This window comes from Pyrgilauda ruficollis, unplaced genomic scaffold (assembly GCF_017590135.1).
Source record: "Pyrgilauda ruficollis isolate IOZ18807 unplaced genomic scaffold, ASM1759013v1 scaffold1, whole genome shotgun sequence".
NCBI lineage: Eukaryota > Metazoa > Chordata > Aves > Passeriformes > Passeridae > Pyrgilauda > Pyrgilauda ruficollis.
Window position 1 is genome coordinate 797129 of NW_024508100.1, and position 60948 is coordinate 858076.

Sequence of the window (60948 nt, forward strand, 5' to 3'; positions counted from 1 at the left end):
CACACTGATTTGTTGTGGCTGGGGTGGGAACAGCCCTTTGCAAATCAGTGGCAGGATGTTGCTCCTAGTCAGCTGGAAACTTGGTAGCTCAGCTCCATAAAAGCTGGATCTAACGCTTCAGCTCCCCAGCTGGTTTCAGCATCCTGACCAGCACGCAATCCTGTGGCTTGCTTTTCTGCACGACAGTCTGGAAACCTTCCTTGAGAGCCTCTTGTTTGCTGGCTGCCAGGATTTGCCATGCAGATTCTTGCCAAAGGGATGATATAAACAAAGCATAATGTCAAGTTTCCCACACAAGTAAGATGATCTATTAGCACTGCACTTTGTACTAATTATTGCACAGTGGGTGGGGGCTTGTGAAAGGAGATTTATGCATTCAGCTAGCCTCACTTTTATTATTTGTAAGTACTTTTTGGCAAGGAATGAGCGAGATATGTATTTTATTGTTACGCTGTTGCAAACATCCTAATCTTCTGCACTCATTAAAACCTCATAACAAATAGTAAGAATGATATATTGCAGCCACAACGAGCATCTCATTCATCCCCAAGTGGGGGGAGGGGGAGAGACACAGGAGAGGGAGGACAGGGCAAAAGGGAATTTGGTTTTTGGGGCCATGGCCATATTTGCATCACTTGGAGATCCCAGGTACCTGAAGGGAGGAAATAAAGGGAGGGATGAGGAAAGGCTGCTGGGATACCAGATGGATGGGAGGCTCTGTGGTATCAGTGTGAAAGAATGATGCTGCTGCCATAAAGTGTGAGGAAAGCAAAAGCCCATTTGTGCGCCTCCTGACATGAAGCAGTTAAGTTGTATATCTGCTCTGGGAAGTCACATCACTACCCAGAAGCAGCCAGGCTTGCAAGACTGGCCCGTATGCCAGGTCCTGGCATAAAGAAAAGTCTAGGGCATCTTGGGAAGGCATCTCAGAGTATTTCTGCACTGTCTGGACCAGCAAAAAGGGCCCCAGAATTTGCACAGTGCCCCAGGATGTCCTTGGGAAATTCACTGCTGCATGCTGTACCCATGGTTCTGGTGTTGGGTGAAAGCCAAACTTTGTCTGTTGTTTTAGGGAAAAAAAAGTTCAGTGGAAATTGTTGTTACAGGTTAAAGGGCTCTAATAGCACTTCCAGGACCTCACAATGGTTTGTAGGGCATTTTTTTTTTACTGCAAACCCTCAGGTAAAGATCAGAAAAGATGACCCAGAGTTGTACATGCACTCTTGGCACCTTAGAAAAGATTGCAGGAAGAGATGAACGGAAAGGTGGCAGGAAATCCAGTGAGACATGGTCCCACAGTCCCAAGCTGTGTGTGATCTGCACACCACAGCTGCCAGAGCCAGCCCCACCCTGGCTCATGCTGACCTGGGTGAGATGAGAGCTGAGGAGCTCTGTTCAGAGCTGGTGGGATTCCTCAGCATTTCCTACCCCATCAGAGCCCCACTTGCTCCACTGTTGAGTCATCTGTAGGGGTTGGGTTGAGAGGAGGACTTCCAGCCACTTCATCCATCATTTGTCCCACCCAGAATATTATATTTTAAATAATGTCCAGGCTGGTCATGAGCCCAAGGCTGATGCCAGCCCAGGACCTTTTCTCTGGTCAGAGCCTGTTCAAGTGTTATTTCTCTCTTCACCTGCTTCTTCCAAAATATCACTCTTGGTCCATCTCTTTTTAGCCTACCAAAAGTTACATCACTGAACTGACTTCTGGTCACAAGGGAGGAGGCTGTGACCCAGAGGCCACCTCTGAGTGTCAGCCCCAGCCTGGGGCAGGGTCAGTGTGTAGGACAGTCAAGCAGAAAGTCTCAGACACTCTGTTTCCTGCACAGCTTTGGAGTGGCCACATGTGTCCAGCAGACAGCTCGACCCTCCTCCAGGTACCTCCAGAAAGGGACTGAAAATATTCACTTCTTATCCCTCCAATCTCAAAACTCTTGGCATCATCTTTCTTCTTCAGTTTCAGGTAAATAAAGTTTTGGGAATGGTCAAAAACTACAACACAGAAGTTTTGAAATATTTGGGAATGGCTCCTGCATTGTCTTCTGCCCCAAGTTTGTATGAGTTTTCCAGGTCTTGCTGGCTTATCCCCAGGATGTGCTGGGGGAAAGAAAAAAAAAAAAAAAAAAAAAAAAAAAGAGACAGATAAGATGGAAAGGGGGAGAAATAGTTGAATTTAAGACATCAAAGATACTGGCTGGACCTTCAGTCTATAGAAAATATTGAAGTACAGAACACTTCACAGAGATACTTTATGGGGTTTTTGTTTGATTTTTTTTTTTATTTTTTTTTTTTTAAGATGTCCTGTTTAATCCTAAAGGTTTCATCCCTTCCTCTGGCTGAGCTCTGTTACTGCAATGGCACCATGCTCCCAGGGGACCTGGGGGGTGTGTCCCCTTGTGGGAGCAGAATAATCACACACCCCTGGCCCTTGCCCTCACATGGATGTAGGAGGTGGAAGGGTGTCCTGCTCTGCTCCCCCACCTGGAAGCATGGGCAGATTGTTCATTACACCAGAGACATGACATGGCTAATAAAAATGCAGAGGATTAGGTCCATATCTGTGTTGGACGCTCAGCTGGAAGAGCAGCACTGGGTGAGAGGCTGGTTTCCAACCTTGCCATCAGCATGTCCAGTAAAGAATGTTCTGGAGACAGTTTCTGGAGAAAGCCTGGCTCCTCTCTGGGGTAGGAAGTGGAAGTAAGGGGGAGAAACCTTGTGCCTGGGACAGGAAAAATGAGGATTAAGAAAGTTGTCAGCATTAACTCACCCCTCAGGCTTAAGTTGCCAAAACAGAGATAAAGAAATACACCCAGCAAGGAAGGGCTTGATACTGTCTTGGGAGCCACTGGTGTGAACCTAAATTGCTCCATTAAGGATCAATTGCTCCCAAATGCAGGCACACACTACTGAATGAGGGATTGCTGAGGCTGCTGCTGGTAGCAGGGGACCATCCACAAGTCTGCACCACCGCTCACTGTGGTGTGAAACCCCAACTAAGCAACCACACTTCACTTCTCCTCATCACCAGCAGCTTCTCCAGCAGCTAAACCCTTCTTCATGCCTGCCCAGCCACACTTGCCCATCCTTATTTGGCTTTTTCATCTTTTCAGACCTCATTCTGATAATAAATTTGAGCCAGAACTGGGAAAATCTCTCCTTCAGCTGGTGTCAACTGTAATCTGGTATTATTTTTGTTCTCACCTTCCTCCTCATTCATCTCCATTGCAATGCAAACGGTTATCCCATCCCTTCTCTGTCTCCCCCAGCATCCTGTGCTCAATCTCCCTCTGCACAGGCTCACCCTTAACAAACCTCTTTTGTCAGGCCACCCCACACAACAAGAAAATTAGCATAATTTGGGCATGTTGAGGCCACCACAGCAGCTACAAGCCATGATTAGGGTGCATGTGGTTAGCACAGCCTGCAACATCAAACAGCATGTTTACAACAGATGTAATCCCTAATGATACAACAGGTGTATAACAGTCAATACCAGCATTGTAGCGATCAAATAACTCCGTGGCACGTTCACATTGATCCCATATTAATCCAGCCCCCTCGGGGCTTTGGGCTGTGATTTATATGACTCACTGGGAGGTTTCAGCACCTCTTTGGCACAGCACCAAACTGCAGGCAGGGATCAGTGTACAATTTACCTTTGCAGTGAGAGGTTTTTGGATCCAGGCTCTTAGCAAGCCGGGTTTGACAATGGCACTTTGAAAAGGAGGGCTTGTCGGAGCACGCAGGGGCACGTTTCTCTCAAAGGGTGATTCATGCTCTGCAGCTCCAGCCACTGTCCTGGTTTTACATGCTCCAGTGATGATGAATTAAAGCAGCAACAGGAGCACAGCCCACATCAGCTCTCACAGGCTCCTGCCTGTGAATTTCCTCTGCATCCCTTTATACATCAGCCCAATCCATTTACCTTAGCGAGGAGGAACAGAGGAGAGCATGGGATGAAAGCATACCAAGGGAAGGGAGCTTCTGAACGGGAATCAAAGGAAAATCCCAAGGCAGCACATCCAAAACCAATGGAAACACTTTTCCACCCAGTCCCTGGTTGAATTATTGCATTTGAGACCAAAAAATGGGTGAAATTCAAGAGAATGAGGACTGTTCAGAGGGATAAAAAGAACATCTGCAGCCACCTAAGACACAGGATGCTCACGTGGGCTCATGGCTCTGCTCCTGCCTAACAGGAGTCAATTCACCTTTGACTGCTAAAGCTCCTCATTTAGAAACTCATCATACACCTAATTTTAGTTTGCACCTCTACAGGCAATTTTCAGGCAAAGCACCAGCAATCAAATATGCACAGATATTAAATTAGGAGCTGTCTTTTAATAACAAGGGCAAAACGTACTGCTGAAGGAGCGTGGAAAGGAAGCTGGTGTTGTGTGTGCTGTAATCCAACAAACGAGCTTCGCTTGCAGTGGTGGCAAGCTGGTAACTTTCATGAGTATTAAATGCAATTAAAGAAACAAACACTCTCCATCATTCCCCAGAGTGAGAGATATTATCAGTTGTGGCTTTGTATTTTTACATAATCACTGTTTAAAGGAACATTTTTCCATGTGTGGAAATTCCCTGTTTTCTCCTCCAAATGCTAACAAAATCCTTGCCTCTGGCTGGCTCCACTCTCTTCATGGCTCTCTGTTATGGCACTCCTGCTTGCCCCAAGGCCCCAGGGAGAAGAGCTGGGCCCAAAACAAACGCCAGAGGTGAACGTGCTGGAGATCCAGTCCTACACCCAAACAGCACACGTTCCCTCCGCTCGGGGTGCTTTTGAAAATTCCCCTCTTCCCAGTGTTGAAAAGGTTTTTGTGATCTCACAGACCTCCCCTCTCAGGCTTCCCACTCCAGCGACGTGATTGAGCGGCACGTCCCACCATCGCCACGTGCCCATCACCCAGAAACCTCCCGGGGTGAGCAGCACCAAGGGCACAGCCAACCCGGGAAGCTCCACCTGTGCCACTGGGGGACCCCTTGGGATCTGGATAATGACAACTGCTCCCTCCTCTGATCCTGTTATGGGATTGAGCTCAGCCTGACTCCAATAGGTCACATGTGGAGCTTTGGCTCCATGAGCTCAGCTGCTCTGCAGTAGTTTCATCCTTTTCCCTCTTCAACCCAATGGCCAAATTATTTGCTCCCTTACTGGGAAGTGTGACCAGGTACAGCAGGCGTAGGGGAGGCTCGTGCCAAGGGTGCACTGCTCAGGATGTCCATGTTTGCAGAAAATATTTGCACGCCCAAGCTGTCTCACACACCCAGCTAGGAGCATCCACACATGGCATGTGTCCATCTGTACCCCATTTCAGTCACTGTTCCCCACAGGCAAGGCAGATGTGCTCTTCCCACATCTCCAACCGCTGGCCCCAGCACCCTTTGCACCGGCGGTGATTCCTGGCTGGCTCACGTGGCCTTTGCTGGATTTGTTTGTTTGTTTGTTTGTTTGTTTGCTGTGCATGCTGTTTGTGTGCTGTTTGCCTGCTGAGCTTTTCTCTGCCTGCATTCAGTCCATGGGCTGCCCTGCTCCACTCTTGGATGGCATCTCACTCACTTGCAAGCCTGCAGAAGCTGGCAGGTCCTGGCAAACCCCCAGCACAACCAGGACCATTCCTAGGTGCTGAGGTGAGGGGCTTGGGGCATCCTGAGCTCCCCCACCACCTCACTGAAGCTCCAGTAGAGCTCCCCTAAAAGCTGTAAGTTTGATGGCCAAACCTTGAAGCAACAAAGGTCTGCTTTTCCAGTGGCAGCAGGAAAAAGTCTGACAGCATCAGTACACTGAGTGGGTTTTAGTTATGTACTTTTGGATGCTGTCTAAAGAGTCATAGAATGGTTTGGGTTGTAAGAGACCAAACATATCACACAATTCCAAGCCCCCTGCCATAGGCAGGGATGCCACCCACTAGGTCAGGCTTCTCAGGGACCCATCCAACTTGGCCTTGAACCCCTTCCAGGGATGGGGCATCCACAGTTTCTCTGAGCAGGAGACCTAAAACCACTTGGAAATCATCCAGGAAAGTCTATCAATGCTGAGTCCATCTCAGGAGACACTTGGGATCAGACCTTGGAACCTGTATCCATTGGATGATCCAAAAGGCTCATCTCAAGATATGGGACACCAGCCATGTGCCCAGGATCACTCAATAAAACAAGGCAAGAGTGAGGAACAGTTCCACCATCTCTCCTGCCAAGCCAGACTGTGCCATACATTAAATTCCTTGGGGAGGGGCTAAGCTCTGTGGTTATACAGACCAGACCCATGCTGTGCTTTCACACTCTCCTGCAGGCACATTCCCAAATTTGTGTGAGACAGACAAGAAGACACCAAAGCTTTGAAGTTTGTCTAAGACCAAGGCAGTTATTGCTGTTATTTTCCATCTGGCAAGCCTTTGAGGATCTATGGCTCTTTCCAAATATGTTTTCTGGGAATGTTATCATGTTAGAAACCATTTAGATATAAAACGTCACCGCTCATGGGAAAATCTTGTTAACACGGAGCCACCAGCGGAAGCTCTTCTTAAAAATTCCTTTCTGCTTGATAAAGGCTTTCCTTATCTAAACAGTGGTTTGGTGTCCTCCCCCTGTAGGCTGGTGTTGTGTCACAGAGTTGGGGAAGCCTCTTCCTCGAAGGCAGAAGAGGAAAGTCTAGATGAGCTGCCTTTCATGCCATTGTTTTGGTGGCTGGAGCCCGTAGGGCTCGTGTTCATTATCACTGCCAGGGAACTGCCTGGGCTGTGTCTAAGCCAAGGTGCTGCTCTGGTACTGGACCCCATGGCCATGCACCCACCCATGGGCCTGGAGGCAGCGTCAGCCCTCTGTGGGAAACCAAATTCTTCCCCTCCCTCCTTCCTCTTTCACTCCTCTTCTTCCTCTACCAGAATGAAACCAATCTGGATATCGATCATCTCTGATGCTCACACTCATCCAGCCACACAGGGCTGCACATAACAGCTGCTCTTTGATTTTATTTCTAATCTCTTGTCATTTTTTTTACCAAATCCCTTTAAGCCTCTTTTAAATAGCTCAGGGACCATGAAGGGCTATTCCCCAGCTTTGTTTCTCCTTGTGCTCTGCCTTTTTCAAGCACCTTTAAACCCTTGTCATTTTTACCCTTTCTGCTCCTGTGAAGTATTGCCTACAGCAAAAGGTTGTCTCTTCTCAACTCTTACGGACACCTTTGCAGAGCAAGGATCTCACTGGTTACCTACACGAACCTGATGCTGCATCACCTTTAGCTGCAGGAGCTCCAGCAAGGATTTTCCTGAGCAGCTCCCAGCTTTGCATCTAGGATGGAAATTTCAGGGCTTGCAGGCTGTGAGGTGAGCTAGTTCCCTCCTGGAAAGGGAAACACCACTGAGGCCAGGAACAATCACCAGAACCCAGTGTCCAAGGTTGCCTAAACCAAGGTCAAGTTATTCAGGGTTCTAAGGGCCCATACTAGGAAATCTGGATCTCAATCCTGGAGCTGGAGGCCTGGTAGCTCCCAAGGGAACTTTATAGGGTAGGAGAGGGAGAATCCTATGGCTTTTAGGCTCGTGGCTTGCAGCAGAGAGGCTGAAAGCCCAGAGGTAGGTTTACCTCTCCACCCTCAGCCTGCATGCCTAGGCCTCTGCTTCTGGTCCTTGAAAGCTTGCTGAAGGCCAGCCCTTCCTCAGAGGGAGCACCTCGGGATAAGCAATTCAGCATGTTCCTGCAGCGCTCCACCTGCAGTGTCCTGCTGCGGCTGCTGTGATCCTGAGCTGAGGCTGGAGGCACCAAATTAGCCTGAATTCCCTGTGAGTACCTACAGTGTCCAGCCCGGCAGGGAACTGCAGGAACCGAGCCCAAGGCCCTCGCCCAACCGGCCCCACATGAACCGCTGCTGCTGAGGAGCCTCCGAGCCTGGACAAGGCAACTCCAGCTTGCCCACGGCTTGGGAATGCCTGCTGTATTTTCTAAGCCTTCCTCAGTCCTCCTCTTCCTCAGTCTGCAAGGGGAGTCCTTGCAAAACCTGAAGGATTCACTGCAGAGAAATGCTTGCATTTTTGATTCTGCAGTTCAGTGCCCTGGAAAGAGCCCTGCAGCCACTTAGCTCGTGATGACGACTGATACCAAACACTGCTTCCTCTTACTGCAAGGGAGTAAAAATAAACAACATCCTACTGTACCCACCTCTATCCAAGAAAGCACTGTAACTGGTATTTATAGATAAACAGAGATACATTGCCTGCTGGGGTCTGCTGCAGTGAATTTAGACCTGAAGATTGAAAATCCAATTGTGTTTATAAATCAGCTGTGACATGCCAGTGTCATGTCATCAGCAGAAGGCAAAGGGCATGTTTACTACAAGCAAAGGCACACGCTACAGTCATATGCATAAGCAAGTTTCTGTGCAGACAGGTTATTTTTTGCATAGTGGTTTTTTGATTTTTACATGACTTAAGGATAATGCTCTAGGAGCCTTCTTTTTTTCCTTAGTGCAATTTTTTTTTTTTTTATGGTAACATTGTTTTTTCCCCTTTTGTGATTGACTGGAGGTTTTGTTAGGTTTTGGTTTTTTTTAATGTTCTAAAGAATGTTTGTGCTTTTTTTGGCACCTTATTACAGACCTCAAAAAACCTGACTAAAACCCTGGCTGCTTCTAAAGCTCCTGCCAAAGGAATTCATGCTTCTCTAAATTTGCTGTTCACATTTCTCATTCCAACTGATACTTTTAATAATAAATATGGTTACTAAGAATAACTGTTTACCACCTCTGTCAGCCCCAGTCTTTTATTTGGACTCAGATCTCACCCTTGGGTTACCTGCTTGTCTTGAACAAAAGTCAGCACTATGTATAGACTCTGTGGGGACTCTCTAACGAGTTTTGTGGTGTCCTTAGGACGTACAGCAATCAGCCAGCCTGAAAGGTGGCATGTCACAGCCTCCTACCCATCTGAGATCTCGTAGGTGCCATGACTTACATGGCTAAACCCAGGCTTTTCCAATCCCCAATCCCTCTCCATGTTTCACTTTATTTTCCCTGATGCCTCTTGTCTTTGGCTCCACAGCCAGGCTTCCACATCCATCCTCTTCTATCATGCTAGCCAAGGTTTTTTAGCTGCTTTTTTCCCTCTTTTTTTTCCTTTTTTTATCCTCTAGACCAGGTCCTCTTATTAGATATGCCCTTTTCACTGACCCTGAATTATTGCTACCCATGGTCTTAGAAGAACAGTGCTGTTTGTTAGTCTAAGAGCACATGTGACTGCCCTCTTCCTGGCCAACACCAGAGGTTGCACCAGAGATTTTTCAGGCCAAAAACCCGGCATTTCAGCAAAAGCTACAGGCTCTGGATGTGATCCGTGAGGTCAGAAGAGGACAAAGGAATCATCGTCTATTTGGGGACCTGCCGGAAGACACTAATCAGAAAGACGTGCGCGAATTTATTCCGGAGCATGCAAGAGTTTCCCCGGGCAGAATCTAACCTCTGTCAGTGGCAAACATCCCATTCCTGCTGCAACGGGGCTGCCAGCAGGAGCCGGGATTTTAATGCCCGGGATTTTCACTGGAGCCCGTCGGGAGGGAGCGGTGCCTGGCCGAGCCTGGCTGGCGGCGGGAGCGGGACGCTAATGGGGAAGGGCATCCCGGTCCATAGGGGTCTGGGCTGCAGGAAGGTTCCCAGCTCTTTAGGGTTTGCAACAATTTGCAGATTAGTGTTGGCACTCCCAAGGCTGGGCTGGCAGCGAGACCTTTAACCAAGACAGACAGATTCCCTGCTGTGGCACTGTTCAGCGGGCTTAAAAGGAATAACGACGTCTCTCCAGCTTGGGTGATATTGGGTCAATCTTTTTCTGTTTCACTGTGTTTCCACCCCCCTCCCCATCCCCATCCCCATCCTCCCCCCGCCGCAGGTCAGGGCTGTCGGGAGGGCTGCGAGCTGCAGCTCCTCTGCCTTTGTGCTTTGGGAGCTTGGGGAGGGAGTGGGATAATTTTTATAACTCTTTGTACCAACGCAAGCAGAGCTAATGGTAAAAGGCAATCAAATCTTCTGCTCCAAGGCATAAGCTGGTAGCCTGCAGGGTCAGGGAGGAATTTTGCGCTCCCTTCTCTCCTGGGTTTGGAGGTTGCTTGGCATCAGCACAGATTGTGCTTCACCCAAAAAAATCTCTTGTTCTTGTAATTCTTTCTTATTTTTATTGAGAAAAATGACAGAGGGAATGATAAGTGCTTATGGAATCCCCAGGGAAGCTTCCCATTAGCACCTACAGCAGGTAGGGTTGGGGGAGCTGCTCATGACTTTGCTGGACCTTGGGGCAAAGCATCAGGTTGCCTTTCTTCTAGGGGTTTTTGACTGCCTCCCTCTGATGTTCTCTCACTCCATGGCACAGTGGGAGTTTTCTGCCTTTAAGTCCTTTCTTTTCAACTCCAAATCCCTATGGGTGCTGGCCGTACTCAGACTAAACTCTTATGTGTGCCTGCCAGGTGGCAGCCTTGGGGTGGGAGATACCCCCACCACCACCACCCTGGCATGCCAGCCTGACCCCCTTCCCTGGGGAGCTGCTCTCCTTAGCTTGGGTCAAGGCAACCCAGCAAGACACAGGGCAAAAATGCAAGCAGGCACAAGCAGAGAAACAACCGTTGGGGAGGCAGGAGTTCAGAGGTAAGCCGGCTGTCCTCGGGTAACAAACTCTGGGCCACCCACATCAGAGCACCAACCTCAGCTCCCTCCCAGCAGAAATGACCAGGGGCAAATCTCAAAGGCAGAGCCAACGCGCAAGACACACAGACACACACACTCTCACACACACTCTCACACACACTCACACACATACACCCCTATCAGCACCAAAGGCATCCTGGCCCCTTCTCCCCAATCCCCAGGATGCCGGGATGGGGGGATGAAGGTGCAGGGTGGCTTTATTCAGGCCCCTCCTGGCTCTCAGCACCCCCTTTTACCCCCAAGACTCATGGAGGGGTGAGCCCACTGCAGCCACCTCCCACGAGAAAGAAAACATGCACTCAGAAAAAAAAGGGTTGGAAAATTTATTGCCTTTTTTTTTTCCCTTCTGTTGCATTCTGAAACCAATAATTAAATTTAAAAAATAACCCAACAACAATTAACGCAAATTAAGTGTGAGGTCTAAGCTACCGGCAGAAGTTTGATTTGAAAAGAGCAAAGCAAGCAGTTCTGGTTGAGATAGTTTGTCTGGTACAGATGGCCAGAGAGGCAGAGCAAGGGAAGGAGGGAAAGGGGCTGAGAAGACACGGCTAATGTGGGGTATGACCCCCAGATTGCAAGAGACCCTCTGGAGTGGCACGTGGGTTACAGCAGAACTTTTATCCTCTCAGATTGCACCAAAGGAGCATTGGGGTGGCTGTGGCCAGCAGCACTGGCTCCACTCCACTGTCTCCATCATGCTCAAAATCCTGCCCAAAATAAGGCAACCTTGCCCCAGAATCAGAGAGCTCTCAGGCCAAGAGGGGCAGGGAGAAATGCTCACGAGTGTGCTTGCACCATCCATCCCTGCTAAGCATCTTTTTGAGATATTGTCTTCTCCTGGGTGAAAATCCCACTCTCCCTTCCCAATCCTGTCCATCTGCCCTCCCACACTCCTCGGGAAAGTTTTATGCCTTCTAGGTCCCAGCCACTAACAAGGGTCCTACCAACACACAGCTGTGTCCCCCCTGCTACAGCCTCCAGTTCATCCCTTTGGCATGGGAGGACTCCTGGGTCACTACAGAGACATGAGTCTCCCTCAAGGGACAGTCAGAGGGGCTTGTGCTGCCGGCCCCCAAAATTCATCACCCCCAAAATACATCAAAATTCATTCTAGGTGAGGACACTAGACTGCTTCCCAGGGGATAAACCCCCACAGTCTGTCCCTGAGGACAGGCTTTTAAAAGAATGCCTAAATTGTTCTTATTTCTCATTTAACTGGCTCTCTTTTTCCACCCCAAATCCTCTCCTGTCTGGGGAGACGGAGGACTGAAAAGTGCCCTTTTCCCTCGTGGCTGACCACCCCTGAGTGTTTTTCACTGGACATTCCCAGAACCGCAGCATCCAGCATCCCATTTTCTCAGGATTTGAGATCTTCGGGGTGACCCTAAAGAAGTGACGGGGTATTTTGGCAGCAAGCTGGCTCAGAGCCGCCAGCTGCTTCCCCCCACGGCCCCCCTGCCCTCCGCAGCCCCCTCCCCGTGTCCCCCACCCACGGCCCTTGGCCGGGGGAGCCGAGGCGCGGCGCAGCCTGCCCAGGGCTGGCAGGGCTGAGCCTCGACAGAGACATCAAAGTCTGCCCTGGAATGTGTGTGGCTCTGCCGCGCTGCGAGAGAGATACGGAGCCAGGGATCATGAAAGAGATACTGCGATGGTTATCGCCCCATCAAATCAAGGGGAAGCTGAGCGTCAGGCTTGCCAACAATACCTGTTATTGTTCCTCCCCTGTGCGGCACTTTATTAAGCGCTATAATCATTTTAATATTCATGCATCTCCGCAGCCATTCCACCCCCCTCCCCTTCTCCTCCTCGGTGCTTTTCAACATATTCCACACTGGAAAGTGCCTTTCTTGCATTTCCTGGGAACTGGCTTTCCCTCCGGGCAGCAGGTGTTTCAGTCCGCAGCGCCCAGGAACGTCCCTCTCCGCACCGGGAAAAGGGGATTTTCTCGTGGTCTTTCGCTGCGTTCTCCCTGCACCTCCTTCCATCCACCACCGCCCCCTTTTCCTTCAAGTGAAAGCTAATTTAGCACCACCCTGCTCAAATGATGGCATTGTTTCACTCTCAGTGGGAGAGAGAATCTTGAAGTCCTTGTCCAGGCAGTGCTCCCACTCCGGTGGGGTGTGTGCTCCCAGGAAATCCCCTCCATCTCCGGGTGGCTCAGGAGCGGCCCGAGGTGTCAGGGATGCTGTAAGGCAGATGTGTTGCACTGGTTGTGCACGGGCTGGTTTGTACCAGCCTTGGGATGAGCAATCCAGGCACAACAGGAAGATCCCTCTGCCCATCCTTCACAGGCTTTCCAGGCTTCATTCCTCAGCACAAAAAATAAAACTGTCTGTGGGGTGTGTCTGAGTGTGGATACCCCAGAAATCATAAAATCACAAAATGTTTTGAGTTGGAAAGGACCTTAAAGATCATCCAGCTCCAATCCCCAACCATGAGCAGGGACACCTTCCACTAGACCAGGTCACTCAAATCCCCATCCAGCCTGACTTTGGACACTTCCAGGGATGGGACAGCCAAAACTTCCCTGTGCCAGGGCCTCACTATATCACAATAAAGAATTTTTTCCTAATATTCAATCTAAACCTGCCCTCTGTCAGTTTGAAGCTGTGTCTCCTTGCCTTATCACTACATGCCCTTGTAAAACACCCCTCCCCAGCTCTCTTGTAGCCCCTTTTAGACACTGGAAGGTGCTAGAAGGTCTTCCTGAAGCTTCTCCAGGCTGAACAATCACAGGTCTCTAATCCTGCTTCCGTAGCAGAGGTGCTCCAGCCCTCTGGCCATCTTTGTGGAGTTGCTGCAACAGATCCACATCCTTCTGATGCTGGGGACACCAGAGCTAACCTGGTCCCACTGCTCCTCAGCACCAGGATAAGCCAACCCAGCCAAACCATGATCCCAAACCAGCCCAAAATCTATGCTCATCACCTCTATCCTCTTGCCCCATCTCTGGACCAATGGCAACTTGGCATCTTTCCTGTGGATGGTGACCATGGTGCTCCTCACAACAGGTTCAAGGGGCAGGATGTTTATTTGGGGATTACAGTCCCCAGAAATACCTACGACATGGAGATTTATTTTGTGGTGTCCCATCCATTCTGGGATGGGCAGTGTTTTCCCAGGGGTGGAGGTGCCTGTCACTGGATCCCCGGGAAGAGCAGCATGATCCACTGCTCTAAGTCCTTGAGAAAACAGCAAATCTGGGAGGTGTTTCATGGGCAAATACTGCAAAAACTCCTTCAAATGCCTCTTTAAGGGATTAGCTGCAGATAAGGGAGGAGAAGTGTTGCAGCTGGCAGGAAAAGGCTGCTGCTGGGGATATTTGGGGTAATTTGGGAAGAGGCTCCAAGCCTGATGCTGTTCTGTTTCAACCCTCTCCTGGAGTCTCACAGTGTTGTTTTCCTCCTGCCTGGCCCAGTTTTGATCCAACACAAAAAATGGGGCCACATACTGATGCACTTTCCCCAGAGACCCCACTCTACCCGGACTGGTGACAAGGTGAGGGACACTTCAGCAAAAATTGAAACCCAGCAGCAGCACCTCCCCCTGGCTTCCAGTTCCACACAGAGCCGACTGCTTATCCCAAAGTTTACTTTCATTTCGAGGCACCTAAATTAATTTTTAAACTCCTTCCTCAGTTTAGTTAACTGAGTGTTTTCACTTGTAAATTAGATGGGGAAAAGATACCTCTGAAATCATTAGAGTGAAATTAAAATTTAAAAAAAGGTATGGTGGGATAATTGCCTAAATTCCCCCAAGTAACTTGGGATCCCTTCCAAACCCAGCTTTTTGGTTACCATATTTGAGTAGAACCTTCCCCTGTTTGGAATATTCAGAGCACCTGTGGTGAAGGGTGTTGGGTATGATCAGAGCCCAGTAGTGGTGATGGAGGTGTGTAGGGGGACCCAAGAACTGCCAGGGGACAGGTGAGGGGACAGCACAGCCTGCCTGGGCCAGGGAAGGGTGACCACATACCACACTCCAGGGACAAGCTCAGGGTCCCAAACATCCCAAAACATGACACAAACTTCAAGGAGGGTCAGTTTTTGATCTGGGGAATACATCCCACTTGTGCCCGCCCAGCAAAGCCCCCTTTCCACCCCCTGCTCAGAGCTCGGTGCCCATCCTGGCACAGAGCAGGGGTGCAGGATGTGACCCCAGCTCCCTCAGCTGCAGCTGAGGTATGCACAGCTGGGGCTCCCTGGCAGGGCTCTGTGCTGCTGTGGAGTTCCCCCGAGTTCAAAGCTCTGCTGATGACTTTGTACCCCGCTGGAAAACACTTCCCCTCGCCTCCTTCCGGGTGAGATTTCATAGCTGCAGGAGAGAGGCCTTTTCATCATTTAGCCTCAGCCTTTCTTTTCTCTCTCTCTACCCCCCCACCCCCCCCCCTTTTTCTTTTTTTGGTAACAATATCCTATACAGAAAGGAAACAAACAAATTAACTGCTGGGTCTCCAGGCTGAGGCAGCCTCACCCACACACAGCAGCCCTTGATCCCCAAAGTGCTGCATCCCCTGCACCATCCCACGGGCACAGCAGAGCCCACGGGGGCACGGGGGGTTTTGCAGCTGTGTGGAGCCCCACGGCAGAGCTCAGGGTCAGGAGGGGACAGCTTTGCTGGGGCAGAGGGGTTCAACCCAGGGCATGGCATCAAGGGTCGGGGCTCTGCGAGGCTGCTGTGCAAACACGCCTCTGCTGTGTTCTCCTTCTCCCACAGGGGTTCTCTTGGGAGCACAGAAGTCATTGGGTTTTTTTCCTTAGAAGGCAGCATAAGTGATGCTGGGGTACCTGAGCATAACTATGACAGTCACATCCTGTGTCTGGCTGCAAAGCAGCACAAACCTCAAGGGACACCAGTGGCTGCTTGGTGTCCTGTGTCCTCCTGCCCACCCCACTCATCAGCAAAAGCCACTTGTGAGCCACAGGCCACCTTAAGGTGGAAAGTCTCTTAAAATTGCCACCAAAGCCAGGCATGGCCACCAGGGAGAGGAGAGACACTCAGGAGTCCTCACACCCCAGCAGAGGTCATGCATGGGGCTTCAGGAAAGCATTCAGGGATGTTCCATATGCCACCATAAAGGGCTTGAGTCAGGGCATAACAGAGATTTACAGGCAAAGCTGAGTCCTTGGAGCAGGCAAGGTGACAGGAGACACTGGTTTTCTAAACAAAAAGTCATTTAGGCTGGGAAAAACCTTTAGGATCATCGGGTCCAACTGTTAACCCAGCACTGCCAAGGTCACCACTAGAACGTGTCCCCAAGTGCCACATCCACACATCTTTTACATCTCTCCAGGGATGGTGACTCCACCACTGCCCTGGGCAACCAGTTTGAATCCTTGACAAACCTTTGAAGGAATTTTTCCTAATATCCAACCTAAACCTCCCCTGGCACAACTTGAGACCATTTCCTCTTTCCTCTAATGCAAAATATCAGATTATTCCCACTGGTGCTCCTGTGCCTCCATGCCCAGCACACCATGAGATGTAGCTGTGCTGGAAAGCTGCAGATGCTCCAGACAGAGCACAAGTCCCAGGGGTGACAGTGGAGGCATGAGGTGGAGAAGGAAATCCATATAAGCACACTAATGGACCTGGGATTTGGGAATATACCCATTTTTCTTCTTTGTCAGCTGGTTGCTGAGCACCTCACAGGGTAAAATCATCTGAGCACCAGCTCTCCTTGGAGCACTGTTGTGTGGCCACCAAACATTTCAAGACACAAGAGCAAATTTTGTTAATTGCTGGATGACCTAAATCCCATTCCTAATTTTGAAGCAATGTAAATCTAATATTTAACCAACCGAATAAAGCAGCCTAAGTTTATTCTGGGGCACATGGTCATACTCACAGCTTATAGTAAATAGGTAAGGCAGGCAACTTAGTGGATAACAATCATGTTCAGGGGTTAGGGAATTGTTAGGAGCTGTTTTGCCAAGATAAGCTTTCTGACATCCATCATTGCTTCTGTCAAACCCAAGAGATTGTGAGCGTGGTGAGAAGCTGCCGTGGTTTTGCTTTATTAAAAGGCTTTCTTGAGTTTACCAAAGGGATTTTTAGCAAATATTGATTTTGCAGTGGTGATAATCCCCTGCAAGCAGGTACTGTGCCCTATAGCATTTAAATAACTGTTGCACAGCTATTTTGGGAGAGACTTCCAGAAGTTATTTAATTATTTTTGTCTATGTCATTTATCTCTTTATCTATTTATCTCTCTATTTTCATCTGTTTTATACAAAACCAGTACTAGGTCCAGGCAGGTTGCTATTCCTGCTGCTGCAGATCAGCTGAGTTTGATGGGAGCCACAACTTCCTGAGAGTCACTTCAGGGCTCATGATCAACAGCCTAATGGGGATTTACTAAATTACTGCTCATTAGCAGAGCTGCATCAGGTTACCATAAACAGGGTAATTCAGCCCAAACCTCCTTCATTGACAGCATTACCCCTCACTGGGGCTCTGTATCACTCTGGCCCTCCTCATCTTCTCCAGGATGGAGGCAAAGGAGCAAACTTTCCTCTCTGAAGAGCTCAGATCACGTGGGAAAACCGCACAGAGCGTGGAGGGATCTTGACATACAAATGTGTGGCGCCTCTTCAAAGCTCCAGCACAGAAGCTGTTTACACCGTAAATAAACAGACACAAGTAGCGGGTGCAATCCTTTTCCTCATGCTCCACTCTTCTGGGAAAGTGAGGCAGCTCCAGAGGTACCATGCCTAAATGAAACAGCAAAAAAAAACCCCTCTTTTTTAGTTATTGGGTGGCGGTGGAAGGGGTCCTCTGAAATAAACTGGGAAAAAATGGGACAAGGAGGCTTGAAACAGTGAAATAGCAGGACTTCATTTTAATCAGCAGGTTTTCAGAGAAGGCAGGCAAAGGTGATGATGGATTCACTCGTGCCATCCCATGCCCAGGCACATCTGGCTTCTCTGCTGGAATGGTCAGTGCCGAGGAGTATTGGATAACAGGGGCAATTCAGGTCCATCCCTTCCAAAGAAATGCTTTCCAGGAGGAAAAAAGCAAACTTCAGATGAGCAACAAGTGAATCATTTACTTTTGCCTGCTTATTAAAAGAAAATCCAGACTGGGATGACAGGTTTAGTAAGTATGAGAGCTACTGCTGCGGGTACCAGGCTGCAGCTTCCTCTTATGGCTATGGGTTTTACACAGACTGTCAGGGGGTCCTGCATGTAGGACCCCAAAAGCAGCCCTTAGTGAGCTGCAGTGGGGGAGAAGTAAAGTTTTTCCCCAGACTGGGTGGGCAGAGGAAGAAAGAAGGGAAGAGAAAGGCCTTGTCTTAGTGATGGGGAATGTGGAGCAGGGCAGAGCAGCATCTGTCCCTGGGGAGAGCAAACGGGTGCCCAGCCAGTGTGCTGAGCACCTGCAGCTGAGCAAGCAAGGACAGGAGCACTGACAGCTGCTGTCTGAGGTGTGTAGGAGGTCTCCTGTGGGTGACCCTTACAGCTGTGGGACAGCTCTGTGACATTTCTCAGGGTTTTCAGAGCTTTGGCCTTGGCCAGCCAGCACCCCCATATCAGGCACTGGAGGAGGGAAGAAAAGCATGCCTGGCCACAAAAGCAGGATGAGGCCTTCTGATGGTCAGGGATGTCCAGCAGCCATCAGAGCCCTGTGCTCTGAGAAAGGTGTGGAGCAGCTCTGTGGGATCCAGCAGGACCTGGTGGGTTGGGTGGCACTGGCTGGACCAGCAGCCTTGCATCACCTCTCGGCTTTTGGCCACCAAGCGCACTTCCTCCTCCTGTCCATCCCTGTGGGATGAAACTTTCCTCTGCCAGGTGCTCTGTGGTTGGGGCAGGGCTTGGAGAGGCTGGATGATGGTGGTGAGAGAGCTTTAAAATAACCCAGGGTGTGGACACCTCTCTGGCAGTCATGTTCTAGAAGGGTCTGGCTTGCCCAAACCTGTGCTGTGTGTCCTCAGAGGTGGGGGCCTCTGTGGTGATGAAATCAGCTGCAGGTTCCCTCCTGGTAGCCAAGCCTGGAAGGCTTCTCAAGGACCAAGGCTTTCCGGCAGTGCAGGGCAAAGCCATCCTTTGCACATCTCCAAATGGCAAGGCTTTGTGTCAGGCTGCACCAGGGCTGGCTGTCAAGCCTTGGAGAGCTGAGGTTGGACTAGACAAACTCCAGAGGTCTCTTTCCACCTGAATGATACCATGATCATTCCCATGAGTTTCCCTGTGATTGCAGTTAGATGCACATCACATGTTGCTCTGTAATGAAGACATATCCAAAACTCCTCCAGACAGGGCTTGGGTCACACTGTCTCTGGATGTAATGGCACAGCCAGTCCAACAGGATCCTGCAGTAAAACAGACATTGCATGATAGAAGTGTGAGAGAGTTGATGCCCAGATCCATGGAGGGGCTTTCATCAGGAATTAGGCACCGTTGTGTCTCCAGGCATAAGAGTCTGATGCCACTATAACCTGAGCTTGCCCAGCTGAGCCAGGAGTCACCACACAGATGTCCCTGCAGCCTGTCCATGAAGCACCTGTCCTCCAAACCAGGCTCCAGCCATGGTCATCCCCACTTCTGGGTGTTTATTTCCTAGTGTTCTCACTCTCTACCCCAAACTATTTCTGAGGCTGGTTCACAGCACCTCAGCTGGGACACTAGAGCTGTCCAGAGGATGAGGTGAGACTGTGTGTTCCTGCTGTGGGAAGAGGAGGGACAGGGCAGGATGACGGCAGTACAGCTGGGAGAGTGGAGGTGGCTGCTTCTGCTGCTTCTGGATGGATGAAAGGCACAGGGACAGGCAGAGAGAGCCGCCAGTGGAGGGGACACCCCAACCCACACTCCGCAGCCATCAGCACACAGACCCTGCAGCTGTGGGCTGGGGGCTTTTCACCAACTGAGCACCCAAGTGCTCCCATTGCTGAGGCCTCTGCGTGCCACAGTGCCAACCTCCCCGCTGACAAGGAGCACTAGTGATGAGATCCCATGTGTTTTTGTTTTTGCTGAGGTAATTGCCAGCAAACACTCTAGCTTGATAAGCAAAACATTGGCAAGATGCAATTTCTAAAGCATCTTTAGCTAAATTTGTAGCGGTTGTCTCCAATTTGCAGTCCTGTTTGTGTCTGTGAAGAAGACACACACTTTCTCAGCTCCTTTCTCATGTTCCCACTTGCCTTGCACAGCCATGGAGGTAGAAGGAGGATTCCCCTTGCTTTATGCAGCTTGGCTTTGACTGAATAGCTTCCAGTTACCTTGAAACCTAATCTTCTTTTGAACTCTTTTTAAGTCAGTTGCATTCTTGGAAGGAGATGAGCCTGCGAACTTGTATCATCTGATGAGAGAGATAACAGCCCTGCAGAACCTACGCCCAGTGGCAGGCACAAGCCAGAAAATATCTGCACCTGCTCACATGGAAAAAGCACGCGGGTATTAGAGGAGGCAATTTGCCTTTCATGAGTTTGGAGATGTTTATTCCATTGAGAAAGCTTCTCCGAGATGTCCTGCCTGCCTGTTTTGGGACAACTGGCCGTCAGTCCTATGAGAGCTCTGGGACATGCTGCAAGACAAAATGGTGCTGAATGTCTCTAGATGAAGATAATAATTTGCTTTTTGGCGTGGTCTGGTGCTGTGCTTCATAGCTGGTAAAGAAAGCTTATGGAAAGAAGCTGAAAACCTTGCCATCCTTAGATCCATAACTCCCAAGTTTTGCTCTTCCTCTTCCCCTAAGATCGGGTGTCAGCAACAAGATGTTCTAAAAGTTTAGGTCTATCTTCTTTGCCAGTCTTCCTTCCAGTTTTGTTTCCAACCATTGCTTGTTTCCAGTTCTCCACCAGAGAACATAAAATGACCCCCAAGGATCACATAATTCCTTAGGTCACGCAGTGGTAATCCCCATTCCAGGGGGGTATAAAGAGCTCTTCCCGTTGTCCCTATACCCCAGTCATTGGGTTGAGGTGTGACTTTTGGGTAGTCTGTCAGGTTTCCTGCACTGATGTACATCCCTATAGGATCCAAGTGTCTCTGACAAGCATCTAAGCTCCCGGCTACAGATCCAAGGTTTTGGATGTTCACCTTTTCTCCTTCCCATGGAGTGGCCTTGCTCTGCTGTTGGCTTTGCATTAGCAAAGATCTTGCCACTAAGAGATGAACCCAAACTAGCACAGAGAGACAGGGACTCCTTGAGAGAGAAAATCAGATCTGCTTTCTCTCACCCCCTCCTCCACCCAAACTGGCCAGGAGACCAAATGGTGTCTGCCATGGAGCAGAGGAGCATCAAAAGAGAGGAGGGCTGGAGAGAGCAACAAAAGCCGCTGCATGCAACATCAGGGCTGGATGCTGAGCATGAAGCAACCAACCTACCCAAGGGCAAAGATCTGGGCCCTCAGGACTCCTGTGGGAAGCTGGGGTGACGCCACCTTTTTCATGTGCCTTTTGTGCTCCTCCATGGCTTCTTGGATCCCCAGCTTCAAACACATCTGCTTATCTCCCTGCATTACTCAGTGCTTCTCTACGTGTGCTCTAATGCATCTTCAAAGTGCTGCGCTCACCGCAGTGAACAGACCGGTTGATTCAATTAAAGAAACTTCTAATCAACAATGGTAGTGACTGCAAGGGGTGGGGAGATGATTTGGGGCAGCTGGGTAAAAAAATTGCCCTAAAATTGCTCATTGTCAGAGCCATCCGAGGTGATACCTGTAACAACTCAAAAGCCTTCTGTAAAGGTCTCACCCTCACAGGAACAGAGGAGCCTCTGCAAGAGCAGACGTGCACTAATGGGTTTTCCTTTTTTAGTAGTGTTATTCCCACTGGGATATTAAAGAGCTCCCCCAGAGCATCTGGGCAAACAGCTAATTCCCCCGAAACCCAGGGCGGTTCATCAGCCCCAATACATTGGCTCTGAGTTGTTCTCAACACTCTGAATGCCAGATGTGGGTTTCAAATTGTAACAGTGAGGGCGAGCAAGAGGAAACAACCAGCCTTTTCCCTCTCGGAATTTCTTTGTTAATTAAAAAAAGGGGAAAAAAGTGGTGAAAATCTAAATTCTGGTTCCAGAGGGTTTGGGCAGAGTCTCAGCTGGAGCAAAACTGGGCTCTTGAGAAAAGCCAGCTCTTGGTCTGGAGAGCCCCGTGGCTATTGGACGAGTTTTTTCCTTTGTATATTACATTTTTTGAGTCATGGCATTGCTGTTTATTTTCACCTTGCTCTCAACTGTGGTGGGATGACATCAGAGCCCCCCAGTGACTGGAGAGGAGCCTCTTTTCCAAGCACCCCAACTGGAATCCTCCCAGTATGCGCCAGTCACATGACGGGTTTTGGGGCTATGGGAAAGGAGGCGAGTGGGAGTGGGGCCGCCGGCTGCCAGGAGAGTTCATAGGGCCCACAGCCCGCTCCTGCCCACATCTGAGGAGCTGCTGGGAAGGCGAGCGGGCAGGAGGGAGCTGCAGACCAGATGCATTGCTCCGGTGGGCCGTCTCCATCCTGCAGGCCCGCGGGAAGGCGCGCCCGCACCAACGCTCCCGGCGCTTCTCTTTGATAGGTGCCGTGGAGGAGCGAGATCGTGCATCAGGGCAGAAAGAGAGAGAGATCCAGTCCGGGAAGTCGTGTCTATCTTTGTTCTCCTCCTACCTGATTGCGGGATGACTCATCCCCTTCAAACCAGCGAGGCTATTTCTGACACGAGGTGCTACTTGGCGTGAGTAAAGATGGAAAAGCCTGCCCCATAACTTGGATGATAAAAAGGATAATAATTATGCTTTATATAGCAGACTTACAAATAATGGCTTGCTTCTTTGGCTGTTCAAGACCACACACGCTTTTTTTTTTTTTTTTTTTAAAAAATTTTTTTTTTTTTTTTTTTTTTTTTTTTTTTTTTTTTTTTAAGGGGGAGAGGTGTGGGGGGTTAATTTGGGACTTTTTTAGCTGGAACAGGAGATCTGTGTGGTCCCGTAGGCTCCTGTATAATAATTCTTTTAGCTTAATATCTTTTGATCTCCTCTAAGTTATTCATCAGCCCTGAATAACACACTGCTTGACAGTCAGAACTTTTTATTGGTGAAACGGTGCTTCGTTTCACCTTCAAACAAAAGCAGGCTCGATGCTGTGCCTCCCCAGAAACCCATGGGCAGGTGTCAGGTACATTAGGAGAAATGGGATACTAAGTGGAGACAGGAAGGAACAGGAAGAAAAAGGAGCAAGGTTGACAAAAAAAGTTACAAAGGAACAAAAAGAAAAAGCTGTCCAAAAAAGATGAGAGGCACTTGAAAGATAAAATCCAGTAAAAAAATTGAGGCCTTTTTACCGCTTTAAATAAAAATAAAAGGGAATATAAGGGCTGAAGTGAGATACAGGTGAAGGGAAGTTAGTTCAAGTCATCCTGAGGAATACAGTGAATATCTGTTTCAAGCCCCACAAGCATGGAGAAAAGAAAATCTGGAGGATGAAGCGGTCAAGGCTGAGGAAGTGGGTTGAGATGCTCACATCCAGGGAACCCCATTGTCTCATCCTGCAAAAGCTGTCAGGTTGGGGAAGGCGCAAGTGAAGACCACATCCAACTGAAAAACAGCCCAGGCTCCCTATATTTGGCAAGGAAGGGAGGTGGTCTGCCCAGCTAAACCCTCTGACCCGGGATCAACAGCATGGCGAGTGCCAGAACATCTCTCAAACACCAGGAGGGACAGTGTTAAAGGTTCTGAGACTTGAAAACTGCTGTAAGACTTTGGAGTGGCACACAAAGTTTCCTCAAAGATCCTCAAGTTCCTCTGGAGATGGTTGGTGCTGCTGGGAGCAAGGAAGCAGTGCCCTGTGCATGAAACATCAGCTAAAGGGAAGGGAGATCACTGGTGGGACTCCCTAAGGATCAGTGCTGGAAATCATCTCACATCTTCCCCACTGACTTCAGCACAAAAAGGAGCATTGTTAATAAATCAGCTGATCTCAAAGAATGGGGAAGGGGAAAAAGGCATAACTAATCTGGAAAAATACATGAACAACAATAACACCAGAAATAGGATGGCAACGAAGAGCACAGAAGGCAAGGTGGCACACTTAGGGTGGCATTCATGTGACCTTGCATTGGCCATCTGAAAATAGTCCAAACCAATGTGTAACTGGAGAGAAAAGCAGGTTCAAAACTTATTTTTTCCAGTAGGAAGCAGCAATAATAACTGTTGCCACAGACACAACATATGAGAACATCATGCAAACCAGTGTAGAAGGAAAAACCTGATGTTTGCTATCATATGTAACTTTCCCCATGGAGAGGCACAGATGATGCCAAGGCAGATGACAGGGTGCAATCACAGTGATGTGGAGCTCCAAGGACATTGCCAGTGTCTGAGCAACATCCACTTGGGAAGAGATGGTCACACAACAGAGCTGGCCAGCACTGGGACATGGAAATGAGGGACAGCACAGCAGTACAGCCAGGAGCTGGCTACCCAGGGAGTGGCAGGAGATGGCTGACCAGCTTGGGGTTGGATGCTGGCACGTCCCCAGATCACAGCATGGGATTTTGATTTTCATCATCGAGTCTAGCTGAGACAGAGTGGTGATAATCCATCCTCAGGCCTCCTGCCATTGCTGCTGTAATGTCTGAGGAGCATTTATTCCTTGGCAATTCTGGAACAGGGAACAACTCTTCCAAGGACTTTGCACCTCCTGTAATACTGTAGTTTCTACTTCATCTGAACCAGCCAGGACTTCAACCAAAGCCAGGATTAATAGCCAAAGGATGATATTTCCCTTCTTTTCCACACAGGTGTCCATGTTTATCCTGTGTGGTACAAAAATATCAAAAGAAAGTGAAATGAAGCCCAAATCAAGGCATCTGTCACAAGGTCACCTTGGTTCTGACCTGGAGGACCTGCTCCTGCCAGGCTGGAAATGCCCTCTTGTAAGAGCAGAGATGTTGGAGAGATCTCTGTGGTTTGGTGTCCACCACATGCATCTGTCCATGCTGAAACCTGTCTCCAGTGAGAGTCTTGGGCTCACAGCAGCAAATAGCAAGCAATTTCTGATCTCTGGAAGCAAAGTAATAGAAGTAGAGGTCAGAAATACCATCCCAGTGAACTGTGGCAGCCGTTGGCCAGATACCCAAATCAGAGTTTTTCTCTCCAGGTTTTAACTCCATCCTTGCAGCACAGCAGGCAGGTCAAAGCCTGCTTTGGAGCGAAACCCGGGCTGTAACCCATATGCCCAGAGCAGGCACGGGGCCAGGTTCACACCGTGCATTAGCCCTGGCTCTCAGGGCTTGTGTGTGGACAGTCTGGGCCAAGGCTTTGGTGGAAGACTCACAGCTGCGTGGGAAGCTCCTCAGGAGAGGGGCCAGCAGTGCAAAGGCTGCTGAGGAGCCAGGTGGCAAACGCTGGTGAGTGAACTGGCCAGGACAAAGTGGTCCAGCAGCAATGGGCAGGAACCAGAATCTCCTGCATGGAGACCCACTCCAGCCAAGCCCTCACGTGGCTCCCCCTGGATGTGGATCTCTGGCAATACCAACCCACACTGGCACTGGGACAAACCCAACAGTGGGAAAGACACTCAGAGCGTCCACTGCCAGTGAGAGCAGGGCCATGCTCTGCCTGTGGCCCCTGTAGAGGCTTTGGAAACTCATAACAGGGTTACCCATGAGGGTATGAAAGTGCTGGGAGGGGGAAGGCAGAAAGGCAGAACTGCTAATGGGCACTTGCTGAATCCAGCAAGGTTGTTGGTATCAATACCTTGGTTTGGGCTGGAAAATTAAAGATGAAGAGCAAAGCATGGGATTTAGGTATGGATTAAAGAAAGAAATAGTAAATAGCAGGCAAGAATGTAGCCAGGACCAGGATGCTTCACTATGAGAAATTACAAAGGCAGTTGAAGGCAGGAAAGAGCTGTGGGTCTCAGTCTCAGTGGCAGAAGGAGAGATACAAAGCAAATGCAGGCTGAGCTGCCATGCTGGCAAATATGTTTGTGCCCTTCAAATGCAACGAGATACAGCCAGGATCCTGTGCTGGTTTTCCGTGGGGAGCCCGGGGGTGATGTTGGGGTGTGAGGTTGAACAGGGGCTTTCTGCACCTGTAAGGATGCAAGATAAACTGAGCAATGGGCTCAGTGTCAAGGACAGTCCTGGCCCAGCATCCCTGAGACTCTGCTCTGGAAGGAATTTTCCCTCAATTAGGGAAATTGAAGATATGGCTAAAATCTGCCCCTCTTGTCATCAACAGGAACTAGAGGAAAGTAATTTTAAACTCAGCTGAGAAGCAGATTCTTTGGCTGAAAATCTGTTGCCTTAAAGACAGTTGTTGAGATGCACTTGAGTACCCACCCTCTCCAGCCCCCAGCTGCTGGCCCAGTCTCCCATGGATACATAAACCAGCCCTTAAGGATGTCTCAGACATCCCAGCACCTCTCAAATGTCCTCAGGGGCCATGTGTGTTTGACAAAATGTGGTTATCAGAGTTGCTTAGAGGTGCTGGAGAGAGCTCATACAGCCCAGATAACTCTGTTACAGACACACCCCAAATTTAGAGACTTATGCCTGAGTTGTGAGTCCAAACTGAGCTCTAACTGGACAACCTTTTTCTTGCTCATTACTGAGCTGCAAGCTGCTTGGCCATAACGGCAGCTGCTGGCAAGTGGCTCTTGCACAAACATAACACAAGGCTCTTAAGCAAAGCAAAATTCATATATGCCACACTGATAAATCCTCATGAAACATCAACGGAGCCAATGGGTCAGACAGGTCACATTTCCATACGGCGCAAATCAGCTCTGCTACAACCAAATGAAGGCAGTCACATCAATTTACTCCTGCTGGAGAAGTGGGCCCAAGAAACTTGATGGGAAAGCTATTTCATCTGTCATGCCTTCACTTCGGAGAGCAGGTCGTGAGGCAGCATACTGAGTGCAGTGCTCAGATGCAATATGATAAGGCACTTCCATGCCTGGAAGAAACACCAGTCTAGAGAGATTTTAATAATGACTGCCTTGCAGAAGGGTCGTACTGTTGGGCAGCAAATGTCCTCGTTCAGACTGCGAAGAAGAGCTACATTTAATCCTGGTGCACCACTTTTCCTGTTAAACCAGACTCCTAGGAAAGACTAATGCGGAAGGAGATGCAATCAAGACAAGCCAGTGGAAAGATAACCCATCAATTACCCAGCGGCTTGGGATATTCCTTCAAAGGCCCATTCAATTAGACATCTGATTTGCATGTCTTTCCCATTTGCTCTAGGTACTCATTAGGGGCATTTAAATACAACCCTGACTTCAGCCCCACAAAGCCTTGGGTGGATGCTTTTGAGAACCTCATTTTAGTTTATCAGAGTTGTCAGAAGTTGCAATTACTGTAGAGCAAGAGACAAAGTGCTTTATCACCCCTTTGAATCTGCTGGGATTAACACCCCTCTTGCAAAAATAAGAGTCTTTGCAGTCTTTAAAGATCCCAAAGATCAAGATCTCTTAAGCCTCATCAGAGGGACAGTCACAGTGGCCCCCAACACTGGACTGATGTGCGGCTCAGCTCAACATTGCCCTTTTCCCCTCTTTTTAACAGATTTATTCCCAAGTAATTGGTTGTCGTCCTTGTCCATGACGACTCATTAAGTCAGCACCAGCTGCTGTCTCTTCAGAGAGAGGCCAGGACTAGGTCCTGGCTGCCCTTGGCTGCAGGATCTGGGTTTTTCAGCATGGAGAGGGGACCGCCCTGCTGTCTCCATGCGACAAGTCTGTCCTGTCCTCCTGTCCTCCCTCCCTGACCTTTGCTGCTCTGTCCAAGCCTTGTGCTCTCCATCCCAGTGTTTTAGGCTGAGCTGCTACTTCAACATCGTCTGAGCTGAATTGGGATGGGAGTGACAGGTGGACCCCCTCTCAGCTGTGGCCAGGTGCTTGTCTGAGAGTTTGGAATCTCAGATAGGGAGCACAACCCCGCCAAGCTTGGCCCGTGGTTGGGACATCCACACTGTCCCTATCCCATCTGGTCACTGGTCTCTAACGAGCTCAAATTTACCTGAAAACTGCTCAGAAGTCTATTTTAGTATAGGATGTAGGAACTGAATATCTTCAAGTCTGCCTTCCCTCAGAAAATTTTCCTGAAGTTTTCCCAAAGTTTCAAAGATTGCTGTGAAAGGAGGCACTTGAGCGCTGATAAATCCTCGAGGAAAACAGATTAAAAAAAATTAAAAATCACCCCTCCCTTTCTCCTCCCTGCCTTTGGCAGAGCAACACAAGCAGACGTGGTGTAGACACAGCTGCACCCGCACCAAGGGCTTTGGTCAGTGCAGTGTGGTATCGTGGGAGGCAGCGCAGTGAACACGCTCCAGCAGGAGAAATCCTTCCAGCTTTGGCCCAGCCTCGGTCAATATTTGTCTTGAGTTTGCACAGAGCCAGCCTCAGGGGTGATGAGGATTGCATATCCCTGTGTGTGCCAGGCCAGCAGACCTGGACCAGGCACATGCGCTGCACACAGCAGTACCCCATGCCTGGGGGGGCATGAAGGGTGCTGGAAGAAGTATAAGAGAAAAACCAGGGGTGGCCCCCAAACCCCATCCAGGCTGACCCCACCAAACCCTCTGTGCCTTTGTGCCTGTGCAACAGCACCCCAAATACAAGCAAGAAAGCAGACAGTGTTTTAAAAGAAGAAAACCATGTTAGCCTTATCCCAGCCTTTGATTTCTGCTTGGATGTTCTTGTACAAGGTATAAAGGTAGTGTCTCTAATGAGATTACATATTATAGTCAGTCAGGAGCTGTTAAAAGGCTGTTTCTAATGGGATTAAAATGTATAGCACCCAGTTATAGCCGTAATTGCATTACACCCCTAAGGAGAGCCTGTAGTGTAAACTCAAGGCAGGTCAAGGATGCAGCGCACGCTGCTTCACTTCAGTATCTCCTGAGCTGCTTCCCTGTTTTTCCTTTTTTCCCCTGTCTTGGATGAAGAACAAAGAGGGAGAAGATTTAGCAGAGTGTCAGGAAGTGACTGGAGGCTAATCCCTCTGCTGACACTCCCCAGCACCAGGGGGAAGTAACTGAGATCAGCCAAATTGGCATATCAAAAGCCTTCTAATTATGTCACTGGTGGTTTAAGCCAATTCCTAACATTCTTATTCATGGAGTTTCCAGCACAAGAAAACCTTTCTTAATCTGAGCTGCTGTTGAGCAGAATTTAATGTCATGGATGGGTTTCTCTTTGTTGGTGCTGAGGATGCCAGGATGGCTCCCTGCTCACAGAGAGCAGCCTTGTGTGATGGCAGGATGCGACAGGGATGTCTCCCAGTTCCTCCTGTGCAGCAAAATTTTGTGAGCATAGATTTAACACCTAAAAAATAAAATCCAATCCCTCCTCCCCATACACTTGCACTCTGGTCATAGAGAGTTGCAGTAAATTCAGACGAGTTTTTCCAAGAAATGAAGCTGTGACAGGAGAGATTCTGCTTCCCTGGATGTCCACCCAAGGTTGTACAAAACCAACCTCCATGTCACCAAACTCCACCGTGAATTCACCTTCTGGTGTTAAACTCAGCAGGGTCAACACTGAAGCAGCTTTTTCAGCTCCATCTCAAAATCTGGGTCTTAAAAACGCTCTTGAGCAACTTCCTACCCCAGCTCTGCATTCCTTGCTGCCACCCCAGTGCTACCAATAGTGAGGGTCCGTGCTGGACTCCACGTGGAATGTGTCCACAGCCTTGGCAGTGAGGACGAGCCAAGGACCCAGGGCATCCTGGCAGCTGGTGTCTGTCCTACCTGTTTGGCCACACACCTCCCTTTAAACAGGGACAGCCAGCTGGTTTGAAGGGTGTGAGTTTAAAGCAGTAATAATACTCAGTCCGTAGGTAGCACTTTTCATCTGCAGCTTCAAATCTCTTGACAAATATTGCTCGCAGTAGCAGAGATCTGAAAAGAACAAAGGAATTGGGTCTGTGCCCATCTCGCTCCTTTGTAATATGCAAAGAGGGCCAGAAATCACTTTGTTCATGTTAGATTTTATTTATTTTCTTTTCTAATGTATTAGAAATGCAGATTTTCATTGCCCAAGAGAAAACTGCATCCATATCATGAAGCAGATACTGAGCAGGTGACACTCAAGCAAACAGGGGAGTGATTTGTTCTCAAGCTACTTAAATCACCAGCTTTTGTACTTTTCTGTTGTTATTGTTGTTACAACTCAAGAGCCTGCAAACACTTGGGAGCAAAGAGACTTCTGGTAAGAGCTTGACATGGCACTGTCACCACTGTAGAGAAGAGATGCTCCAGCCCTGGCTGAGATGTTGGACCTGCAGTGTCCAGCAGTTCCTGAGCCACACATGGGCTGTGCAGGGTATCCTGCCAGGGCACAGGGACACCAGGGCTTTGAAGAGCTTCAGTGCCCCTTGCCTTTGCAAGGCTGGGGTTTGCATCCATGTTTGAAAGTAGTTCACAGGCACTTCAAGTTTATTTTTCTGGAAAGCACTGTTTCTAATGATGCAGTAAAGCAACAGCCTGTGCAGGACCAGCACCCCGCTCTTTGAATGGTATCTGCCCTCAGCCAGCAGGCACTCCTGCCTGCAAAGCCACCCTCCTTTAACCCTTCTGAGGCTTATCCCTGGGAAACACCTCTCTCTGTCTCCGGCATCCCTGACACCATGTGGGACCACCAGCGCAGCTGGGCAAGGGGGGATGATTCATACAAGAGCCTGTTGGGCCCACGTGTGGCCAGCCAGGGTGCCCAGCAGGCCCAGTGATGCGGGCACTCCCTGGGCCCCAAATGGGAAGGCAAAACTCCCCCGGCCCACGCAAGGCAGGGCAGAAGTCTGGCACCCGCTCACTGCCCCGCAGCGCTCCATCAAAGGGGCTCGGTCCAGGGAAACGTGCGGAGCTGAGCGTATCCCGCGGTGGCTCTTGGGGAGCGTGGGAGTGACACGGGGGGTGCTGGCCATCATCAGGGTGTTTGGGCTAGGAGGGTCCCTGCTCACTTTGGGCAGTGGGAGCAGGGATGGACAGGGGATTGATTGCAATGGTCCTGGGGAGACAGCAGGGAGGACAGAGATCTGAAGCCACCACGGAGGTTGTCAGCTTATGGATTTTGGCACAGGTTTTTAGCAGAAGACACTGTGGATCACAGCTCAGTCACATTCAAAGTTTTTTCCAATTAATTAACACTGTCTGTTTTTCTAACTTGAGAGCTTGAGATGGATATGGGGTAAATTAATAACATATTTCCTCTTACATGACACAATTGGCAAGAGAAAGGGATATAAAATCCTGCCTGTCCCAAATCCCATCAGCGTTTCACTACAGGAATTTTACATCCAGGAGCAGGGCTGGTGACAGTGGGGACATGTGGAGCCCTTTCCCAAGAACCTTCTGGCTAATAGATTAAGACAGGGGTAGTAGAGAGAAAAAGGCTTCAGAAGCAGGATGCAGATACCTGGATGCTGAGCACTGAGCTGCACTGTCAGACTCATCCCTCCATCAGTCTGCCTGACCTGGGTCAGCTGGCAGATAGGACACCCTGTTCCCACTCAGAGTCCCTCACAAGCCTTCCCTCCTCAGCCAGAGCCCTGCACCAGGGCTCAAGCAGAAGATGCTGGGAGCAGGGGACTCATTTCCATCCCTTTCCCCTGGGTAAGCTGGAGCAGAAAGGAGCCACGCTGGCTCTGAGAGCTGGCTCCCATGAGATGCTGATGGGCAGAGCCAGGAGCCTGGCCAGGGGCTGCGTGCACCAGATGCACAATCCATCCCCTACCCTGGGCTCAGTGTCTGACTCGCCTCCCCCAGTTACAGCATCACCTGCCTGTTTATACGGGAGATTTGAAAGCTGTTACCTCCAACTCTTTTTATACCTTGGTCTAATCTAGATACTGTTAATGATATTTACTTTCAAGACGCTCACCTTAGATTGGCTTTTCAACATCTAAATTAAGCGTTCCATCCCAGTCTTTGATATCATGACGGCACTTCAGCTACCTTTGATCATATCTACTAAGTATTCTCATTAGTAATCAACATTACTTACTTAAAATAAACACATGTTTTCTTGAAGCTTTGTGGTTACGCTTAATCAGCCGCAAAAATTCCCCTTAAGACGGTTTGTATCATTCAAGGGCATTTGCGTCCATAACCCTAAACAACAACCGTAAATAGCTGTTGTTTTCCCTCTCCAAAATGCTGTCTGCTGAGATCTGACTTTCCAGTGAAAGGATTTGATATCTGTAACATCCCCTCGACCAAACCTCTGTTCGATACTGCCGTGTAAACTGAATCACGGGGAGAATTGCTGCTGGCAAACTCCACCTCTCCTGTCCCGGACCGTCGGCTTTGGCAGAGGGCAGGAAACGGCTCCCGTGGTGCCGGGCCTGACCCCTGACTTCCCAGCAGTGGCGAAACCACCCGAGTCATGGCAGGAGATAACTGGTGGTGCTTGGATGGGAGGCAGGTACCGCTGGCTTTGCACTGTGCCTGTGCCCTCAGACCGCGCCGTGGCGTTTAGACAATGCAGGCCCTTACAATAAAGGTCCCTCTGACATGCAGAAAATGGTGAGAGGCTTAAATGTTTTGGGTAGGGTGTGTGACTCAGCTGCTATTGCTGCTCCCTGGGCACATAAACCCTGCCTGGCTCAGGGTCCTGCATCGGCACTTCACATTGCTAATGAGCAGCTTGTGTATGAGCAGCCCTGACTCACCCCTGCCTGCACTTGAGGAAGCTCCCAGGAAAGACAAATAGCTGCCTCCTTCTCCCAGCTCTGAATGTGTCCCCATGTCGCCTTCCACCTCCTTTCTCTTGTTCCCACCTTGTTCCCCACCTCCTCCCTTGGGAACCCTGTCCTGGTGTCCCATATCTTGGAGTGGCCCCAGACCACACAAATCCATCACAGCCACTCATGGTGAGGGATGGCAGAGGAGGCAGCTATGGTGATGATGGGCTCCCACCAGGATTTCTCCATCACACCTGTCTCCAATGGGAGAGGACCACACCACCTCCCTGCCTGAGAGGCAGAGAGGGATTAGAAACACAAACCCCCCTGCTAGGGGGTGATTTTGCAGGGTCTAAATCTTTCCTGCTGCTGATAACACTTCCTCTGGCTTCACCCAATCCCTTCCACCCTTTGATGTCAACTGGAGGCACCAGGTCTAAAACAGCCACTGCTGTTCATTAGACCTAATTAGTCCCTAATGCCCTCTTAAATCCCATTTTAAAAGGGGACCATTCAGCATGTCCAGGGCTGAGACAGCCCTGGCTGAAGGCAAAGTTAAGGGGTCTGTGATCAAAAGGAGGGAGAGTGCTCACCAGGTAATTCAAGACGGAGGGATTTGCAGACTGCTACCAGCTCTCACAGCACCAGCTCACACAGACTGGGCAGGAGGGCAGGCAGCATCCCTCACAGCTGGAAGCAACCCAAGCCCATGGATTCTCCATGGAGGAATTGTGTCTCCACTGAGATGCTGTTTTCTGATGGGGGGAGGCACCGTCAGCAAGGTGAGGAAGGGGAAGGGGTCTGAAGGCTTGGGCAGTCCAGGAATAGTGACTCTGATCTGACTCTCAGTGGCAATGTTTTTCCAACAAGAAGTATTTTTAGAAATGTGTTGAATCACTCTGTTGAATCAACACCTCTTGGGGGCCATCCCTTGGCTGGGGTAAGGAGAGCATCTCCCCCTTCATCCAACTCATCTCCCATGAACGCAAGAGATATGAACACAAGCCAGGGCTGAGTGACTGGGGCTTTGATTTTGAAAGACTCAGTGGGGATGAAATCCTATTTATCCCATGCTTCAGTACCACTCAACACCACTTCTCCTTGCCACTCCATCCCCATCCCATCTCCTTTGTGAGGCTCAAGAGCTGGAAACAGGATATTCCCCAGCCTGGGCTTTTGCCTGAGCCACACGACCAACCTCCCGCCTTTAGGTCCAACTTTCTCTAGAAACCAGGCCCACGTCCAAATTAATTTTCTGTATGTGTTGTTGGAGTGATTAGATCTGCAAATCAACATAGCCACAAACTGAATAATGCACCAGCGCCGAGCGCTGTCGGGGCAAAGCCCCAAGTTCCTCGTCAAGTTGAGTCCTGCAGAGCCTGTAACTAATGATTTTTCTCACTTGGCCCAGAGTCAGCGCCCTGTCTCACATGCACACACAAACATTGTACGTGTGCCTTGTTAGCATAGCACGATCTGCAGATAAAGGGAGGGAGGGAGAGCAGAGCACTGGCCCTGGGACACTCGTGTGACACCTCGCCCTCAGCTGAGCTGCTGAAACCAGGGGAAATGGCAGGATTTTAGGACAAGCATGCCACTACCCAGGTCCAGCCACGTTGTGCTACTTGCCCTTCTCCCTTGCTGGGATGGTCTGCAGGTCTCTTTTTTGTCGTGTTATTGAGAGCAGGCCCAAAGCCCTCAGCTATCAATGAAAGCCAGGGATGAGGTCAGTGGTCTGGCAGGTCCCACATGTGGACACCACGCCCCTGGCCACATGGTCATGGATATAGAGGGTGATGGTAGCTCCCAGAAACTCTCCAAGTGTCACCCGTATGGATCCAGGAAGGAGAAACATACGGGAGAACCAGCTATAAGATGTCTTCTACACTCATAGGCTGGTCCCCAGGGTTTATTTGTTGGACCCTGATAGTGTCCTCTCCTGACAAATTAGGTTTTCCATCCTCATTCACATCCTTCTCCAAGCCACAGACTTCACCTGTGGGCAGGTGAAGCTCTCCCAGGGCCCACAGCCTTTCAGTGCAGGGCTGGAGCCCCATTTGGGATCCACTGGGTGTGCTGGTGGGACTCAGGGCTGCCCTGCAGTGGGAGAGGCAGCACACAGCTCTGGGCTCTCTGCCCTTCAGCCACCCTCTTGCAGTGGTGGATCTGCATCCATGAGCTCTCCTGCAGCCTGGTGAGAGGCAGTGATCTTTGACTAAAGGTAGGGAGGATGCTGATCTCCTAAGTTACCTTCTAGAGCCCATCTCTAACACCTTTTAGCCACCTAAAACATCTACTGTCCACAGCAAGAGACAGGATGCCCCGGAGGCCCATCCTGCTCCATCTTTGGAGACGTGTCCAGGGCAGGTAGGCTGAGCTGCCCTACAGGTATTTTCTCCACTCTGCTAAAGGAGCCCAGAGCCAAGTGCGACCGGGGTGACATTTGCATCACTCGACAGTCAGTCTCTGCAGCACTGAACTGGAGCACAACAGGTATCTCAGCTCCCTTTGTAGTCACCAAAGGCCCTCTGGAGGTAAAATTCACCCAGCCTGCTTCCAACTGCTTCAAGACAAGATGAACTGCACCTTCAGTTCCCCTGGCTGTGCAGATTAAATCTCCATTAAGTATGAAAAGAACAGAGCAAGACCTCTGGGGCTTTTACCTGTCTGCATTTAGTGATACAGTTCCCACCCCTGGTGACTGAAGCTGGTTGAGATAAGGATTTACATCAGTGAAGCATTAGCCAGGGTAGGTGAGGTCCCCATGGCTGGAACAAGGAGAAAGATCAGCAAAATGGGCTTCTGGGTGAAGAAATTTATCTGCCCCATAGAGATGTCCCTGCTTGGATGAGATCTGTGCTGCCACCCCCAGTGGCAGATGCCAGCTCCCAGGACAGAGTGCGTGTTTAGTCCCACCTAAAGCCACCCTGCAGCTCTCAGCCCTGCCATGCAGTGACACAGTGAGACAGACCACCTCTGGCTTTAGCTTGACCAAACTGACCTACCGCTGCACCAACCCAACACACCTCACTGGTGCCAGCCCAAGGGAGATGCCATTTGTCAGGACTACCATGACATTTGCAGGAGAAGTACCTTTGTGAGCGGCCTGGTCCCCCAGCCTGACATCCCTATGTTTCACACACATGACATTTAATGCAAAGCAGAGCAGAAAACCTTCCCTTTCAGTGCTGAACAGGATGACTTTGTGCTCAGCTACAGTTTAGCTGTGATCTCCAGTTGTATTGCCCTCTCCATTATTCTGTTCATTCCATTCCTTATGATGAAGAAATTATGATAAAATTATAATTTTTCATGCTATTTATTCTTGGTTGCCTGTCAGATGTGATAACTGTAGAGGAGGTTATTCTTTATGTTGCACATCGTAAACAGACTGGGACATCTTAATCTGACTCCAGCAGGAGCAGCTCTATCTCCACCAATCTTTCCCCATCTCAAGAGCTGGCAGCCACTGAAAAGGAGACCCTCAGTGCTGCTATTTCCACTTTAGCACTTCTAAACACACTCCTGCAAGGTTCTTTCCAAGGATATTGCCTTAGCATTAGCCTTGAGAAGGAAGTTTTATCTCAAAACTATCTGTCCCCTGCTCGATCCATATATCCCCTTCCCCTTCCTTGTGACCATGCAGTGGCTCATTCAGCTGAACACTAACCTGACAAAGTTTGGTCCCAGATGAGTGGAAAAACTACAAGGCTGGGATCTTGGGGGGCTACAAAGCTGACCCATGCACCCATACAATGTGCCAAGGTGCCAGGTGATGGGAGAGGAGCAGCACCACCCTGAGGTGGATCTCCAGAGTTAGACCTCACTCACACGAGCAGAAAGGGAAAGGAGTCCTGCAGGTGTAGCTTGTACCAGCTTGCCAGGCCAAGATCAGAGTGAAAGAATGTACCCATGAGTACAGCTCCACGGGTTCACCTTGGGGCCTCTGCCACTCAGACCATCGCCCCGGCCCAAGCCCCAGCCAGATGTTGCCACACACCAAAGGATTTGGTGGAGTCAGCCCAGGAGAGGAGCAGTCTAGAGGACTTCTGCTCCATCCTGGCGGTGCACTGTTCACACAGCCACAGGAAGGACACCCTGGGCTCTCCAGGTAACCACGCAGAGGAGACAATCCACCCCTTCTGTGAGCACCCATCAGCCACCCTTCTGCTGCAGAAACTTGCTGGGGACCTTCTCCTCTTCCCATGGTTTCCTCTGGGAAGCAAAGCTGGAGAGATGGCCAAACAAAAGCAGGAAATCCAGGAGCCTGGGAAGGGCATGGTTTGCACCCACTGCTCAGTTTGGGTGCCTTCAGAGACCATAAGTCAAAATCCATGTTCTGCAAGCAGAAGTCTTGTACAGGTATCTCCTTTCTGCAGGAGGCAGGAAGGGACAGTCACCCCTAGTGGTCCCCATCTCCTCTTGGGTGACATCTAAGCAGTGTCAGAGATGTGCCAGTGTGCACCAGGACGTGGCATGAGGGTGATGGTCCCCAGCTGGATCCTAACACAAGGGGCTTAGTGTGGGAGATGCTGCCCCGGGCCGGTCTCTGCCGCCCACTCGCAGAGCATCTCCCGGTACCCCACCGCGCAGCTTCTCCTCTCAATGCCTTTGCTCCGCAGAGAGATCAAAAGGCATCCAACCCACTGATCGCTGGGTTTTGTGTCGAAAGGCTCCCTGATTACCTCACCATTAGCTGCGCCCATTAAACAAAATCCTAAAGGTTTTACACAAAGCTGAGGTTTCAGATGAGAGGGCGAAGGAATGACTCAGTGCCTTTAAACGCCAAAGTCTTCTCCTCCGTCCTGTTTGTACAGCACCTAGCACGAGGGGTCCAGGTGCATGCCTAGGGCTCTGAAACACCGCCACAATTAACTAATAAGTGTAATAGCAGCTGTACTCCCACCAGCACGGTTTCGTTTTATTATTCAAATATTCAGTTGCGCTGGGTAGCACCTCTCGGAGATGAAGTTTAATTCAGTGAGGTGGAAAATGTCCCCCCACTGCCCCTGGCAGCCACTGCTGCAGCACAGGTACAGCCACAGGAGCAGCCCTGGTGCTGGGCAAAGCAAGGATGGGGCAGAAGAGAGCAGCCCCAGGGTCCTGCGGCCCCCGGAGTGCCGGGGCAGAGCTGGGTGAGGGGGTTTTCAGCTGATATAAGAAGCTTATCGGGCCGATCCAGGTGGTGAGATCCCCGTTGGGACTCGTCCGACTGAGACCCCTGGCTGTAGGTATCTCTCCAGCTGGCAGCATCTGGGGACATTGGTCACAGCAGTATCACCTGGAGTGGGATGCAGGTGAAGGGGAGCAGGGAGGGGCACCAAAACTCTCTTCTCCTCCCTTTCCATCTGGAGAGTCAGCAACAAACACCGATTTTCAACCCTAAAAAAAAGAGCCGATACAAAACAAAGCAGCGCAGTGGTTTGGCAGCGTGGCCTGAGGTTTGTGCTGGTGATCTCTGAGTCACAGTCGGGCACCGACCCCGATGGGAAGGCAACCTCCAGCAGGACAGGTCTGCCTGGGGACCCTGTGAGCTCCCTGCCCTGCTCCCCACAGGCGCATCCCGTGCGAGCCCACGGCTGGTGGGGCTCTGGAAGCGCTTTGCCCTGAGCCTGGAGCTTCCCCTGCTCCCGGCACGGCTCAGAGCCGGGGGGAACCAGCAGCTCCTATGGCAGAAGAAATAGTGCCATCTGCTGACATTCCCATTCCGTTCCTCGAAAGCCAGGGGTGCTTATCTCCCCCCGTGATCGGCCTTTGGGGTCGTGCCAGCCTGAGAAACACCCGCACGGGGCCGTGCTGGAGGGGCATCCACGCAGGTGAGCCCTGGGGTGTGCGGGCACCTGAGACCCCCCCAGACATCCAGGGTGGTCCCGTGGTTACTGGGAATGCAGACCCCAAGAACTCCTGGGAGAAGAGCTGGAGGGGAAGGTGCTGGTCACAGCCACCCAGCAGGGTTTAATTAACCCCTTCACAGCAATTAATGAACGCAGTGAAACCCCTCCAAGAGGCTGCTCTTCAAGGGACATCCCCCATCCCATGCAATTCCTTAGTACAGCTTCCTCCACCCTAACCTGTGGTCCTACCACCTGTGATTCTTTGGGGTGCTGGAGTTACTGGGACTCCCAGAGGAATTACTGGAAAACAGCCCTTGGCTGGTATGGTGAGAGCTCAGATTTTTTTTTTTTTCATGAACCCTCCCAAAATCACAAAAGCCTCAGCTCCCATACAGGTCCCTGGGAGGTAACTGCATGCATTTAGCATGATGGCCCCTGCTTAAGTTCCAGACCAGATATAAGGAAGAGATTTCTTTTACACGGAGAGTGGTGAGGCACTGGCACAGGCTGCCCAGAGAGGTAGTGGATGTCCCATCCATGTAAATATTCAGGTCAGGTTGGGCAGAGTCTGAGCACCCTGGTCTAGCTGAAGATGCAGGAGAGTTTCAGCCAGATGACCTTGAAAGGTCCTTTCCAACCTGGACTATTCTCTGGCTCTATGATACATTTATATATGTTATATGGATTGGGTCTATGTTACACCAGGACAAGAGATGTCACTTGTCTCAGGCACTGGCAAGGCAAAGGTCACTGCTCATGTCCAAAACTGCTGGGAGAAACTCTTCCCTGGGAGCGCCTTTTCCCACACAGCGAGACACGAGGCGCCAGGCGGGAAGAACCCTGTGACAGGGAGATGGTCCCACCCTGCCACCTCCCCAGGGACAGGTGAGCTGCAGGGGACCAGGCTGAAGTGAGAACCTGGTGGAGCTCAGCCTGGGAATGGCCCGTGGAAAGTAAAGCTGCTGATTTGCTGATTTTCCAAGCTGACCTACCAATGGCAAAACCATCAAAGCAAGAGACACATTCCTGAGGTCTGACCCAGCATGGCAAAGTCAAGGAAAGATTCCCACTGAACTCAACAGCCACTGGACTGCGGCCACAACACTTACGTATAGCCAAGACTTATTTATTATTTTTCCCCCATGGTTTTAATCAAGACTTCATCCCACTAGGACTCTGTCTCATCCTGCAACAAGGAAGTCAAATTTATCCTACAGAATCATTTTAAGACAATAGATAACCAAATATATACAGTTAGACATATTACCGTGTAGTTATAAATATAAAAAGCACATATATATTTTATATACATACAAATAACCTCTTAAACTAGAGGCCAGCATAAAAAACAGAGTAAACACTGTAATAATTTCAATTATGCAACATATTCTGCCTAACATATTTATTTTTAATGGCAGTCATTTTAATAGCTCTAAGGCCCTGAATTAGTCCAATATGTTCTTAACTATGTTCACTTTAAATACAAATGTTAATGGCTTTTCCAGAGGGTCCAGTGCCCTGGATGAGCTTGCTACACAGCAGTATATTCTCCTTAGCGTGTTTACTTTTAATAACAGGTTTAATGATGCACTTGGGGCCTTAATAACCATGTTTAGTCACAAAGAGAAAAACCAGCTACAAAATACTTTCTCTAAAAACTAGGCTACAGGGGATTGCCGCTCTGTTTCAAAGCCACACCAGCCATCCTTTAATGTGCCTCTATGTGTTTTGGCTCTGCCTGCATCCAGGCTGGGGAGTATGGCCATGGAGGAGCAGCCCTGATCAATTTTTGAGGCTGGTTTTGGGGTGACTTGGGGACCCTGCGCAGCAGCTGAGCTGTTCAGGGTAAAGGACCAAAGGTGGCCTCACCTTCTCCCACCCCCGGTGCTCAGTGGTGGGTTTGGGGAGACAGAGGGCAAATTTCAAAGGAAGGTGTTCCCGGGCTCCAGCAGAGGCATCCTGGGGCTCTCACCGACGCTGCTGGCACAGACGTGCCAAAGGGAACGCGTTTGAAAAATCACACCCACCACCCATTAAAAAAAAAAAAAAATACAACAAAGCACCAAAAAGCACCACCAACAACTACAAAACCCCACCTCCTACATTTAGCTTTATGAGAGCTAGAAATACCACCATTAAGAGGCAGGCAGGTGACAGCTGCTCTCTCTTTTCCTGCCCAGATCAAGCTGTGGACCTGCAGCCCCACTCGTGTCAGCCCTCCCGGCTGGGTCTGGGGGCAGGTGGGACCCCCGGGGCACATCCATCCCAGCAGAGAGCCATTCCAGCTCCCCAAAAGAGATTCACCCGGTGGTGTGGCTGGCAGGGCTTCTCTCCCGGCTGTGTCCAGACCTGTCCAAGCCCAGAGCTGTGTCCGGACCTGTGAAATCTCGCATGGCCGGGGGATGCTCGGAGCTGCCTCCATGACCTGCGGGCACAGGACCAGCCTAACCCATCCCTCTCCATTCCGACTGAAAGGTCACCCCCCACAGGGTGTCACAGCTGTCCCCAGTGTGCAGCAGGTCCCCTACAGCGTGTGCTGGCAGGGCTGGAGATACCCCAGGGGCAGCACACTTCTCCCTCCGTGCAGAAGCATTCTGGGCCGTGCATCTTGCACCAAAAAAAAACCTTATGGTTTGTCCTAAATATAACCACGGCAGACTTTGCCAGGCTTCAGCTCCACTTGCATGAAAAACACTTGCAAGGCTTGAACCAGCTCTGGTTTGTCTACCTTCTGCCCCAGGGCCTGACTGAAAAGGGAGGGTGGAATCCAATAGCATGTTGTGCATAAAAAGATTATGCCAAAGATAACCTTATTGCTAATAATAACCCTGGAATCTATCCTGTGAATAGGCCCTATTGAATGCTTAAACACAGGCATTCCTCGGTTAGGTTTTTCTGCCTACAAATATTTCACTTGGGTCTTTAAATACTAATCACAGAATTCAGACGAGGGGGTTTTTATCTTCAAAGTGCTGCAGAAAAAAAAAAAATTAAAATTAATTCATTAATCAAGTATAATTAAAGGGTATAAAAGATGCCTTTTTCCAGAGCAGGGAGCCAACCAGCACAGCGTGAAGCCATCGTGGGGACTCCAAGCATCTTTCCCACCGCAAACGTGATTTTCCCGGAGCGGCGCCCGGGCAGTAGCTGTGCTTGTTCCCAGCAGCTCTGCTCAAGCTGTCTTCCTGACATGTGTTAGGCTGTATGTCTGCCACGCAGGAAATAGGGTTTGAAGCTCACAGCCAGGAGCAAAAGCTGAGATTGAAGCTTTAATGAAGCTGGGATTGAGTGGCTAGGGTGGTTCAGTGAAGCAGTAAATGCAAACACATTATCACCTGAGAACTTGCTCCAATTTCACACCAATTAACTAGGAATGAGAGAGGAGGGCTGGGGCTGGCTGCAGAGATGGTTGATAATCCTGTGAATGGGCAGAAATGGCTCGAACGAAAACGCGCTTGTGCCAAAACGAGTTTGTTAGATAACGCCAGTCCCGGTAATTTTGTCTTTGGGAGAGAGCATGTCATTACTGGAGCTGCTTTTATTAGCAAATATTAAAAACATTTGCCGAAATACAGTTGCCCGTGAGGGAAGCAGGGGTGGATAAAGCAATAGCTGATTATTTTATTCCTCTGCCAATGCGTCACATCACAGGGCAAGGGAAGGGAAAAAGGGAGAGGGAGAAGTGGGATGGGATGTGAAGGATTATTGGGGCAAAGTCGGCAGCTCATGGAGGGGAATATCCCATCCTCGAGGAGCCCCTCAGGATGCTCATTCTGGATTTCAGGTGGGTTTGACTTCTAATCCACTGCCAGCAGATGTAGGTCTGAACAGGTCCCCAAAATTCACCTTGGCAGCAGTGACGGGGCCCATCCCCGTCCCCTCCACCCAGGAGCCAGTTCATCTTCACTGCATTTTAATATTTGAGTTGTTCCAAATTTTTTCCCTGCCGTGATTATTTCCATTTTAGGAGTTCAGGTGGAAGAAAGGCAGCACTTTAGGGGAAGTGCTGTTAAATGGATTTCCATGGATTGAATGCTAAAACAAATCCCACCCTCGGTGTGCCAGGCCCCACATCACCCCTCCAGTCACTGCAGGTTTCAATGTCTGGGAGCAACCAGCCAGATCCTCCAGATCCACACCAGCCATGAGCCATCCTGCAACCAGGAGGCTGCACTGGAGCAAGCTCTTGGATGTAAATGAAATATTGTTTTTGTTTTAAAAAGCATCAGTGATAAGAAGTTACTGCAAGTACAAAGGCAAGAACCCCCTGCTGGGTTTTGTGGTGACACAAGGGGCTGGGGAAGATCTCAGGAGAAATTCTGTGTTGTGTCGTGACCCCTGGGGAAGGTCTGTGCCCCAAGAGGGGTCCTCAGTGCTGCCCCAGCTCTTCTGTGGCGAGGCAGCTTCCAAGAAGTTGTTTGATTCCTGAGAGCTGCCTGCCCTGCCCTCCAGCAGGAAGCTCTAACAAAATAATTGCAAGAAAGGTGCAAACAGAGGAAAAGCAGTCACTGCAAACCTCTCACTCAATATTGAATTACTCCAGGCTACGGGAGGGGCAGAGATAGCTCCCTTTAAAATCAGGAAAGTGTTTTCCCCGGTGATGAAGGCTGGATAGCCAGCAAGGGACCAGGACAAACCATAATACAGTAAAAAACCCAAGTATGGTCCACCCCATTAAGAGCCAAGGAGAGTGCTGGGGCTGGCTGCTGCTCCTCATCTCTAAGCAAGGTGGGCCCTGGATGCTCCTTACCCCACTCTGAGCCTGATTTTCAGCATCCTGCTCACTTCAGGTCCTCATTCCCTTCTGAACAGATGTGGGAAGGAGGAAAAAGCTGCAGCTTAAATAAGCAAGGGTCAGTAACTGCCGAGCCAGGTGCATGAGTATTCTTTCCCCAGGGCAAGTAGAGTGGGGGGCAGGGGGACACCTTGTTCTAGCTGTTCCAGCCATGGGAAGTGGAGATCTGTGGCCTTCCCTGCTTCTGGCATGCAAACCACTCTCCCAAGCAGGAAAAACACTTCCAAGTGGCAGATATCCCATTCCATACACAACGGTGCTCCCGAGCCCCGGTGCAAATCCACAGGGCTCTTCCTGTCCGCGCTCTCCAGCCTGTAATTATCTTAAAGGCAACAATTAAAACTATTGAAACACATGTGATGGGTTTAGGGAGCATAGCTTGGCTAATCCCCACAAGCATCCCGGAGGAGCGGAAGGAAGCAGGAGTTCCCAGGGTGCTGGTGCTTTGCCGGGCAGGTAGGGACCAAGAGGAGCTGCAGGGCATCAAGCTCAGGGTGAGGAGGTGGCAGCAGCCTGGTCCCCAGGCACTGGGAGTCCCCCAGGTGGCAGTGACCAGGCTGGGGGAGCTGCAGGAGGGTCCCCCTGCTCCTCACCTCGACCCTTCCCAGGGTCACACAGCAAGTCAGTGGCAGAAAGACCCCATACTCAAAACCTGCTGTTTAAGCTCTGATTGCAAACTTCAATACCAAAATATTTCATCTACCTTTTCCCATGTCAGTCCAGGACTTAGCACAGTGAGTCCTGTTCCATTCCCTGTGTCAGATACCAAAATAAAGCCATGTTCAGACACAGCCCCTTCTCCCTTTCCCACTTCTTTTACTGCAGCATCATGCTGCTGATTCATTTAATGAGAAAAAGTTCTGCAAATACCTGTGATGCTCTGCTTGAGGGGTCCCAAGGCAAGAGCAATGAGATAAATAGTGAGGAATTCACAAAATATCACTGACCTGTGCTCATCACTTTTTAATTTATTTGTTTTTCAGGAATCATTAGTTTCACTATTTTTCTCCAAGCATCACCCTCCTGGAGCCACATTATATTTGACTTTCTGCTCTGCTTTCTTTAAGAGTTGGTTTCTAACCTGCCTTAAAAGTGCTGAACCAGCTTTGGGAGCCTGAAAATGCAGGGAACTACAGAGCAAAAAAGAGAACACAAACTCTTTGTTCTCAGTATCTCGTGATCTTAAAGTGCTCGGGGTGATCTCAGGGGTGTCAGGGCAAGGACAGAGCCACACAGGGCAGCTGCTGCCTAGTCTTTTCCAGCCCTCTTGTTCTGCTTTTCATCTTCCCATAACACCTTCTTGTTGGTGATATGGTGTTGTAAATATTCCTAAAATTTGCAAAATTTCTACATTTCCTTCTTTTTCCCAAAACTGAAACATAATTTTTACCATTTGGGCTAAAAGCGAGTAATTTTGCTTAGATAAAAAACACCTTCTTTAAGGCTTTTTTTTTTTTTTTTTTTTTTTAGTTTCTGCTCAAAAGAAGCTCGTGTTTGCTGAAAAGAAAAAAAAATCTTTTGATTCAATTCAAACAAATTCAAACTCCTTTTAAATTAATTTTTAAATTTCTGAATGCTTACCTTTTCTTCCCTGCTTTTTCCATCCCATTTCTCCCCCATTCTCATTTTTAAAATGCAAATAATTGAGAAAAAATCCCTTCTGAGCCACTTCTGTTGATGCTGCCACCAACAGCCCCAAAGATGCTCCCAGCCCCATGCTCCCCTCACCAGGGACGGAGTTTGCAGTGTCCCAGACTCCTTCTTGTGCTCCCAGCTCCCTGTGGATACCTGTCCAGCTGCATCAAAATCACAAGACAGACACAGATATAGGGCTGAGGGAGACAGAAAAACCCATAGCAAATCCAGCCTTGGGTTGATAGGACCCCAAAAGGGCTGTAGCTGTTTTATGAACTGTGTGAGGAGTTATCAAGGGAGAAGAACATCACCCTGGGTGACCAAGGTGCTGCACTGCCCCAAATCAAGGATCCCCTCACAGGCAATGTGTCTGTCTTATATCCTCTGCGTATTTTTTACACAAATTATACACATCTCAGGTTATAAATTACTCAAATGCATAATTAAATGTTTCCATTCACAAAAAAAAAAAAAGTATCTGCAGCTGTTGAACACAGAAACCTTTCTTTCATGGGCCATCTCTAACCAAGGCATCCTCTGAGTGAGCTGCATCTTCCCCCACCACTCTCATAAGCTGCACAGCAGACAGCCATTGTCTTTCCATGTATTTATTGATTAACAGCAGCATTTTAGAGAAGTGAAGCCCAGTTGCCTTTAAGGACAGAAAAAATTTGGGCTTAGGTGTCATTCAGTGTTGTGGGCAAATGGGAAACTTTATTTGGTGGTTGCTTTGCATCATGTGAGCGTCTGACATTTTATTTGCATTTCTAGAGGGCTTTAGTCTATTTGAAGCTGGGAAAGGGAGAGGGCAGCAGGGCTGGGGAGAGCTCCAGTCTCCCTGAGCAGCACACCCTAAATTGGGAGAATAATAATGACCAGAAGAGCAGCACAGGGATGGGCATTTACAGCAGAGCCTGGTTTTTCACAGCAAGAGTGAAAAAAAACTGGGGAAAGAAAGAAACAAGTGAGAGGGATGGAATCCTATCTCCAGCTACTCAGATCAAAATGTTCATAAGGCAACAAGTTTCTTCTGGGCATGGTGAATGCATCAGGAGGATGTTCAGCAGCCTGTGTAGCCCAGAGATCAAACAAAGTGATCTCCTCTGCCTTTTAAATGTAGGAAGCTGAAAGATCTTAAGGGCAAATAAACTTACTTTGATTGCAGGGCTGAGATCTTGGAAGTCACATTCCTTTAATTTCCTTGGGCTGGTTGCCTTCCCTGTCAAGGACATGCACAGGATAGTGAGTTTTCAATGGAAACTGGTTTTGCCTCATTTTCCACTTCTCTCCTGTTACAAGGAAAGAAGTGCAAAGCTCCAGAGGCCTACCTGCCTCTTCCTATGCAGACAGAAAGGGCTGGGTGTCTGTTTTTAATTACAGCCTGAAAGAACTGCATTTAAAAGACAACAGAAAACTATTTAATTAATACTTATCATTAGCACACATAGGAATGCCTAGCAGCAAATTGCAACAACAAAGCAATTCCTTTTTACTTTTTTTTCCTTGCACTTTGGATAAATTAAAAAAAATAAAATAAGAGTAAACAAATGATTTGCACCACGTTTGAGATGACATTTTTCAGAGTGAGAGTAGTAGGATAGCAGGTGTCACCCCAGGAGAGCAGAGATGTCTGAGCAGCCTCCTCCATCTCCAGTTTTTCAGTCTCCAGCTCTCTTGGCCAAGAAGCTTATCTTCATCCATCCATCTATCTATCCTTCTATCTCAGCATTTACACCGGGCTCATCCCCATGTCTGAGCGCCTACTTGTCTTCATACCTGTCCATAAATTACATGGGGCCCCCAGGGCATTATAAATAATAATTCAGCTCCCAAACCTTCAGAACACTGTTTTAAAGCATTGGCTTATAATTCACCACGTTGTGGGCTCCTCCCAGCTCATAAATGGAGTAGAAGGACGTGACAGCCCAGGCAGTGGAGTAATTGTCCAAAGATCAATTCATTGTGTAGCCACGAGCTGGAAGATGGGGATGGACATTGTGACAAAGCACAGGGGAAGGCTGGACTGCTCTGCTCACGGGAAAGAGACTCCTCACCCACAGCTCCTTCAGGATTTTATATTCCTTACAATTTTATCTCAGGCAGAGTAGCAGTCATCCCATGTCCTCCTTTAGCTAATAGATCTCTTAATGGCACTCCTGATGATTGGAGTGTTGAACCACAGCACAGCTCTGCTGGCACATGAAGTCCCCATGGGGCACGGAGGCAGATGGCTTAGAGGGTAGATCCCAACTGTAGTCCAACACATCCCAAAGCACATGAGGACAGGCACCCCAATCCCTTGTTGGATACACCAACTACAAATGAGTTTGGCTCAGGACAGCAAGTTGCTTTGGTACATGTGAGTTATTGAGTAGAAACGCCAGCTGAGCTATGGCCCTATTCCTCTATCTCAACACACTGCATCTCCATCCCAATAGATTACTTTCTCCTTGAGGTAGGAGTTGGGAACATGTCCCAGCCATGTCCCTCAGTGGGGGAATACAGTGTCCCCATGGAGTATGGTCACCATTTGGTGGGCATCACTCTCTCCTGGATAACATGTGAGACAGGCTTGGGGTCAGGGACCTGAAACGGGAATTTATGCTGGAGAAAAGCAAGAGCAGTTGATATATGAGATCAATTATTTGACAAGCCTGTCCTGGATTTGTGATCAGCTCTGGAAGGTGCAATACCATTAACCCGGGGAATATGTGAAGTTGCCAGAGCCTGCAGCCACCCATCAGTGTTGGGTGAGGAGGTACCATTTTTTGTGTGACTTTCCTCCCTCCATTTTCCATCTATCAAACCAGGCTGATCTTCCCTCTCAGTCAGAGACCCAAGGATGAGCAGGCAGAGCCCCAAGCACCAGTTCTGGGGACAGAGTAGGAGCTCCTGGTGTGAGAGTGGCCACTGATGCCATGGTCCCTGAGCAGCTGGTGGGACAAAGCACACCCATGGGGCCAGGCTCATTCCCACATCCCAGGCACCGGGCTGGCACACGTGGCTGTGCATTGCCCTTTGTGGGAGCACAGCCCCCTGCAAGGCAAGCCTGTCTTGCTCCCTCTGCCTTGGCTCCAGGCATGGAACAGGCTTTTCCTGCTGTTCTTCTGCTCCAGAGATCTCAGAGAGGGTTTCATAGTGTCCTGCCCTGAAAAAAGTCTGATTTGGGCTGGGGGAGATGTAGCATCCTCACCCCATAAAGGGTACCCTCAGGGATGGCTGAGAATTAAACTCCTTTTCACCCTGCAATGAGGCTGGACCCTTTACTCATCCTACTGCTTGAGGGCACTGGGATGGGAGCATGGAATGTATTCGTCACGCTTTCTGCTTGCAAAACACACGAGGATTTTGGCAGGCTGCAAGTCCAGCCCCACTCATCCCATCCTTCACAGTGCTCCCAAGTGAGGGGTTGGGGTACTGCCAGCCAGGTTTGCAACCGGTCACTTGGGTGCAGACCTGGTTGTAATTTCAGGCCTCTCTCCTCTCCCAGGGTGTCTTGAGATATGATTAAGGGCTAAATTGCAACTGAGCCTGGCTGAGAACAGCAAGATTTGGGGAGGCAGCTGTTAAGGGCAGTGGGGTCCAATGAGCATAACAACTGCATCAATGAAAGGGGAAGCTGATCATGGGGGACAAAAGGAATTGGGAAGCTTCTTATTGCCACCCCCAGAGATGTCCTGCACCACCCCCAGTGCAAAGCCATGCTTTGGGGAAAGGTTATTGGTGAGGATGAAGGTGCTGCTTAAATGAGAGGTATTTTGCTGGTTTGGCTCTTAAAGAAGGGTAAATGATGGCCTCATGAAACATCATTCCTGGACCCCACCTCCCAGCTGCTCAATCCATGCAAGTAGAGCTGTTAGCATCAAAAACATCCAAGTGCTGTGGGTTTTACATCATTCTCAGCTAAGCTGTTTCCCTTATCCCTGTTAATTGAGATGGGGCAGCCTCAGCCCTCACCCTGGAGGAGGCACAGGTCCCTCCTCTCCTGCAGGGTTTCGGTGGGATGGAAGGAGGTGGCACAGAGCCAGCTGTGCTGGAGGGAGCCAAGGAAAAGGCTGCCTGGATGCCAGCGAGGCAGTTAGCAGCCCAGGCCAAGCTTCCCACTCTTCCCGCACATTCTGCAACATCCCAAGCTGAATCACTTCACAGAATTTACTTTTACCCTGTTAAATGCCACTAAACCTTCAAATTAATCCTCCCATTACAGGACTTCCTTTGATGTCAAAGGGGGAATTTTTTTTTTTGATGGCAAAGGGGGATTTTTCCCCCCTGGTATAATTATTCCTATTTTTCTTCCCCCTTTTTTAGGCACAAGAGATTCCTGCCAGATGCATGACTTGTGGAGGCAGCTCCCACACAAGGTATTTATGTATTTATATGTATATGATGAGAACGTGGCATTGAAAGACCTGAAGTTTCAGGCAGAAGATAAAGGGAATTTCCCATTTCCTACTTGTTAACAGTGGAAGTTGCCTGGGAAGAGTCTGAAGCAGGACTAGGACCAAAAGCTGTGAGATACAGTACTGGAAAACAGCTCTTTAATATAAATGTGTCCAGGGAAAACATCTGCTATTTCAAACTATCTCAGAGCAAGTCTCAATGCCTGGGAACAATCCCTGTCACTGCTTAAATTACAGGGATGGGTAAAGTGGATCCACTCCACTCTTGTATGTGTTTCTTATTGAGCATCTTGGGTGCTATTGGGATTGCTGGGCGGAACATCCCAGCACAGAGCCAGAATCACTGGATAATGCTCAAGAGGCAGGCAGCTGTGGGTCGTGCTATGACAGCTTTCTGTAACAGCCAGCAATGATGGAACAGCCAGGTTTGCTCAGAGTTTCAATCAGGTTTTATGATTTATTAGGAAAAAGGAATACAATTGCATTGCTCTTTACTGAAATGAAATTGTCATATAATTGAACTCTTTACTGAAAGTCTTATAAGATAGTCCAGTTACACAGGGAAGTGAATTCTTGCTAATACATCATTGCATGGAGACTTCCAGCATAAGACAGGGCTTTTCTGGGAGTGGAGAAGGAGCCCTGGGAGGCATTGTTCAGCTGTGCTCAGTAGCCAGGTCTGTGTGACTACCTGCCCTAGGGTGCAGACTGACCCACCTGTGCCTCCCACTGCTGTGCCACAGCTTCAATCCGGCCCCAGAGCACCTGTGTCCAGTCCTGTCCCCGCTCCAGGGGAGTGGACCTGGTCTCCATTGCTGTCAGGGCAGAGATTTCAGGGGGGATCTGGGGAGCCAGGCCAGCTCGGAGAAGGGCATCCTGAAATTTGGCTGCAGAGGCTGGAGCCAAGCAACAGCGGGGCATGCTGGAAAGGAAAGACAAGCAAAGAAAGTTTATGGTGTAAGCAAGCTGGGGCTGGAGATGCTGCAGGAGCAAGGGGATAGTGATGGTGCAGGCCCTAATGCTCCTGACCATGGCTCTCCCTACCTGTGTGGCTGTGAGTAGTGGTAGTGAGCAGCCACAGCAGAGTGCGGGCACAGCAGGTACTGGTTCTCCTCCCAGCAGCGCCGCATGGCTCCCACAATGTCCTGGTCAGAGGCTGAGCATGATCCCAGGGTCTCGGAGAGCTGTGGGGAAACAGGGAAGTTCACACAGGGCTCCACCACCCAATGTGTGCCCAGCTGGCTTCGTGCTACAGGCACTCAGCAAAGCAGGTGGAAGTAGAGAGGCTGGAGGATGGGTTCCCCCAGAGACTGAAGGAAAAGGGGTTGCTGCTGCAGCCTGGGGATGAGGCACTGCTGGAATAAACCACAGGGATGGAGTGTGGGCAAGGGGTTTCCATCCACAGGTGCTATGAACACGGGTGAGCAGGAGCCAGGGCTCAGCTCCTCACCTCTGCACTGCTATTTCCACGCTCTGAGGGACTTTCAAGGACTTGTAAAATCTACCTCAGTGTAACAGCTCTTCTTGTTTTTAATAATAAAATTGTTTAGCATATCTTTCTGCAGCACAAGCAGGAGCAGGCACTGGGCAAAGGCTGCTCTGTGAGGGAGAGCACACTGGAAATTGGACAGGAAAAGGCAGGATTTTGCCTCTGGCCCTCTCACAACTCAAATCTTTGTTTTTCTCTTGTATCTCTTTCTGCTTTGGGTCTGTGCTCCCCTTTGCTGTAAAAGCAAGGCTGAATTGCACCAAACTCAGCAGACCCACTCCCAAACACTCAATTTGTGCCAGCATCCACTGTAAAATGCCTCAGTGCATGGCCAAGGATTGGCCAATTACATATGTTACCTAAATAACTGCAGATATTTTTTAATTTACTTTCATGAAGAAGAAAGAGCATTCTTAAAAAAAAAAAAATCAAACAAAAACAAAAGGGGGTTTTCAGTATCTCCATGCACACACATTGATATAAAACTTCTGTTCCGGACTCATGCTTAAATTTTCAGTTGTATACTCTCCACTATGATTTTTTAATTCTGAAAATGAATGGGAAATGCCTGGTAGCAATAATCTCCTTACACACACAAACACAGGCACAGTGTTGTATGGATGAGGAACTGACCTTTCTGTGCAAATCCTCTGGCAGCTTCAGCCTTTTTGAGATGTTGAATTGCTCCATCAGAGTTTTTATCAGGAGGCTGTCAGAGCCTGAGAGCAGCCAGAGGATCCTCTCCACATTGTAAGGCTCCTGGGATAACAAGGCAAGAGGTGAGGAAATTTAAACGGTGGAGGGAGGCATCCTTGTGGATTCTCTGATGTCTCATTAGGGCTGAGGTCCTACCACTGTTTTTCTTGGTGGAAGCCAGGTGGGCTTTTTGTCTTCCCTTTGCTCACCTACATCCCAGGACAAGTCTTTGGGAACACAATGTCTTTTGAACCTCTGACCTGTCAGAGCAGTCTGACAGTGACCATCAGATTAAAACAGAAAATGAAGGTATAGCTGATGAATCAACAGCTTGACCACATCTGTACCATCACTGTGAGGAGCCCAGGCTAATAACACACTGTGTATTGGAGAACCAGACATATCCAGCTGTTTACTCAGTGTTGCAGATGCTGCTGTGAGTCACCCAGCTCCTGCGTGACTTAATGAGACACCCAGCTCGCTGCAGGGCTGCCTGATAATCTCCATGAATTTATAGGGCACATATAGGGCCTGACTGGCCTATATGGCTGTGTAGCAATCAGCATTGCAACACTGCAGCAGAACTCTGTGCAAGACCATACAGGAGGGTCCCAAACCAACTTCTCTGCCTTGTCTCATTCCTGCACATTTACAAGCACCAAGAAATATTCATCCAGGTGGTTTGGCTGAGACACCTTGTAGGGACAGACAGGACAAGAGCACCAATTTACAGAGCCCTCATCTCACCTCCTGGGCTCAAGTGCTGGGTTTGGACAAACTTCATAATTTTTAGCAGCTGACAGTACCTGTGACCTTTTGTCACTCCATTGTGTCCTACCTTGTCGAGTCATCAGGACTTACTCAGCCTTTTGTGTCCTTATCTGGTGTCTTATGGGCTCAGCTCTGTTCCTCATCTTCCCACCATCATCTCCCGGAGCCTCCAGCCTCTAATCTTCAGTCTAGTCTGGGTGTATCCTGCCCTTTGCTCTAGGCTGTCCCCTGTTTTAGGCTGTCCTGAGAAGATACAGGTCAGTGTGCCTGGACTTCCATGACCTGCTCCTGGATGTGCCTCCAACACTGTGCTCCTGACACCCTTTCTCCTGTCCTTCTTTCTGCTGCTCCCACATCCTTCCCACATTCTTCCCACATTTTCCCTTCACCCTCCATTCCCACCAGCCTTATGGCTTCCATTACAGAACACTATGTTGACACCAGTAAGTTGAACTGGGCCAGGGTACTGGTGAAGTACCAGCCTCACCATCTAAGGCTTTTGCTTCTGTCCCACACCACCAGAGGTCTCCAGGAGAATGTTGGGGCCCAGTTTGGAGGCCAGGTCATGCTGGGGACAAAATTTTTGGAGTGTGGATATGAGTTCTGTGGCTCTTTCTGACTTCAGGGACAGAGAAAAGCCCCTGTCTGGATGCAGAGACACGGTGTCTGCTGGGATTGTCCTGGGATTGCTCCTTGCAAGGCTCATCCACACCAGACTTTCTGCTTCACCTTCAACTCTTCACGCAGCATGTAACAGGAAAGTTTTCTCTGCCTTATCTTAGTCTGTAGAAGCAGCAACCTAAGGAGGCTATGCACTCTCCATCTTTGAAGGTTTCCAATACCCAAACGGACAAAGCCCTGAGCAATCCCACCTGACCTCAAGGGTGAACCTGCTTTAAACAAGTCCCAAACAGAGACCTCCTAAATTCCCCTCCAGAACAAGTGCTCTCTTTAGCTACAGAAATATTTGCATGGATGCTTCAGATGTGAGCGAACAGTGACACCCCATGCAGACAAGCAGAGAAATGTGCAGAGGGATTCACTCATCTAGCTCCTCAGGAATCTCAGGAAATCCCCTCACCTGACTCTGCCCCCAAGATCCCAAAGTCTGGCACTTGCTGACCAGTGCTACTGAAGGGAGATGGGCTGAGAGAGAAGCTAAGTTACTCCTGGAGCTCTGAGAAGCCCCACAAGTTCCTGGCTCAGGAGGAAAGCCAAGCTGCAGAGCACAGCCTGCTGAAAGGGACATGGTGACTGCAAAGCATAACAGTCCCTCCAGACTCCTAGGTCCTTCCAGTGTGTTTGAACAGCTTTTGGAAAATCCAGGTAACTTAAGGCCACAGAGATACAACACCAAGGGTTTCCCACTTTGATCACTTGTTTGGAAGCAGATCCAATCCCTGGGGATCCCAGGGTGGGAATGAAAAGGGAGGTATGTGCTTCCAGGTGTTTGGTTTCTGTACCTCCATGACTTTACTTTCCAAGGCCTTTCCCTGCCTGCTGGGACTTGTTTTGCTCTGAGCAAGCTGCAGGCAGCCATGAACAAGGCATTTCTTCTGGACTTCTCTACCTCCTTCCTAGTCTCTTCTCTTGCTCTTTGTGGAGCTTTTCAGAAGCATCAACAAAACCCTTGTGACATGACGGCATTTTTACTTCTTTAGTTGTCACATGTTGTAGAAATGTCCCTGTCTTGCTAAGCTTGCACAGAATGATCCCCAGAAACCCAGAACTCAACAACGAAGATCAGAAAGTCAGACCCCGAAAAGTGAGGGAGAAGGAGTTTGATCTATCTCAGCTCAGCAGTCTGTAGCATAAATGGTCAATATGAGTCACACCTCCTAATGCATCATTGAGTGGCACAATTTGACAGGCAGAACAGAGTACAAGATTAAAAAAATAAAAAACAGCAATATTTTCTATTTTTGCATTTTGTCCAGTTCACTACATACCTGGATATCCATGGCTGATGCTAACGTAGCCTTCACACTCCCTGCCAGTGAGAAATCTCCATGCTGAACAGTCCTATGAATGATGTCATTGCTGTTCACCACAGTAACAAGTCTAATTGGCAGACCCATTTTCTGGGCAATACAGCCAGCTAGGGAAAAAAAGTGAAAAAAATGCATGAGTGCTTGATGAAGAAACATTTGAAGAAGATTTAGCAAAGAAATCATCGTACAAATTGATTGAGCATCCAGTTCAGAAGCAGGCACAAATGATATTCCCTAGTGGACTCAGATATCTGACTTCACTGATTTGGTAGAACACAGATTATAAAATCCAGGGATGCAACGCTCCACATGCCATTGAACACAGACCCTTGCTCATCTCCACTTTTGCTGGTGGACAGGCAGAGAACAGAGAGTTCAGGCAGCTGACAGGCAAGCAGGAGAGATGAAGATTTTGGACTTTTGCCTCTCTGATGGCAGCCTGGAAGAGCAGTGAATATATAAAATCCTTTACTGCTTTCATAAGACAGTTCTACACCTATTTTGGGACTGAGGCAATCAAGGACTCTCATTTAGAAGGCCAGATTATGCAATTAAGAATGGTTGTCCTGACCATGCATTACCACGCAAACCAGAGAGGACCAGGCAGGACTCCACACCTCTGTTAATGTCTCACTTAAGAAATCAGAGCCACAGCATTTTCCCTCTTTTCTGCATCAAACGCATTCTGTCCTCTCCTAATGTGCCCATCCTCAAGATAGTTACAGTCATCATCAAAGAGTGGTTTGGGTTTTTCTGCACCTTGCAAATCATCAGTGACACCTAAATTGAGTAATAACCATATATGAGTAATAAAATATAAGTGGTTCTGAAGAAATCCTACCAGAGAGTGGGTGTTTTAATAAATAGTAATACCCAGTATCTGCAAAGTGCTTTTGGTCCATAGATCAGAGCATTCTCTCTCTCTTATCTAACCCATCTCTTTTTCCCTTTACCCGTGATATTTCCTCCTCCTCCCGTTGGCACAACAATTTCCACCATTGGCAGCTGGGTGGTATCCAGGGATGGGGTGCACTGAAAGTAAGCATAGAAGTAGTGGGCAATCTGCACCATAATCCTGGACCAATTGACAGAATTCAAGCTCATCAGGTTGTATTTTCCAGCAAAATCGACATCAGCAAACAGTTCCTTGATCGGCTCATCGATTTCATCGCTGTTCCCATGAGCTGTCAAAAGGAGAAAGGAAAGATTAGATCTGCCAGCAGCAGTGCATCAGGCACGAGGTATTTCTGCTCAGAAGTAGGGTTGGACTCAAGCCCTGGGGTTTGCTGTGGCCAGGAGGTGCCCATCTGCCCTGGGGGGTGTGTGAACAGGGCCTGAGTGGCACCCTGTGGATGTCAGGTGGTTTCTGCAGACACAGCACTCTGGGCTCTTGCTTCTACCAAATATAAATTTGCCGGAAAGGCAAATGCTGCATCCCCTTGTGAGATGCCAAGGTGAGACCAGGCTGAGCAGAGGAGTCCATGGGAACTCAAGCAGCCCAAGCACCCAGTGGTGATGCCAACCCACGGGGACGGCACAGTGGTAGGAGGTGGATCACCCATGAAGGCAAGAGGACAGAGGGAAGGGGTGGCTCCAAATCCTTTTAGTGACAAAAAGTGGTGCTAAATTTAGTTCAGCCAAACACCAACCACCTTCAGGGAGGCAGCTCTGATCTACAGCCAGGAGAAAAAAGAAGCCTTAAACTGCTTGGTTGTCAAACTGAGGATGTTGTCTCCTGTTAGCCAGATGTCTGGGCATGGTAAGAGCAACGACCCAGTTGGCTGCGGCTGCTAAAGCTGCAAATCCCACTGAGTGGCCCCCTCAGACTTTTAGGGTCAAGGTTTTGACACAGCAGAGCCATAAAGTGGACAGTCCAAACAGCAGTGCCAACCAGCAAAGACATGGACGTTGTCTTCAATGACAGTGGTCATCTGAAGTTCCTGTATCTGGGTGCAGAACCCCTTGGGCAGCAGAACAAAGATGTCCACGTTCTTCTGCCCTCTCACGCTCTCGATGGCCGAGCTCCCCGTGTCCCCTGAAGTCCCTGTTTCAAAGTGAGAAAGCACCAAGAAAAGCAAAAAATTGCTGTGTCAATCAAACCTGAATCACTGCACTTTAAGAAAAAGATGCAGAGATGCTCCATGAGATGTTTTTGGCCAGAGCAGCCACTTTGGCATTGCCTGGAGATTATGAGGCAATACTATCCTGGGGCATCTTTGGGGAGGGCTGTAGGATGATGGCTCTCAAGGTAAAGGCCTGCCCAAGAACCTTACCTCCAAGGAGTCATACTCACCCACCAGAATATTGACATGCTTCTGCTTTTTCTCCAAGAAATACTGTAAAAACTGTCCAGTGCAGGACAAGGACAGGTCCTTAAATGCATACGTAACACCATGCCAGAGCTCCAAAATGTTCAGCCCATCTTTCAGCCTGGACATATGCACAACATTCTTGTGTCTGAATCTGCTGAAGGCCCTGTCGATCAGCTCTAGAGGGAAAATTATTAAATAGCCTGTTAAATGAAAGGAGTGTTTTTCTGACCCGTGGCTTCCTGCATCTGTGCTCTTTGTGCTCCTGGGCACCTTTCTGCACAACCAAAGGCTCTGTGCAGTGACAGATACCCCAAAAGTTATTTGTGGTTATTAGGAATGAACCAGCCCAGCTTCATGCTGTTTGATAATTCTGTGCTAAGTAATCCCAGAGGGCATGTCATACAATCAGAAAACTATATTAAAACATAAAATACAGGAAACCCGAGTTTTATACCAGTGTGCTGTTGAGACAGAGGTTGCAGCTGCCCTCTGGTGGAAAAGATAGCTCATAAGTGTTAAAAACATTTAAAAACATGTCAGGGCAAGCGTGAAGCAGCAGAAAGCCGTAGAGGGAGCCCCGGCAGTGAGCAGGGCCACAACATCAGCTTGTTGCTTTCACCAGAACCCCTATTTTTACACAGGGAACACCTTTTCCACTAGTGCCAGCAAGGTGACAGAGGAGAGCAGGCTACAGAAAGGAACAGGCAATGTGCAGCAGGCTACAGAAAGGGGCAGGAAATGTGCAACAGGCTACAGAAAGGGGCAGGCAATGTGCAGCAGGCTACAAAAAGGAGCAGGCAATGTGTAGCAGGCTACAGAAAGGGGCAGGCAATGTGCAGCAGGCTCCTTCTCTTGGGGGCTGTGAAGAGGATGGGGGAAAGGCAGGCAGAAGCATGCAGACCCCCTGAATCCTTGTCCACATCCCCACGAGCAGCTCCCCACTCAGCTCACCATTGAGCGCGTTCCGTGGGACCAGCTTGGCCGGAATGAAGAGTGAGCAGAGCTCCTTCACCAGCCCAGGGTAGGAGAGGCTGCTCCACCTTTGCAGGGTGTCCCTGTGCAGCGAGGGGATGTGCTGGGGCATGAAGAGGCCCCCATCGGGGGCATAGCCAGAGAAAAGGGCTCCCTCGAAGTCCACGGCCCTCGTGCCTCCCCGTGTGCTGACATACTCCATGGCTGCTGAGGAGGCACCGCAATCACTGCCAGCGACCCCAAGCACCCCCACACCAGGAACAGCCCCTCATCCCAAAAGAACTCCCTCCAAAACTTCCCCTGTGGGCAGAGAGAACTCCCCAGGGAACAAACCACCTCCTCCCACAGGAGGCTGGAGCAGCCAGGGTCAGTGCAGGGCACTCGGCATTTTGCAGGAGGGTGGAAAGGCTGCCTGGGATTTGTGCCAAGGTTGGAGCCTCCTTGTCCGGCTTTCCCTCCGCCCTGCCCGGGGAGACACTTCCCCCCTGAGGAAAAGCCCTGACGGCGCAGAAGTCGCTGCAGAAGCACGTCATGAGCCTTTGTGGGCCGTTTGCAAAAGCTGGAGCTTTAAGTTTAAAAAAGAGATCACTACGTTTTCAGAGGAGGCTGATTTGTTCAAAAGGGTTAAACTAAGGACAGGATTTGACGCAGCGTAGGAAGGGCAGAGCTAAACCCTCCGGACTGGCGCAAATCCCGGCGGCGCTGCTGGGACCGGCCGTGTCTGCCCCTGACCCCCTGCGCCCCTCGGCTGCGCCCGCCTCAGGCCCTGCGCCAGCGCTGCCGCCCCTCAGCACAGCAGGGAAGTGCCCGAAGAAGCTGCGGCCACCGCTTCCAGCCCGGCCACCCTTTGCCCTTGTGCTCACGGCAAACGTGTCCCCGGTGCCACCCGCCGGTGTTCCCGGTGCCACCCGCCGGTGTTCCCGGTGCCACCCGCCGGTGTTCCCGGTGCCGCGGCGCAGCCGGCAGAGACGGCCGGCAGCAAGCCCGGGATGGGAATATGCTGGAGAGACGGAGCTCAGCGGCTTCTGCTGGTGCCAGGAGTCGGGACAAGGGGCGGCAGGTGCGAGCTGCAGCTAGGGGGAAATCTGGTTAAATATTAGGAGACAGCTTTTAACGCGAGAGTGATCAGGCACAGGGCATGGAGACCTTGTGGTCTGTTGTATAACTCTGGAGACATTCCGACTTCGAGTGGTGAAACGTGGAGACACCTGATTAAATTTGATATTGAAGCTGCTTAAAGAAGGGTTTGGGTCAGGAAACCCCAGAAATCCCTTGCAAGCACAATCAGTCTGGAACTCAGCTCTGCTCAGCCTCCCAACAGCCCTGGCACATCAACGGGGAAACTGAGGCACAGGGGAGAGAGGAGACATGGGAGAGCTTGTGCAAGAAAAATCTAGTTCTTTACAGGGAAGAGCTGCGCATTCCTTAGCTGCTTTTCATTTTAATATAATCAGCATTTTTTGAAGGGCAAAGTCAGCACAGGACCGGTGGCTGCACAAACCCAGGACACAGCTCAGTGCTGAAGAAAGCAAAAGGACTTCAGCCCAGGCAGGCAGGAGCAGAGGTACAAAGGATGGCTGATAACAGCCTGCTATGAGCCACGGAGCCCACATCTGCAGCAAAGGACATGCCACCTGCCAAAGCACTGGAGTCTGACACTAAGTATATTGCCTCTCTTTATTCTTATGGTTCTAACTGGAGCAATGAGAAAAACATCTGGTGGAGAGTGGTCCAGTCACTGCCCTGGGCAGTGGTGTGGAAAATGACTTTTCTACACCCAGCATCCCAAAAGACTCTTTCTGCAGGGCCTGTAGGTAGAGACAGTAGGTAAATTTCAGGCTCTGGACAGAGCTGCTTGTGATGGTGTTGCTGAAGGTTGAACAGGGCAGCTATAGCAGAGCAGGAAGCAAACAGAAGCATTTTAATAATATATCTGAGCTCAAACAGTGGGCCAGAGCAGAACACACCTCTAGGAAATCAGCTAGGAAGGGAGCTATTTATCTCTAATTATATAAATTATATCACCAACCAGCCTGCATCTCCCCACCATCTCCGTGCTCAGTGTTCCTCATGACATTGCAGAGATGAAGCCTCAGCCACCCAAATCTGCTGTGGCCCTGCAGTCCTCCCTGTACCTGTAGTCACCAGATCCTCTTGGCACACTGGCATGCAGTGGGGTGGTCACCCTGTAATGGAGGTCTGTCCCCATTCCAGATGTGGATTCAGGTCTTTTCAGAAGGTTCTGGATAAAACAGCAAGTCTGGACCTTATTCTTAGGGACTGGTCAGGCTTAAATCGATGGTGAAACCTCCCCATCCCAGGTCTTTTCAGAAGGTTCTGGCTAAAACAGCAAGTCTGGACCTTGTTCTTCAGGGACTGGTCAGGCTTAAATCGATGGTGAAACCTCCCCATCACCATCCCTGGAGTCACTGGAAGCTCCCAGTGATGCTTTACTTAGATGCTGAAAGGAGTGGCTGATCTCTCCAAAACAAAGTCTCAGCTCCTCAGCATGCTCCAGTGGTAGCTGACACAAAAAACTACAAGTAGTGTCTCTGGACAAACAGTGAAATATTAGAAATAAAAGAAATAGCAAAAACTGCAGGATGTGTGATTTGCCTCCTCTGTTCTAACCTTTCCCCTTTCCCATGATGGTGTGCCAAGGTGAACTCAGGATTTTCCGTCCTTGCCCATGCAGAGGCAGAGCACACTTTGAGCTGGAACAAGGACAGGATCAATTCCATAGGAAGAACTGCACAAGCTGATAGTTTTTATTACCAATGCAAGTATTTAATGTACTTCTTTTCAAGAGTCACCCAGCACAGTTCAATGAGACCTCACCTATTCCCCGCTCATGTCTCTGGGCATTCACTTACCATATATCTAATTCTTTTAATGTATGTTTTAGCTATGTGAAATGACTTCCTTAATGCATGCAATTTTTTTTTTTTTTCCAAGTGAAGAGCTTACAATGAGATTGATGATTCCTTCAGCATTACATCCGTCTGGAATGCAGGAGCCCTGTAAAAAAAAATAATAATTTATTACACCAGGTTTCCTGCTGCTTTGTATCTGCAAAGAGGCTGTTGCCACAAGTCTATCCAAGCCCTGGGTCTATCAGCAGTGACAACCCTCATTAACAGGGTCAGTGGTTAATGCTGGGTGCAGGGGCTGCTGATGTGGCAGTCACAGGTGAGCACAGAACACAGCCTGGGACACAAACCAGGATGACACTGCCATTTACTTGGAGAGGTTTTCCCATGCTCAGCCCTACAATTTCCATGAACTCAAGTTCAGAGTGGCATTTCATTTTGGGTGGAGCTCTGAGCAACCTGGTCTAGTGGAAGGTGTCCCTGCCCATGGCAGGGCAGTTGGAACCAGATGACCTTTAAGGTCCCTTCCAACCCAAACCATTCTGTGATTCCATGATTCACTCTTTGATTCTTTAATATTATTTTGAATTTTTAAGAAAAGGAGGGGAGGAGTGTGCCCATGCTGCCTGTCAGGACTCATCCACTGCAGCAACAGATGAGCTGGAAAATGTAATAGCCTCTAATTAACCTGGTCTTACTCACTGCCTCCATATTCCTGCTGACCTGGTCTAGTGGAAGGTGTCCCTGCCCATGGCAGGGCAGTTGGAACCAGATGACCTTTAAGGTCCCTTCCAACCCAAACCATTCTGTGATTCCATGATTCACTCTTTGATTCTTTAATATTATTTTGAATTTTTAAGAAAAGGAGGGGAGGAGTGTGCCCA

At 49.4% G+C, this 60948-nt stretch overlaps 1 protein-coding gene across 6 annotated transcripts; it reads right to left on the minus strand.

The window, feature by feature from the left end:
• Positions 1-37431: 37431 nt before the first annotated feature.
• On the minus strand, positions 37432-58251 carry THNSL2 (threonine synthase like 2). 6 transcript variants are annotated; one of them, XM_041458525.1, is made up of 11 exons: positions 58058-58251; positions 57174-57398; positions 56204-56398; positions 55802-55954; positions 54864-55094; positions 53869-54017; positions 51086-51211; positions 50008-50147; positions 49681-49885; positions 45718-45782; positions 45185-45507 (listed from the first exon to the last, which is right to left on the minus strand). In XM_041458525.1, the coding sequence occupies exons 2-10, from the start codon at positions 57394-57396 to the stop codon at positions 45756-45758; spliced, it is 1449 nt and encodes a 482-aa protein (XP_041314459.1). In that variant the 5' UTR covers positions 57397-57398; positions 58058-58251; the 3' UTR covers positions 45185-45507; positions 45718-45755. The 6 variants fall into 6 exon arrangements, with proteins under 6 accessions (XP_041314491.1, XP_041314483.1, XP_041314459.1 ...); XM_041458534.1 differs by having other exon boundaries at positions 57174-57401; XM_041458557.1 differs by lacking the exons at positions 45185-45507; positions 58058-58251 and adding an exon at positions 37432-37681 and having other exon boundaries at positions 57174-57817.
• Positions 58252-60948: the final 2697 nt, after the last annotated feature.

What these genes read in the sequence shown, in the direction of transcription:
- THNSL2 (XM_041458557.1), bottom strand. Translation starts at nt 57,396, where the DNA reads ATGGAGTATGTCAGCACACGGGGAGGCACGAGGGCCGTGGACTTCGAG. An exon ending in GCATGTCAATATTCTGGTGG is followed by an intron (nt 55,955 to 56,203) that starts GTGAGTATGACT and finishes ACTTTGAAACAG; the next exon opens with GGACTTCAGGGGACACGGGG. An exon ending in CACTACTCACAGCCACACAG is followed by an intron (nt 49,886 to 50,007) that starts GTAGGGAGAGCC and finishes TTTCCTTTCCAG; the next exon opens with CATGCCCCGCTGTTGCTTGG.